Below are 72,089 nucleotides of genomic sequence, written 5' to 3'. Positions count from 1 at the left end.
CTGCTAAAAGCGGTGTCCATTGTCCGATTATATGGAATATCTGCTAAAAGCAGAGTCCATTGTCCGATTATATGGAATATCTGCTAAAAGCGGAGTCCATTGTCCGATTATATGGAATATCTGCTAAAAGCAGAGTCCATTGTCCGATTATATGGAATATCTGCTAAAGGCGGAGTCCATTGTCCGATTATATGGAATATCTGCTAAAGGCAGAGTCCATTGTCCGATTATATGGAATATCTGCTAAAGGCAGAGTCCATTGTCCGATTATATGGAATATCTGCTAAAGGCAGAGTCCATTGTCCGATTATATGGAATATCTGCTAAAAGCGGAGTCCATTGTCCGATTATATGGAATATCTGCTAAAAGCGGTGTCCATTGTCCGATTATATGGAATATCTGCTAAAGGCGGAGTCCATTGTCCGATTATATGGAATATCTGCTAAAGGCAGAGTCCATTGTCCGATTATATGGAATATCTGCTAAAGGCAGAGTCCATTGTCCGATTATATGGAATATCTGCTAAAGGCAGAGTCCATTGTCCGATTATATGGAATATCTGCTAAAGGCAGAGTCCATTGTCCGATTATATGGAATATCTGCTAAAAGCAGAGTCCATTGTCCGATTATATGGAATATCTGCTAAAAGCAGAGTCCATTGTCCGATTATATGGAATATCTGCTAAAGGCAGAGTCCATTGTCCGATTATATGGAATATCTGCTAAAAGCGGTGTCCATTGTCCGATTATATGGAATATCTGCTAAAAGCGGTGTCCATTGTCCGATTATATGGAATATCTGCTAAAAGCGGTGTCCATTGTCCGATTATATGGAATATCTGCTAAAAGCGGTCCATTGTCCGATTATATGGAATATCTGCTAAAAGCGGTGTCCATTGTCCGATTATATGGAATATCTGCTAAAAGCGGTGTCCATTGTCCGATTATATGGAATATCTGCTAAAAGCAGTGTCCATTGTCCGATTATATGGAATATCTGCTAAAAGCGGTGTCCATTGTCCGATTATATGGAATATCTGCTAAAAGCGGTGTCCATTGTCCGATTATATGGAATATCTTCTAAAAGCGGTCCATTGTCCGATTATATGGAATATCTGCTAAAAGCGGAGTCCATTGTCCGATTATATGGAATATCTGCTAAAAGCGGTGTCCATTGTCCGATTATATGGAATATCTGCTAAAAGCGGTGTCCATTGTCCGATTATATGGAATATCTGCTAAAAGCGGTGTCCATTGTCCGATTATATGGAATATCTTCTAAAAGCGGTCCATTGTCCGATTATATGGAATATCTGCTAAAAGCGGAGTCCATTGTCCGATTATATGGAATATCTGCTAAAAGCGGTGTCCATTGTCCGATTATATGGAATATCTGCTAAAAGCGGTGTCCATTGTCCGATTATATGGAATATCTGCTAAAAGCGGTGTCCATTGTCCGATTATATGGAATATCTGCTAAAAGCGGTGTCCATTGTCCGATTATATGGAATATCTGCTAAAAGCGGTGTCCATTGTCCGATTATATGGAATATCTGCTAAAAGCGGAGTCTATTGTCCGATTATATGGAATATCTGCTAAAAGCAGAGTCCATTGTCCGATTATATGGAATATCTGCTAAAGGCGGAGTCCATTGTCCGATTATATGGAATATCTGCTAAAGGCAGAGTCCATTGTCCGATTATATGGAATATCTGCTAAAGGCAGAGTCCATTGTCCGATTATATGGAATATCTGCTAAAAGCAGAGTCCATTGTCCGATTATATGGAATATCTGCTAAAAGCGGAGTCCATTGTCCGATTATATGGAATATCTGCTAAAAGCAGAGTCCATTGTCCGATTATATGGAATATCTGCTAAAGGCGGAGTCCATTGTCCGATTATATGGAATATCTGCTAAAGGCAGAGTCCATTGTCCGATTATATGGAATATCTGCTAAAGGCAGAGTCCATTGTCCGATTATATGGAATATCTGCTAAAGGCAGAGTCCATTGTCCGATCATATGGAATATCTGCTAAAGGCAGAGTCCATTGTCCGATTATATGGAATATCTGCTAAAAGCAGAGTCCATTGTCCGATTATATGGAATATCTGCTAAAAGCAGAGTCCATTGTCCGATTATATGGAATATCTGCTAAAGGCAGAGTCCATTGTCCGATTATATGGAATATCTGCTAAAAGCGGTGTCCATTGTCCGATTATATGGAATATCTGCTAAAAGCGGTGTCCATTGTCCGATTATATGGAATATCTGCTAAAAGCGGTGTCCATTGTCCGATTATATGGAATATCTGCTAAAAGCGGTCCATTGTCCGATTATATGGAATATCTGCTAAAAGCGGTGTCCATTGTCCGATTATATGGAATATCTGCTAAAAGCGGTGTCCATTGTCCGATTATATGGAATATCTGCTAAAAGCAGTGTCCATTGTCCGATTATATGGAATATCTGCTAAAAGCGGTGTCCATTGTCCGATTATATGGAATATCTGCTTAAAGCGGTGTCCATTGTCCGATTATATGGAATATCTTCTAAAAGCGGTCCATTGTCCGATTATATGGAATATCTGCTAAAAGCGGAGTCCATTGTCCGATTATATGGAATATCTGCTAAAAGCGGTGTCCATTGTCCGATTATATGGAATATCTGCTAAAAGCGGTGTCCATTGTCCGATTATATGGAATATCTGCTAAAAGCGGTGTCCATTGTCCGATTATATGGAATATCTTCTAAAAGCGGTCCATTGTCCGATTATATGGAATATCTGCTAAAAGCGGAGTCCATTGTCCGATTATATGGAATATCTGCTAAAAGCGGTGTCCATTGTCCGATTATATGGAATATCTGCTAAAAGCGGAGTCCATTGTCCGATTATATGGAATATCTGCTAAAAGCGGTGTCCATTGTCCGATTATATGGAATATCTGCTAAAAGCGGTGTCCATTGTCCGATTATATGGAATATCTGCTAAAAGCGGTGTCCATTGTCCGATTATATGGAATATCTGCTAAAAGCGGTCCATTGTCCGATTATATGGAATATCTGCTAAAAGCGGAGTCCATTGAACGATTCCAACTTCATCACAAGCAAATAATCACTATACGATGTATTCGCTAAAACATGTATGTTTTGGACTTGTAATCGTAATGAATGTTGAGGTAAGGCTAAAATTAATCATATTTTCAGGAAGAGTTTTTTTGTAACACTTAAACACAAGCAAGTCTTTTACAGAAACTGTTTCCAAGGAGATGCAGATGAAGACACAACAAACAAATCTTAAGATTTTTTGGGCAACGGACTCTTTATATATTTTGTCTTTTAGTTTAAAAACCGACTTTTTTACGCAAATGGAAGCATAAGAAAGGAAAAAGGCAAATGTATCAGTCATGAATACAATGTACGTCGAAAAAGTATATGACAAGAGTTACGCTAAAACGAGCCCGTATCACGCCGTGTCCTACTGTTGGTCGTTCATACAAGAGAAAAGTGAACACATAAAGGCTGTAAAATCGATACAGTCCGGAACCGCTACCTTTCTTTATATAAAATTTATTGATTCTAAAGCAAAGGGCACAGCTAACATAGCTGTCACTTGTAGCAGTACCTGAGAGTTTACCATGCCAACCATATATAACCAGTAAGGCCGCAACAAATTGAGGACGTCTGAATCCATAGTGACAATTAGGAATAGGGCGGTCGGGTAGCCTAGTGGTAAAAGCGTTCGCTCGTCACGCCGAGACCGGGTTCGATTCCCGACGTGGGTATATTGTGTGAAACCCATTTCTGGTGTCTCCACCGTGATATTGCTGGAATATTGCTAAAAGAGGCGTAAAACCATACTCACTCACTCACTCATATAAACTGAGGGCCGATGGGGTAGCCAAGTGGGTACAGCGTTCGCCCGTCACGACGAAAGCCCGAGTTCGATTCCCCACATAGGTACAATGTGTGAACCCCCATTAATGGTGTCTCCTCCGCCGTGATATTGCTCGACTTTTGCAAAAAAGCGGCGTAAAACCATACTCACTCACTCACTCAGTCATGTAAACTGCCGGGAAAAAAGAAAGTATACACCGATTATTTATTTTGGATTAAAATGAAACAAACAAGAAATGGTTATTTCATGGTGATAATGTTTGTATGTTTTGAGTGAGTGAGTGAGTTGGGTGTGACGCTTTTAACAGTATTCCAGTTATATCACGGCGTATCAGCTTCATGTGGGAGGAAAGCCCGAAGTGATGCAGGTCTCAGACGTTTATCACTTCGGTGAACCCACGAGCACGGGTATGGTGCTGACAAACCTAGAAACATAATCAGGGCGAACCGGGATTCGAACCCACTATCATAGGTTTCTGGCGTGCCCAAGGGACGCAACTCTGCACAGCGAATCGCCGCGCCTTAGACGACTGGGCCACCCGTGACCCCCTTGTATGTTTTGATAAATTGCACTTTAGCAGGTGTTCATGGAAAGGTGAGCGTTTCCTACCTGACCGGATCACATGTGACAAACACATGCAAAGGCAAGTCAGGTATTCACACGATTAAAAACACACGGAACATATGGTACAAGTCCTGTTTACAAATTTAGGAAAAGATCGATTAAAAGTATGGTATTCCGTTGAATAGTAAGGTCTTAAAGTGGCCTTTGCGAGACTCCAGAATGACCCTTGTTTGTGTTTATGGCTAGAGTCTGTAAGTATCCTCATGAGAGGTTTAGGTTCTTTGCAACCTTGTCAAATAAAGACAATACACTGCTGTTCATCCACGATTTCAAATGTTCGTTACAGCACGCTACATTTACTCCCCAAAGATCACATTAACTCGTGTAAAAATAACACTTGGACCCATTACAATCTTCGTCGGTTGACCAAACATATATAATGAGATTGTTCTTCATTTGACATTTCCTGCTATTATCTTAAACGGGAGACGTGAAAAAACCCGTTTTTTTAAACAAGCTTATTTATACCCCATCCTATATGGTGGGGTAACATTCTCGGTGTTTTTTCCAATACATGAGATCGTTTTGGTTTTTATACTTCGTAGGTGTGGCAAAAGCACACATTTTAGTCTAATGGTCGGAACTTGCATTAATTTGATGGTTTAGACCCTTGATTTGCCTTTGCATGTGTTTGTGACGGTGCCACGTTTGGGGCAGGATACCCTCACCTTTTCGCGAACACCTGGTATCATAATTATTTAGTAATGCTTATGATATTGTCGGAATCGACCATGGACTCTACTAGAAGCAGATATCTCTTATGATTATAGAAAGGAGTTTGTCGCTGATTTTGTATCCACATTCACTGTAACATAAATGCTAAAATGAGTCGTATCTTTCATAAGTGTTTTTCCTGCCGACATTACTACATTAATCAATGTCTTATTTTAAGTTCACCCTTTACTTTGAAGCAATTTCATCTCCTGACTCGTACTTGTAATTACTACATTGTATTTTATGTGGATTTTGCATGAGGAATGTCAGTGCATCGATGCAGTCTCGTTGATGGTTTGTGACATTGATGTTTTTGTAAGAGACAGGATAGTCGCTCGGTTACTGCCTCAAAACACGCAATGTATTTCTGCGACGGGAGGAACCAAACAATATAATCGAAGCGACAAAATCAGTTTCATATTCAGATGAAATCTTTGATAAAAGTAGTCCACTGTACGAATCCGTCAATTTCAAAAACATGTGTTCATGAATCACTATCAAATAGTGATGAAACCAAGCGTTCACGAAAAGGTGAGCATATCCTGCCCACCAGTGGCAACCGTCACAAACACATGCAATGGAAAGTCAAGTGTTCCCCTAAAACATATGGTTCAAGTCAAAATAAGGAATTGCATTGCATTATTTTTGTCACTGATGCATCAAATTTGGAAATGTTCTCCATATGCCTACCATAAAAAGTTTTGAAAGCTTTACTGAGGATAAACCCTCTTTGATCTTCTAAGACAGGAGAGGTCGACAGTACCAAATGCGTATCCCTGACTGTTCGCATGTTAACCTAATGAAGTGGATCATAATGCCAGTCGCCTATTTCTCCGGTTCAGATTATGGTGACTTGTACCATATATTCTTGGTCTCTTTTTTTCCAGGTGAACAATTGTCTTGCCTTTGCATGTGTTTATGATGGGTGCTCCTGTGGGATAGAATACGCCCACCTTTTCGCGAACACCTGGTATCTGGCCTCGCAAGGGCAAATTAAGACCTTACTACTCAACAGAATACCATCCTTTTAATCGATCTTTTTCTAAATTTGTAACCGGGACTTGTACCATATGTTCCGTGTTTTCTAGCAAGGTGAACACTTGACTTGCCTTTGCATGTGTTTGTGACGGGCGCTCAGGTGGGGCAGGATTCGCCCACCTTTCGCGAACGTCTGGTATCTTTACTTTTCGATAGTGATTCATAAACACATGCGCATGGTATAGTCTTCTTATGATTATGGAAAGTGTTTTGTCGCTTTTATTTTTTATACAACCGTAATACAACTGTGGCTAAATGATACTGATTAACTACTATTGATTTTAACAACAATCCCTCATAATTGGACGAATCTTGGTAACCTTTCGTTTTCCCTCAAGACTTCCAAAGCGCGTTCAACGAGGCGATCTTATTGCTATACAGTCCTACTCATCCCCACACCATTGCCGAATCACTAAATCACTAAATGGAACAGGTCCCTGGTTTCCGCAGATGAGCTGCTAATATGTTTGGCAATATACTCAATGATTGCAATATTCTTCTACACTTCTATCAAAGTGAATAATAGATGTTATTATTAGTTAGAAAGGGTACCTGACTAGTAGCTGACGATCTTATGACTCCACACACTGCTAACCAAGCACAGCAAGATACTGTCGGCTCCCTACAGTACATTATCTCTTATAAAACTCTCACATCACAGACTGCCGATATTGTGAAAGATACGTTTTGTTTTCTAATTAATGTAATAGAGAAAGCAATCAAACGAAATCTTCAATCCAGAATAAGAGACTGTCATTTCAAAGAACATTTCAATGACTAATGTCATAAAACGAACAGCCTTTGTTTACAACGAGTTCCAATCGTCCTGGATAAAAACTGTACAAACAACAAACAACCATTAGTGCGGGAACATTTTTGTCAGAAAAACAGTTGTTGTTTAAATACTGGATACCACATTCAAGTGGTGAAGGTGTATCAGGTGTAATATCTCGCGGGAAACAGACAGTATTCAACGGGATGGAATAACAGAATACTGGAGATAATTATTTTGTTTTCCCAGCTGATTGGTTTTTGTTCAGTACGCACAGTACATCGATTGTTCGCACATAGACTTCCGATGTGACAGCAGTTCTGAAGGTGATCGGGAAGCCTCAATAATACACAGTGGTAACAGTCGCCAGGAAGAAATACAAGTCGGCGTAGCGGTTCAAACGCACTCATTATTGTGACTCTCCATGGCTACTCTGATCCTCCGACATTTCAAGTAGGAAAACCTGCATGTGTTTACTATGCTAAACATTCCACGGCCGAGACCTGAAACAGAACAATTTGACACTCTGTCATGTATATTTCTGTGAGGATTGGTGAACTAGTTCTTGCAGACCTTGAGAGAGATTGAATGGACTCGGTTTCTTGTACGAACAAGTATCGACTCGGTGGATGCAATGGAGAAAGATTACCAAAAGAATGTGTTGTATAATAACCACTCAGTTTTAAAGAAATCATAGTGAAAGTTGTAACTAACCGTTGAATAATTCCGATGACATCGACAGAAGGCTGGCATGAGGAAGCCGGTGGATGTACTTGTTTAAATACTCAGTAATGGCTGTTTGAATAAACTTTCATTCTGATTTTTTTGTCATCGGAGTTTTTGACACTTGATTAGACACTGATGTCACGGAACAAGATAGTGAAATATTCATAAATTATATATTTGGTTGTTGACGTTTGATCTGAGTTGACAATTCTACAGATACAAGTTTGTAATGACAGTGTTCATCATCAGAGAAGAGGGTGTCAAGATTGCAGGTCGGATGTGAAACGTGAAACAAAAGGAAACAAGTTTTTATCAAGTTTCTTAATGTATGTCTAGTGAAAGTGATGTTTAAAGTATAAAATATAGATTTTTGGAGTGGATGGAAACAGAATGCTGCTGTTACCAAGACATCTGAGATCAGAGAAATATCGATTTTATGTGTGTTCTGTGGAGACATTCAGCGTGAAACCAGCAAAACTCCTGACCGAGATATAGTGTATAGTACCATCACTGCCACTCGTTTCCCATTTCACAGAAAGGACGCCAACTAATAAGACCTGTGAATGACATATTATATTAGTCAACAAAGGCACAGTTCTGTATAAACAAACAACTTGAAAACGTAAGAATTTTTTTTTGATATTTGAGCATGAAATCTTAAGTTTCGTCGATATCTCTAATATTAATTCGACAATACATACATGTTTTATTTGCCAGTATTATAATTTCATGTAAATATATTTGGATGCGGTATGATATAAAACTGAACAAGTTCATGTTACCATAGACAATGATAAACAACTTCGCTTTGAATGATTACAAAAAGATAAACCATTTTTTTTGCATTTAATGTATATTTTCACGCCTTCTCATACACGTGTTGATCAAAAATACATTTAATAATATATTGCATATTTAACCTACTTTGTACGAAATATAACAGTGAAAATTAACAAATTTGCCGTAGTTTCTTTCATTTTGCCTTTAAAAATATCTACATTGAATTCTCTGATGCTAGAAATAGAACTCTCAGAAAGGGTGATCTGCTTCATGCATATTTGCATGGATCCGGAAAAGCTCAGCCTTCTTAATTCCAACAAAGATGCAATTAGGCTCGTCTGAAATACATCTAGCTGAGATCGCGGAGATATATTTTGTTTAAGCCTTGTATATCGTAATTACTTTTCTTGAAGATTGTTTCCCACGGAAGTTAATTATCCGCTATCAAGACATATCCAATCACACATGTCCAATGGATGTAAAGCTTATTCGTTGTTATCTGTTCGGGGATTTAAACATAATCTTGAAGATTGCTGTTAATCATCTCCAGCAAGAAGTTGTACAGTTAGTAAACATTTCATAGGGGTTTTGGTGGCAGGATTATTATCTGGACTCTATTCAAGTTGATTTCAAGAAAAAAAGTGTTCGTGGTCAGTGATGGATGAAATGTTAACAGTAAACGACTTGACGAATGTCTCCGAAGGCATATCATCTGTTCAAGAGGGTTTCTCTGTGTCAGTTTGGATTCGAACTCCAATTATCTTCTCTGTGTCATTCTTCGTGATCACGTCCAATATTCTGACCATATCCATCCTCCGAAGAACCAGGACCATACCTCACATTTCCAAACTGTGTTTGACCAACTTAAGTATTGCAGATCTGTCCGTGGGTCTGGTGACGTGTGCCCCGTGTGTTGTGTCTGCAGTTCTAGGCTACTGGCCCTACGGAGACGTGTGGTGTCAGATCGCGGGAGTGACCCATGGAACCTCAGTCACTGTATCAATATGGAGTCTCTCGATCGTGAGTATTGACCGATACATTGCTCTCATGAAACCGCTGCACTACCCCTCGCTCGTCACAACCAGAAGATGCTATGTTGGACTTGTATCGTGTTGGGTGCTTGCGATTGCAACCTTCTCGTCTGTCATCCTCACCAAGCCAGACTTCATCTACTACCGGTTCAACTTTAATGAGGGCATGTGCGGTTTATACTGGGAGTACCCCCTATTTTGCATAATCACTGGGATGGCCATTCCGTGTTTGTCAGGAAGTATAATCTTGTTCACAACAGTCAGTATAGTTATGAGGATCAAAACATCTGAATTTGTGACTGCTGGGAGTTCCATATCCAGGCAACGAACCAGGAGGGACGTCAAGGCTGTCAAAATTCTCAGCATCACCGCAGGGATGTTCTTCATGTGTTGGGGCCCCTACTCTGCCTCAGTTATAACGTCGGCGTTTGACCCCAGCATACACATCCCGAAGGAGCTTCAGTTTACGTTTCTGTGGCTGGCCAACAGCAACAGTTTCATGAACGTCATCATCTACTCCGCCGTCTACGAAGCCTTCCGACATGAGGTCAAGGTCATTCTCGTACCTGCCGCCTGCTTCCGGCGGAGAGAACGGGACGTGCCTCGTTCTACCACGAGTATATCACTCAACAGTCAGGCCACCATTCAGCGAACTAACAGCTCTGACGAATTGTAAGGCTGGACTTTCTTTTAACGGAAATCTAGACGTATGTTTTGTGAATTGCTGAAAACACCACCTATATAGTAATAAATGTTTGCATTTGTATTACAGATTGTTACTAAAATACAGCTTCTGTTCGCCCAGCAGTGTATGGGTACCCGGTAGGAATGGATGGTAATGTTACCTTTAAAGCTTCAAGCGCTTCATACGACAGCTTGGTAGGTATACTCCTCCAACATATCCATGGAGCGCACACTGATCCAACGATCGGGCACATAATAGATGTCTACAAACATGTCAAGGATACTGTGGTCTTAGGCGCAGAGTCCTTTAGCACATTTAGAAGCCTTGGTTTGTCATCACAAACCTTCGCTCGTTGGTTTCTACAGAGTAAAATACGATCCAAATTATTCTGACGCCCGTCCATGTAGACTTTCTTCAAGGGCACCATAGAAAACAATGATCAATTAGTAATGTTACTGTTAAACATTCTAGGTCGTCATAGATAGATATTCTTTATTTCCTCAAGATATTGAAGATACATATCATATATGATATTATGTATAATTACAGAGCTGTACAGTTGTACAGTTTAACAATATTATGAGAAATGATAACTACAAAATGCATGACAAGCATTCTTATAACTGTTTTGTAACAGATACAGCCATTTCCTACAGTATCTTGACACAATAACCATAAGGTCACCCCATAGACTTTGAGATAAAGAGCTAACACACTCAGGAATACCGCCAAGTAGTACAGACAGGATTATATCATCGTCCTCACTAGATAGTCTTGCAAATGTAGAGACATCTGTCACATCACAAATGATTTCAAATAGTTCATTTCTGTCATTCATATTCAATTTTACAATACAAACAGACATGCTTAATAATATCATGAGCTACAATTCTACATCGACATTCCCTAGATTCTATATTTAGGCATCCCAGCCGTACAAGATGAGACAGGTTTGGGAACTGTTCAGGACGTTCAAGTGCAAGCAGCCAGAGTCTGTGTTCTATATCATTACGTAGCGAAACATTTCTATTTAATTTAAGTCTAGATAGCAGCTTAGAGCATACAGCTTCCTGGTCTGCTAAAATAATCCTTTCCTTAACAATATCAGACCATGCCTTTTTACTTGGGAAGCTACATTTAATTAGCTAATCTTCTATTTCTGCATAGAGATTGTATTTTTTTGACAAGTATAAGCATGTTATATATATACAGGTGACAAAGCACATCGTTTTCTGAAGTTATCCAACGCTATTTCGTAAGGAATCTGGGACCTTATACGAGGACTTTTTATTTGTTTTACTACCAGAAGCTGTGCAAACAGAATAGAATGTATAGATACTTGTAAAATACAAGCTAGGCTTATAAAGGAAATCGTTCTGGGGCATTGGTGCATCACTTTGAGGCATTTTGAGTTATTTTTACTGCCAGGACAAAATCGTTTCCAAATTGCCTGCGTCATTCTCAGTTATCCATAAAATGACAAGCTTCTCAACTGACATTGTGTTGGAGAGACAACTGAAGCATGTGGACAGCTGTATTTATAAGAACTCTTTGAGAGATAAATATAAAATATCACTACAACATCACTTTTGAGAAAAATGTGCTGAGTGACAGTTTTTTAAGTCATAACACAAAAACGAATTTGTCTCCAAACATGTCTAGGGTATCTGATCTGAGGTTCGGAGTCCTTCAGCAGATCCAATAGTTCGATGCCTAGGTCATCACCAAGTCATTCTGACGTCTGCCGTACAGATGCATGCGACCCCATGCCACTCTTTACTGCACACGTGTCCATAGCTACGTCCTACGAAGAAACCCTAGAAAACAAGGATTGATTGGTAGAAACTCGGATCCACCGTTAGCTCACCCCGGCCAAAGCTATGAAGAAAACAAAGAACGGTTTACTGTCACCCTCTACATCTTCAACAATGCATTGTCGACATTATTTTGAAATGTCTGTTATTGTGAAAATGTTTTAGGTCAGAGGGCGCAATCGATTCAGAAGGTGATAATTTTGTCCTTATAAAAGAAGAAATTCAAAATGGTTACCATTTCATATTAACCTGTAAACTTGACAATGCCTTGAAAGTATTGTTATAAAAACGATCTGGATATATTTAGAAAATACAGGCAGTTATGGAGTTTCGGCGTTCGACAGACAATACAATAAGGTGAAATATGTTTCTACAGTGCACCATTGTGTTGGTCACCTCTATAACATTGAGACATGTGACAGGTATTAAGTTGATTTTCACTGATTCATCCATATGTTTTTTATCACTGTTATGCCTTTTGCGCCAGGTGGAATCCAAGTGATCCAGACTGCCTATTCTCTGTCGTTGGCGGTTTATATTTTTTAAACTTCACAACTGAACTAAAAACTGAATTCATGTCATACTTAGAAAGCACTGCACTGTTCGCAGCGCTTATATTGTACATGCATGAAGGCGCCTAATGGTTAAACCCCCCCCCCCCCCCCCCCCCTCCCCCTCCCCCCAACCCCCACTCCCTTGTTATTACTCGAATATCGAAACATTTCATTGAAGTCAACTTACTCCGATATTTTCATACTATTTTCGACCGTCTCCGTGGTCTAGAGGTAGGGCGTTCGCCAGGAGAGCGGAAGGTTCGGGGTTTGATCCCCGGTCGCGTTACTCTGTCTGGCGCTCGGCATTAAGGGGCTCAAACAAGGACTGGTCGGCTCGGAATCAGTATACAGTGTCTGAGTGGGGTATTCATGTTAAACTGCGCCATGGTATCTCAGTGAGCTAGCACTATAAATCGTCGGCATCAGTCGGACTAGTACAAGCACACACACACACAAACACACACACACACACACACACACACACACACACGTGCATGCACGCCGTCATATAAGTGCAATAATCTTGGACGCGACGTTAAACCCCATTTCACCTCACCTCACCTCACCTCATACTATTTTCATAGGGGAAAACTGAAAGTCGATACATGTTATCAGAGATTCTACTGTACTGAAACTCCAAATATTGCCCAAAAAAGACAAGACCTGGTTATCAGATAATATTTGTATGATTTGAGAAAATGCCACTTCGAAATAATCAGCAAATACATGCAGATGAGCTGTCATGCTAACAATACAACAGCATCACTTACAGGACATGATTTGACATTTTTCTTCAGATAATGCGCATCTTATAAATTGTGTTCTTGTTTAAGCCGCAGCCAGCAATATTCCAGCTCTATCAAGGCGACCTGTGAAGTCACTGAGGCTGACCATCAGATCCTTTTAATCTCCCCTGTCTCTAGCCCTCGGCACCCCTTGAACCTATTCTGACCAGGTGTGTTTGTTTGTTTGTTTGTTTGTTTGGTGTTTAACGCCGCACTCAACAATATTCCAGCTATATGATGGCGGTCTGTAAATAATCGAGTCTGGATCAGACAATCCAGTGCTTGACATCACGAGCATCGATCCACGCAATTGGAATCGATGACATGCATCAACCAAGTCAGCGAGCCGGACCACCCGATCCCGTTAGTCGCCTCTTACGACAAGCATAGTGCCTTTTACGGCAAGCATGGGTTGCTGAAGACCTATTCTACCCTGGATCTTCACGGGTCAGTCGCCTCTTACGACAAGCGCGGGTTGCTTCTTACGACAAGCACGGGATGCTGAAGACCAATTCTAACCCGGAATCTTCACGGGACTTTTCCTGACCAGGGATCTCACCGGGTTATGTAAAGAGAAAATGCAACATATAATAGGACAATTTTCAGGAGTGAATTTCAATGTATGGGCGTATTAAAACCACGGTAAGACAGGTACAGAAACTCGCCTGACATGAATGGTATCACACTTGAATGACTATGTATTATGTCGTCTTAAACGATCTTCTGATACTTGAACTGCTTTGATATCTTAAAAATATGTATGTAATGATTTCAGCTGAAATTTGAACTATATTGTGAGTGAGTGAGTATGGTTTTACGCCGATTTTAACAATATTCAAGCAATATCACGGCAGGGGACACCAGAAATGGACTTCACACATTGTACCCATGTCGGGAATCGAACCTGGGTCTTCGATGTGACGAGCGAACGCTTTAACCATTAGGCTACCCGACCGCAACTAAGACCTAGGGGGTTTCAATCCAGTCACACTGTCAGCACCACAAAGGTCATGGGTTTCACCTTAGAGGTATCCGGGTTTCAATCCAATCACAATGTCAGCAACACACAAGTGGTGATGGGTTTCACCAAAGAGGTATCAGGGTTTCAATCCAATCACACTGTCACCACACAAGTGGTGATGGGTTTTACCAAAGAGGTATCGGGGTTTCAATCCAATCACACTGTCAGCACACCAGTGGTCATGGGTTTTACCAAAGAGGTATCCGGGTTTCAATCCAATCACACTGTCAGCACACAAGTGGTGATTGGTTTCACCTAAGAGGTATCTGGGTTTCAATCCAATCACACTGTCAGCACAACAAAGGTCATGGGTTTCACCAAAGAGGTATCGGGTTTCAATCCAATCACACTGTCAGCACAACAAAGGTCATCGGTTTCACCAAAGAGGTATCAGGGTTTCAATCCAATCATTTCAGTGGTGATGGGTTTCACCAAAGCAGTATCCCGGGTGTCTTTATGCAGACATGTCCTGATATAATCTAATACTGCTGAAAGTAGTTCTAAACTCAACTCACTCAGACGCTTGACTGAGTTTGGTTTCAATCTTCTCCAGGTCAGAATAGGTTCCCAGTACCTCAACATATTTGTTTGTTGTTTAACACCGCAGTCATCAATATTCCAGCTATATGATGCCAGTCTGTAATTAATCAACCCGGGCCAGACAATCCAGTGATTGAAATCATGAGCATCAATCCACGCAATTAGGATACGATGACATGCATCAACCAGATCAGCAAGTCAGTTCAGTCCAGTTATATCACAGCCTGTCAGCTTGGTGTTGCAGGAATGCTCCAAGTGATCCAGGTTTTCGATGTTAGTGAAACACATGGGTATAGTGCTGACAAACCTAGAAAAATAATCAGGACAAACCAGAATTCAAATCCAGGATGATAGGTTTCTGGCACTGTGCCACCCCAAAGGCCACCCATGCCCTTGAAACTGACAAAGAATTCAAATCCAGGATGATAGGTTTCTGGCACTGTGCCACCCCAAAGGCCACCCATGCCCTTGAAACTGACAAAGAATTCAAATCCAGGATGATAGGTTTCTGGCACTGTGCCACCCCAAAGGCCACCCATGCCCTTGAAACTGACAAAGAATTCAAATCCAGGATGATAGGTTTCTGGCACTGTGCCACCCCAAAGGCCACCCATGCCCTTGAAACTGACAAAGAATTCAAATCCAGGATGATAGGTTTCTGGCACTGTGGCACCCCAAAGGCCACCCATGCCCTTGAAACTGACAAAGAAAGAAACTAGACTTTCAGTGTTTAGGAAACTGGTTTATTTCAACATGTATTTCTGTTAGTGTCAGGCCGAACAGACTGACATGACCACACCTCCCTGACACATTGACACCGTCAGACAATCAACATCAACCTGCGAACACAAACATACTGGCCACAGGGCTCTATCTAATTCCTTCATCACACTGTACCAATCTGCTTCTCTAAACAAATACTATTCTCACTGAAATGATTCGATTCATTGTGAAACATTCTGGCAATGTCCCTCCACTAGTGGCACATTTATTTTAAGGTTGAACAACTAATTTCTATAAAAAAACAAAAACTGATCTGAACATATATTGTCAATGTCAAAAGGTAAGAATATGACATTTAAGGCATTTTTCACAATAAGGGTCGTGACACGACAAAATGATAATGTCATGTCATGCCTGAAACCCCCCCCAAAAAACCCAACTTTATGTCATCTGCACAATAAGCGGACTTCAGTATTAAAAGTGTCTTTGTTGAGTTGACATTAAAATACTTTTTTGTGTGTATTTTTTTGGTTAAAATTTCACATACCCCCGGTATGTGCAATAAGATTATAATTAAAAACAATATTTTTACTTTCAAGTTTTGTTAAGTTAACACAGTGATGTTTTTTTTAAAGTATGCCAATAAATGCTCTTTGCCTTTCATTTTTTCACCTGGCTGGCAATACTTTAACAATTCATTTAACTTTTTAATAATTTTTTATTTTATTTCAGTTTCAACGACAGAGAGTGAGCTGATATTTCAGTCATGGTATATCTGACCTGAATGTGACAGAGCTAACCTTCAATCAGATGTTTGTTTTGTTTGTTTGTTGTATAATGCCGCACTCAGCAATATTCCAGCTATATGATGGCGGTCTGTAAATAATCGAGTCTGGACCAGACAATCCAGTCCTTGACATCATGAGCATCGATCCATGCAATTGGGATCAATGATATACATCAACCAAGTCAGCGAGCCTGACCACCCGATCCCGTTTAGTAGCCTCTTACAACAAGCATAGTGGCCTTTTACGGCAAGTATAGGTTGCTGAAGACCTATTCTACCCCGGAGCTTCACGAAACAGCGATGTTTCAGCTATATAGTGACAGGTTAATAGGGGAGGAATCCTCTAGAGACAAGTGTAAAACAATCGTGTAAGAATCAAGATGAATCACAGATTATAACGAGAAATCTGACATTGACCCCAAAACCACTGATGATAATTACAAAGAATGAGCTTTCAGTGTCATTTGGCACTGAACGTTCTTGCAGGCAGGGGATGATACATCTGCTCTGGTTTTATCAATTATTAAACCAATAAATACCGTCAACATGGCTCAAAGAGTTACGATGGCAACAAGGTTGTTATCAGCCTAGATCTATAAGGTTTTAACCCTAAAATGTCCCATCCTTATGTATCTGGAAGAAAAGGTTTCAACATGTATTTGAATTAGTTCATACATTGCAAGGCATCATAACAAGAATGTGTACTTCTCACATCATGTCAAGGATAAACAATGGTGGGAGACAAAGATGTTGTATGTTACCCTGGGGAGAAAGCTTGAGTGATACTTTCGGATATTTACACTTGTGTATTTTAGTGTTTCTCTAAGCTGATTGGACAGTTAGAGCAATATGACATCACACTATTTCGATGGTCGTGACGCGACAAAATGATAATGTCATGTCATGCCTGAAACCCCCCCAAAAAACCAACAACTTTATGTCATCTGCACAATAAGCGGACTTCAGTATCAAAAGTGTCTTTGTTGAGTTGACATTAAAATACTTTTTTTGTGTGTATTTTTTTCGTTAAAGTGACAAAAATGAGTAATATATAGAATTACCAACTCAAAACTCAGAATTCCTTCATGAATGAATTAATACAATAAGCATCTTGCCAAAAGCTTGGAGGTCACACCATTCATTCATTCACTCACTCACTCCAGACAGAAAAGCCATAATGCCTCGTTACTTATTCTCCCCTTATAAAACAACTGGAAGTGTGTGCTGCAATCTCATTAGTTAGAAAACATGATTGATTAAATAGGATTTGAAGCCTGAAATCTCCTGCACATGAATCAATTTCTTCATAAATATCTTTTATCTCTCAGTCACAACTTTGAAAAAAAAAGTGCCATTTAGAATGATTAAATGGATACTTTCAATTTAATATTAACTTGGATCAATATTAATTTAAACAATTTCGAATGACTTATATTTACCGCATTCTGTCAACTAGGCAAGTTTAGTTATCATGAAAGAAAAGAAATCTGAAAACACATAAAGTTATCTCCTAATTATATACTGGTGATATAATTATCCCTGCTATCCAAATCAAAAGCTGCGCAGCACATATTCTCTCACTTGAACACTTACACCTTCAGTACATGCAGATAGACATATATATCTAGCACAATAATAACATAATAATAAAACATTCAAAGCACTTTTCTTATAAAACAATTAACAATCATACATACATGTATATTAACACATCATAACCATGCTTCTTCGAATGTGCATAAAATTGACAGACATCTTTATTTCATTGACAAAGGTCTGACATTATGTAAATAACAAAGTATGGTGTTTTAATATTCGACCACTGCCAATGTAAATTTTCACAAAATCAAATGCATATTGTGGCGGTGAATATCACAAAATTATGACCATATTCTCCCTCTAGGGGTTGTTAATAGTAAATTTTGATGATTAAGATATTATTTCCCTAATCTGTTATAAAACACTTATGATCATTTCCGAATGGCTAAAATGAACTAATATAGTCTACAAATTGTCATGACTTTGTTTAACATAAGGATGAACTAAGTGTTATTTCACTTTGCTGCAGACATTAACTGGCATAGTGTCTGACTGGCTAAAGTTGTCATCATGTAAAATAGGAACAGTACGAAGGTAAGTTCCAATTCATTAAGTAGAAAACTTATACTTTCAAAGATATTTTTAAAAGTTCATATAAAAATTGCATAAGTAAGAATCTTCATAGTTTTATAAATCTCCACAAGGCACAAATCAAAATATCATAATAAAAAAGTGATGCAGTTTACTTTTAATGCCTATCTGATTTATATTTTCTCCTTCCAGCAGGTACAACATGCACCACACAATATGAGTGAGTGATTTTGGTTTAACTCTGCCTTGAACAGTATTCCAGTTATATCACGACGTATCAGCTTCATGTGGGAGGAAAGCCTGATGTGATGCAGGTCTCAGACGTTTACCACTTCGGTGAAACCCACGAGCACGGGTATGATGCTGACAAACCTATAAACATAATCGGGGCGAACAGGGATTCGAACCAACAATCACAGGTTTCTGGTGTGGACGCAACGCTGCACAGTTAATTGCCCTGCCATAGATGACTGGGCCTCTTCCCCCCAAACAATATGACATAACATAACATGTACATATGAGGATGATGATGACTTTCCAATGCTTGAATTAACTTCAGATAATAATATTTTTATTGGAAAACATAACACCCCACAAACCCAGCACTCATGTAGATTTGTTTCAAACGTGGGACACATACATGACAAGCACAGATAACAGCTGTCTTTCATGTCAATTACTATTGATGCCCAAATAATTACACTGTTTGAACAGCAGTTTCAAAGAACTCTGTTAACAATGGGAAGAGACAGCACTGTAGACACACACCATGCTAAACACAAGTGACAAGGGAGATCATATCAGGCATGTCCGCGGAGTGTAGCAACAAGTCCCAAGGGCAGTAGTAGTCATTTACCATTCTGATCCAATCATGAATGCCCACAGAGAAAGTGTAATAATCATGGCAAATCTAAAATTTAAACCCATGATCAGAGGATCCTTGCACTGCTAAGGGAGGCAACTCAGATATGTATGGTTTCAGCCTCCATCACATGTTCCTAGAAGGAAAAACAATAGTGAAATGGAGACCCTCCCACACATTTGTCAAAAGGCACCCTTTATTTTTTATATTATTTCAGTGTTTGGGGGTTTCATTAAACAATAAATAAAAAAAATGACAAACAGAGGGCACTTATAAATGAGGGATGCTAACAAAACAGATTGCAGTATCAGAGTATGGTTGATCACAACTACATGAGCTGTCATAGAAGGATTTCACTGATAATCCTGAGTTGTCTCCGGTGATGGAAGTCAATGAAATACAGTCAAGTTTGTCATAAATACAGTTTTCACATACACAATTATAACTGAAACATGGCTGACGTTATACAACAGACCAGATCACCAGAGGAAGGCCAGTGAGAACACTACATATGTGTAACACTGTATCACACAATACACGCTGGGTAGAACAGTCCAGTGTGAAACTAACATTCGTATGCATCTTCATAATTACAGGAGCGTTCATGTAGAAACTTGTTAAAAAGACATACTTATCTAAACACATTAGAAACTGTTTTGTGAAAACATTCAGATTACCTTGTAATGGGCCTTCAACCATCAATGCATACACAGAGGATTCGTCACGAGTGTTTTTTTTAATATGGGAAATATCAACCAAGTCTTAGTTAATCGGTATTTGCCGAGCCTTTGGCGAGGATAAATCAGTGTAATGTATTCAAGCTTTATAACTTCTCTGGACACAGATCTTACTGATCCTTATATTTGAAAAGTAATAAAAGAACTAATTTTGTTGTTGTGTCTGGTGGCTAATAAACAGATTTCTTTCATAAAACTAAATTTGGACAGTCATAAGCTTGAAGAAAAGATATGTGAAACAAATGTTGCTTGTTTGAATTTAACGCTGAGTGTTTGAAACAGTGTTTACAGCAGCACATGGAATGCTCTGACATTTAGGTGATGGAGAAATGCGGAGGTGGGCAATTCAAATCTGACGTCAGATCAGTCACTATGTTATGACTGTATGGCTATAAATTATTTACTTAATATTCACCCCTACCAAACCCCCGTCTCACATAATTTTATCCCCCCACCACATCCACCACTTCCAACAGACTGAACAAATCATTTTGTGTGTACTTGGCTGTATAATTGTGGTGGACAGTTATGAGACTAACTACGAAGGATGTATATTACACCTGCTACAGTTTGCATGTATGAAGTACGATACTTTCCATGCCTACAGATTACATTTGACCCAAGTACACAAATAGCATCATATTTCTGCATTTCATCAAGGTGAATAGGTATTTTATGATGGTGTCAATATACAAAATTGGCTAGCACACTGTCACCAAACATCTCTGCTGAAGGGGCGAACTCAAACAACTATCCATGTCAGTTTTAGGAGATGATGCTGCTTCCTTGGGCGCTGCTATTGGTGAGGAGCTTGGAGGAGATTGTTCAAAAAGAAATTAGGAACAAACTCCCTCAACGCTGACCATCAAAGACTCAGAACTTTGCAGCCACTGCCTGTACCAGACGTCATCAAGTGAATCACATCCATTGACAGTTCAAGTACTCAGATGCCGCGAACAGTTTGGTAAAAACACATGCTTTCAGTCTCACATCTGTTTCAAAGATTTGGATGAAAATTTAAGAATTAATTTACAGTAATTTTTACAAGTAGCAACAATTGACACAGTACAAATTTTATATTTGTGGGAACACTTGCCAGTCTCATCAATCTAACCAGATTTCCTATATCATATTGTGAACATCTCGTACACCTGCACCACGACGAATCCAGTTTATTTGTTAACACAGAGAATAATTTGCAACCAGTGGGGCAGGATACTCTCATCTTTTCGCTAACACCTGGTATCATCACTATTTTATAGTGATTCATAAACACATGCTCATGATGTAGTTGGAAATGTACAATTGACTCTGCTTTGGGTAGAGATTTCTTTTGAATATGGACTATTGTCACTTTGATTAACACACAGAATCATTTGTTAACACACTGAATCATTTGTTAAGACATACAATCTTGTTAACATATAGATTCATTTGGTAACATAGAGAATCATTTGCAAACTGAGAGAATCATTGTTAACAGAATAATCAACATAGAATCATTTGTCATCACCTTGAATCATTTGTTAACACCTTGAATCATATAACCATGATAACACCTTGAATCATTTAACACCTTGAATCATTTGTTAACACATTGAATCATATAACACCTTGAATCATTTAACACACTGAATCATTTGTTAACACAGATGAGAATAACACATTAAAGATTTAACATACAGAATCAATTGTTAATACAGACTAATTAGTTACCAGATAGAATCATTTGCTTAGGCACTGAATCATCATTTAGGAAAAGAGGAATGAATGCTATTCCGTTTAAAAAAATGCATGCTTCTTCTAAACAGTACCTAATGCCGACAAGTGCCTTTTGAACATGACTTTTAAATCCAATCATATCATTAGATCACTAAGACTAGACAGTAAAAATACCATATTCAACCAAATAAATGCCAGGGGACGGAGGTGGTGAAGAGGATGCTGATGGTGACAGTGACATTTAATATCATATCTGCAGTGGACCTCATATTATTCATTACAAGGAGTGCTAATAATTAGTGATTGTTTATTTGGTAGAATATGGTATTTTAATTATCATTTCACATTGCAATGCCTTAATCTTTTCATTATTGACCAGAGTCCAGAGTTTAAAAAAGGGCTGAAAATAATCAATCTAATTGTTTTGATTGACCGATAACATATATGACGTATAATTGTTTTCTCTTCCCTCCCCCAAATTCTCAGTCTCTCATCTCAAAAACCGAATTACAGCAATCAACCACAAAATACACTATGGGCTTTGTGTAGGCTGACTGAGCAACTCATCACAGACAAGGTGCTATATTTATAAATTTTTACTCCATTATAGAAAAACGATATTAAACATTCTATAAAATAATCATCTAGAAAATATCACTGATTAACATGAGGTATGAGCAAATATCATACACCGGATTTCATTCTTTTCTTACAAGAACTCCTCCAGAAAACACAAACTGTGGTAGCTCACATTATAACATTGTAATATCTCATCATAACGTTGACATAACCACTATAGTTCATGAAAGTAATGCAAAAAATGTGAATACCCCTTGCTTAAACAAATTTAAACATTATTTAGGGACTAGTCAATAAATACTGTAAATCAGCGCTAAATTCACTGATTATCACTGAGGACCGCGTCAAGTCTGCACATGTTGCCTTTATAACAGTTGTCATCCAGACGACGGCATCTTTGTTTAAAGGTAGAGTACTCACATTAATTTCATTGCATGTTAAGCCAGGGGTCGTCACTCGCAATACTTTGGCGATGTATTAATTACATGATTTACAGTATTTTCATTGAATGTTTTTTAACATTTTCTATCAATATTAAAACATGTAAAATGCAACATAATAAACCATTCAATATTTATGTGTTAGTATTTATTGATTTGACAGCTTTCGATAACAAATAAAACATACATGGCTTTTTACATTTTGAAACATGACAAATATTTCAGCATTCATAGAGTTATGTAAAAAAAAACAACATGACCCCAAATCTTTGAAAATCCAAATTTCAACTTTTATCTTTGTAACCTTATCACAGGTTTTCTAGAAGTCGTTTTAGTCCAAATTATTCGTATTTTTAGTATGTCATACAAACATAATCAGAGATCTAAAATCCCAATCCCAATCCCAACCATTATCTTGATTATCATTACAATGTTCATCTTAACGCCAAATTGCAAATCATTTGGTGAACATAAAACTATTTACACATAAAAAACTAATTTTGACATGAAACAAACGTTTTGGTGATGAATGTTCTCGGTTCAGAAGGGGAAAGCCAATTCATCATTGTGGTGCACAGATAACATTCAGGAATCAAGCTGAAATTCTTTATCTGAAGTTCTGCAGGAGTTGATCAAATTGCAAGATGGTGATGTTTGGAGACATATTTACACTGACTTCCCAACACCCTACACCAAGAAGTAGACGAGGGAATATAGCAATCTCATTAAATTCTGATCTTCACATCCCAATAGGAGGCCGAAGCATGTAAATTCTCCTAACAGCCAAACAGCACTGAAGCTTCTAAATTCTCAGCACAAGCGAGTGAATCATTCAGAATAGAATATGTGATTTCAGTTTCTTGAAAATAAACATAAATGGCCAATTCGGAATTAAAATAGTAAAGGCTGCGCCATTATATTCCTGTGGGTATGTTACACATCCTGTCATTTTTTTAGCACTGCATCTACACCCAAATAGGAGGCCCATCGAAAGAATACTTGTGTTCTGTGTGGGTTATCTTTTCTTTAATTGAAATTTCTGAATTGAGGAGTCAAAGCACTACAGTAAAATTATGTAAGAGAGTTGTTTTTTGTTTAAGAAACCACTCATCCTTCATTTAGATTGGGAGGTCAAAGGTTGTTCTGACTTCCCCTGACACGACTTCCGTCAGCAGGTTGTCAGATCTTGATGCACAGAGGTATCTTATCAAAGGAAATATGTCTGATCTTAATGAGATTGGGAATACAGACATTCATGTTACTGACCATATAGGCACCTGAAAAGTTTGTTGGAAAGACTGATGCCATAGAGAATGTTGACTGTTGTTCAAAGTTGAAGTGGCTCCCGGAGGCTGAGATCTCTTGCGTTGCTATGGAAACTGGTCCTTTCTCAATCAAGCTCTGAATCACTGTCACTGACAATACTTTCCTGAAACAAGGAATATAGTAAATTAATACACATTCTACTCACATATTTATGATTGATATCGATTCTTGAAACATTTGATGATTTTGGATTTTATGTTGTAGTTAAAAAAAACCCACATTGGACATGGTGGACTATAATGTATAATTGGGAGGGGCAGTGGACAGCAGTGTCAGTATCAATCCACATCACGGTCTGCGATCCTAGCCACTGATCCAAAACCAGAGCAAAACATTTAATTAGGTTTATGAAAAAGGTAATAAAATCTATAAAAGCAATGCTTAATGAACTATTTAGGTTAGTAGACAGAAAATGGATCCATATCTGAAAGTTCAAATATAAAGAACTTTCAGATATGGATCTTTATATTTGAACTTTCAGCCATGGATACATTTTGTGTAGTGCAGTCACTGCTAAAAAGTCTGCAATGTATCCATGTCTGAAAGTTCAAATATAAAGGTAAGAAGCGACTATGCTTGTTGTAAGAGGCGTGTTACTGGATCAGGTGGTCAGACTTGCTGACTTGGTTGTCATCATATCCCAATTGCGTAGATCGATGCTCATGATATAAATCACTGGGTTGTCTGGTCTAGACTCGATTATTTACAAACAGCCGTCATATAACTGCAATATTGCCGAGTGTGGCGTTAAACGACAAACAAAATAAACCAAATATAAAGTGTAAAAGCCTCGGGGCAAAACAGAGTTATGCCCCCTTAATCATGCCTCTTTTGCTCTAGGTGTAAACTGTGTCACACAGAATCGCACCAATGTCTTTGAATTAGGGAGGGTAGTGGTATGTGGAAGAAGAGACTGTTCTAAGACTATTTGTATTGTAGTGATTGAAGCAAATGATTGAAGCACTCGTAAAATATTCGTGCCAGCTTCTAACACTATTCCAAATTCAAAAAGAGAGACAGCCCTGCATCAAGACATTTGACAGTGAAATATTCTGGACATTCGTGAGTGCACTGACATATATCATGGTGCCTGTTACTTATTGCTTGTGCCAACCAATTTGTTGTTGTAAATCTAAAACTGTGTGTCTGAACATAATTTGCTGAGAATTCAGTGATCTTGTGTGGTCATATACTGATTCACAATTTAGTTCTGTCTGTGCTGATTTCTAGGTTAACCTTTGCATTTCAATTTAGAAATCACATCCTAATGGCAGGACAAAAATGGACTCAAGTGCCCGTGTCTAAAAACCCATTCTGGGCGCCATTGTACAAACAATCTTAGCGCTATGATGGTCGTAAGTCTTTGAAGAGCTATCTTGTAATTCACTGAAAACATGACCAATAAATAGTGAGAGGTTTCAATGCTTAGTTACCTGTTAATAATGTTAAAATACCTCGGAATCTAAAAAAATAGTAACTGTATTCCCCCAATTTACCTGCCAGGAAAACCTGGGATAAATCCTTTGTAGGACACGAATTTCCACGCTGAAACTATGATTCTCTGTCGGCAACAAGAAATGAGTACACGACAGAGCCCTACTTTGGATACTAACAGGTCAACATTATCATGAATGTCCATGCTGAAACTATGATTCTCTGTCGGCATCAAGAAATGAGTACACGACAGAGCCCTACTTTGGATACTAACAGGTCAACATTATCATGAATGTCCACGCTGAAACTATGATTCTCTGTCGGCAACAAGAAATGAGTACACGACAGAGCCCTACTTTGGATACTAACAGGTCAACATTATCATGAATGTCCACGCTGAAACTATGATTCTCTGTCGGCATCAAGAAATGAGTACACGACAGAGCCCTACTTTGGATACTAACAGGTCAACATTATCATGAATGTCCACGCTGAAACTATGATTCTCTGTCGGCAACAAGAAATGAGTACACATAAGGGTCCTACTTTGGATACTAACAGATCAACATTATCATGAATGTCCACGCTGAAACTATGATTCTCTGTCAGCAACAAGTAAATGAGTACACATAAGAGCCCTACTTTGGACACTAACAGATCAACATTATCATGAATGTCCACGCTGAAACTATGATTCTCTGTCAGCAACAAGTAAATGAGTACACATAAGAGCCCTACTTTGGACACGAACAGGTCAAGATTATCATGAATGTCCATGCTGAAACTATGATTCTCACCCATCCTCCCTGGTCCACTATCCAGGACGCACACCTCTCCATCACATACTTCAGAGTCAGGTCCTTCAGCTCGTTCGCCTTCTTGCTCCCGACCCCTGCCACCTTCAGCGCGCTCTTCGTGGCATGGAACACCAGCGCCATCTGGTTCCAGTTGACATCATCGCCCACAGACTGACGGAGTGTTGAGCAGAACTTCTGGTACACTGTCTGCCTGACTGCCCCGTCAATGAATTCAGTAGCGTGCTCATCAATCTGGAGATTTGGGCAAAGTTAGTCTTTGGAAATAAACATTTGTGATGTTTATATAAAAAAAATTATTTACAAATGAATTCATTGTTGTAAATTTGAAAGTATCAGAGTGCCTAACTGTGTGAGATAGTGAAATACTGTAAACAGGGAATTTTTTGCGACCGTTTTATTATTGCGAGTTTTGCGAACGAGACTCAATCGCAAAAATTAAAAACGCAAATATAAGTATAAATAATAGATACATATTTTATTCATTGCAACACGTCATCAAATGTTGAAATCATCAACCAGAACCACAAGTTACTCAATAAGTTAAAAACACAAATGAATGCAGAATGGTCACACAATACATCACAAATGACAGTGTAAACAGACCAATCAGTGTCACTGTTGCCTAACAGTAATCTTGCCTTCTTCCAACCTCGCTTGATTGCATCAGTGTCCTTTGCAATTTTGTCCACACAGGAAACAAGCCATCTTGCGTGAATCGGTTTCATGACACTGGTCAACTTTCCGGCCAACTCAGATAAACTAGCTTCGGAGAGAAGCTGTCTATTGTTTGGTAATCGAGGTGTCATCTCAAAACAGCAACTCGCAAAAATATCTCGTCGCAGTATTGTCTTTGGTGTGGTATTCGCAATATTTTAACGGCGCAGAAATAAAGCTGTTTACAGTATATTAACACCACAGTTTGCGATAATAATCCAATCTAGGGGAGACGAGCATGGGTAGTGAGGACCTGTTCTGTCTGGAACACTGTGGGGAGACGAGCATGGGTACTGGGGACCTGTTCTGTCTGGAACACTGTGGGGAGACAAGCATGGGTAGTGAGGACCTGTTCTGTCTGGAACACTGTGGGGAGACAAGCATGGGTAGTGAGGACCTGTTCTGTCTGGAACACTGTGGGGAGACAAGCATGGGGTACTGAGACCTGTTCTGTCTGGAACACTGTGGGGAGACAAGCATGGGGTACTGAGACCTGTTCTGTCTGGAACACTGTGGGGAGACAAGCATGGGGTACTGGGGACCTGTTCTGTCTGGAACACTAGGGGGAGACAAGCATGGGTACTGGGGACCTGTTCTGTCTGGAACACTGTGGGGAGACAAGCATGGGGTACTGAGACCTGTTCTGTCTGGAACACTGTGGGGAGACAAGCATGGGGTACTGGGGACCTGTTCTGTCTGGAACACTGTGGGGAGACAAGCATGGGTAGTGAGGACCTGTTCTGTCTGGAACACTATGGGGAGACAAGTATGGGTAGTGAGGACCTGTTCTGTCTGGAACACTATGGGGAGACAAGCATGGGTAGTGAGGACCTGTTCTGTCTGGAACACTGTGGGGAGACAAGCATGGGGTACAGGGGACCTGTTCTGTCTGGAACACTGTGGGGAGACAAGCATGGGGTACAGGGGACCTGTTCTGTCTGGAACACTGTGGGGAGACAAGCATGGGTAGTGAGGACCTGTTCTGTCTGGAACACTATGGGGAGACAAGTATGGGTACTTGGGAATGTTGCGTCTAGAACCCTGTGGGGAGACAAGCATGGGGTACTGGGGAATGTTGCGTCTAGAACACTGTGGGGAGACAAGCATGGGGTACTGGGGAATGTTGCGTCTAGAACACTGTGGGGAGACAAGCATGGGGTACTGGGGACCTGTTCTGTCTGGAACACTGTGGGGAGACAAGCATGGGGTACTGGGGACCTGTTCTGTCTGGAACACTATGGGAAGACAAGCATGGGGTACTGGGGACCTGTTCTGTCTGGAACACTGTGGGGTGACAAGCATGGGGTACTGGGGACCTGTTCTGTCTGGAACACTGTGGGGAGACAAGCATGGCGTATTGAAACCTGTTCTGTCTGGAACACTGCGGGGAGACAAGCATGGGGTACTGAGACCTGTTCTGTCTGGAACACTGTGGGGAGACAAGCATGGGGTACTGGGGACCTGTTCTGTCTGGAACACTGTGGGGAGACAAGCATGGGGTACTGGGGACCTGTTCTGTCTGGAACACTAGGGGGAGACAAGCATGGGTACTGGGGACCTGTTCTGTCTGGAACACTGTGGGGAGACAAGCATGGGGTACTGGGGACCTGTTCTGTCTGGAACACTGTGGGGAGACAAGCATGGGTACTGGGGACCTGTTCTGTCTGGAACACTGCGGGGAGACAAGCATGGGGTACTGAGACCTGTTCTGTCTGGAACACTGTGGGGAGACAAGCATGGGGTACTGGGGACCTGTTCTGTCTGGAACACTGTGGGGAGACAAGCATGGGGTACTGGGGACCTGTTCTGTCTGGAACACTGTGGGGAGACAAGCATGGGGTACTGGGGACCTGTTCTGTCTGTGACCCGCGTGTAGGTGTCATGTTGCTAGGAGACTCACGTTGTGGGACATCCGGTCTCCTCCTTCTCTCAGGCACTCCAGGATCTGCTGCTCCAAGGATGACAACTTCCCATCTCCTGTAACCATGGTGACAACACAACTCAAAATATTTGGTCAACAAGACATCCGATGGTAACACTATCAAGAAAACAACATGGTGCATATATGCATTTAGTTAAAAGCGATTTACTAATAATCATATTAAAATTAGAAATGCCAGAACCCCACTCAGACACAGTATACTGACTCTGAGCCGACCAGTCCATGTTTTAGCCCCTTAATGCTGAGCGCAGGTAGGGAAACAACCAGTACTATCTTTTAAAGACTTTTGGTATGACGTGACCAGGGATCGAACCCCCGACCTTGTACTCTATCCACTAGAACATGGAGTTGGAACCCCCCACCTTGTACTGTATCCACTAGAACATGGAGGTGGAACCCCCGACCCTGTACTCTATCCACTAGAACATGGAGGTGGAACCCCCGACCCTGTACTCTATCCACTAGAACATGGAGGTGGAACCCCCCACCTTGTACTCTATCCACTAGAACATGGAGGTGGAACGCCCGACCTTGTACTCTATCCACTAGAACATGGAGGTGGAACCCCCCACCTTGTACTCTATCCACTAGAACATGGAGGTGGAACCCCCGACCTTGTACTCTATCCACTAGAACATGGAGGTGGAACCCCCGACCCTGTACTCTATCCACTAGAACATGGAGTTGGAACCCCCGACCCTGTACTCTATCCACTAGAACATGGAGGTGGAACCCCCCACCTTGTACTCTATCCACTAGAACATGGAGGTGGAACCCCCCACCTTGTACTCTATCCACTAGAACATGGAGGTGGAACCCCCCACCTTGTACTCTATCCACTAGAACATGGAGGTGGAACCCCCGACCTTGTACTCTATCCACTAGAACATGGAGGTGGAACCCCCCACCTTGTACTCTATCCACTAGAACATGGAGGTGGAACCCCCGACCCTGTACTCTATCCACTAGAACATGGAGTTGGAACCCCCGACCCTGTACTCTATCCACTAGAACATGGAGGTGGAACCCCCCACCTTGTACTCTATCCACTAGAACATGGAGGTGGAACCCCCCACCTTGTACTGTATCCACTAGAACATGGAGGTGGAACCCCCCACCTTGTACTCTATCCACTAGAACATGGAGGTGGAACCCCCGACCCTGTACTCTATCCACTAGAACATGGAGGTGGAACCCCCCACCTTGTACTCTATCCACTAGAACATGGAGGTGGAACCCCCGACCCTGTACTCTATCCACTAGAACATGGAGGTGGAACCCCCCACCTTGTACTCTATCCACTAGAACATGGAGTTGGAACCCCCGACCCTGTACTCTATCCACTAGAACATGGAAGTGGAACCCCCGACCCTGTACTCTATCCACTAGAACATGGAGGTGGAACCCCCCACCTTGTACTCTATCCACTAGAAAATGGAGGTGGAACCCCCGACCTTGTACTCTATCCACTAGAACATGGAGGTGGAACCCCCCACCTTGTACTCTATCCACTAGAACATGGAGGTGGAACCCCCGACCTTGTACTCTATCCACTAGAACATGGAGGTGGAACCCCCCACCTTGTACTCTATCCACTAGAACATGGAGGTGGAACCCCCGACCTTGTACTCTATCCACTAGAACATGGAGGTGGAAACCCCGACCTTGTACTCTATCCACTAGAACATGGAGGTGAAACCCCCACCTTGTACTCTATCCACTAGAACATGGAGTTGGAACCCCCGACCCTGTACTCTATCCACTAGAACATGGAGGTGGAACCCCCCACCTTGTACTCTATCCACTAGAACATGGAGGTGGAACCCCCCACCTTGTACTCTATCCACTAGAACATGGAGTTGGAACCCCCGACCCTGTACTCTATCCACTAGAACATGGAGGTGGAACCCCCGACCTTGTACTCTATCCACTAGAACATGGAGTTGGAACCCCCCACCTTGTACTGTATCCACTAGAACATGGAGTTGGAACCCCCGACCCTGTACTCTATCCACTAGAACATGGAGGTGGAACCCCCCACCTTGTACTGTATCCACTAGAACATGGAGGTGGAACCCCCCACCTTGTACTCTATCCACTAGAACATGGAGGTGGAACCCCCCACCTTGTACTCTATCCACTAGAACATGGAGGTGGAACCCCCCACCTTGTACTGTATCCACTAGAACATGGAGGTGGAACCCCCGACCTTGTACTCTATCCACTAGAACATGGAGGTGGAACCCCCCACCTTGTACTCTATCCACTAGAACATGGAGGTGGAACCCCCCACCTTGTACTCTATCCACTAGAACATGGAGGTGGAAACCCCGACCTTGTACTCTATCCACTAGAACATGGAGGTGGAACCCCCCACCTTGTACTCTATCCACTAGAACATGGAGGTGGAACCCCCGACCCTGTACTCTATCCACTAGAACATGGAGGTGAAACCCCCACCTTGTACTCTATCCACTAGAACATGGAGTTGGAACCCCCCACCTTGTACTCTATCCACTAGAACATGGAGGTGGAACCCCCGACCCTGTACTCTATCCACTAGAACATGGAGGTGGAACCCCCCACCTTGTACTCTATCCACTAGAACATGGAGGTGGAACCCCCGACCCTGTACTCTATCCACTAGAACATGGAGGTGGAACCCCCGTCCCTGTACTCTATCCACTAGAACATGGAGGTGGAACCCCCCACCTTGTACTCTATCCACTAGAACATGGAGGTGGAACCCCCCACCTTGTACTCTATCCACTAGAACATGGAGGTGGAACCCCCGACCTTGTACTCTATCCACTAGAACATGGAGATGGTCCATATTAACAAGTACTGAAACAGTGCTAGGATATTTTTCACTATTTTAATTGACAATATAAGAAACTTTAACAACGCAATTTTCTTTTAGGACATCCAGCATGTTCAGCGGACCTTTTTTTAGTTTATCAAAAAACCTGAGGTAGAATAATTTTTTCAAGTTTGTTTTTTTTGCGAATTATTATTGTCTTGAATTTCAGGCCCCCAGATGATAAAATGGTTGTTCCCTAAAAGGTTGTGCACTGAATAAAAAAACAACAGACGACAACCTCACCTCTGCCTGGAGCGCCCCCTACAGCGCCCTCTGCTTCTTGTGACCGATGAGACTCGGACTCCGATGACAAGTTGTCACCGATCTCTATCAACTTCTTCACGATCTTGTCAATAGCCTCGTCCTTGTCAGCCGGTGCGTCGGTCGGAGAATCAACATCATCTGGATCAGCGGAACAAAAACATATGATGTCATATGCCATAAATATCAATTAATTAAGAAAAATGTCGCTGTGCAGAGTTGCGTCCCTTGGACACGCCAGAAACCTATGATTGTGGGTTCCAATCCCGGTTTGCAGCACCATACACATGCTTGTGGGTTTCACCGAAGAGGTAAACGTCTGAGACCTGCATCACTTCGGGCTTTCCTCCCACATTAAGCTGACATGCCGCGATATAACTGGAATACTGTTAAAAGCGGCATTAAACCCAACTCACTCACTCATTATTCTGTGCCAATTTCAAACCCTGTATGCTATGGCATACAGGAAGACAAGATACCAACAGATTCTCACCCATTTCATCGTGGAGGTCAGTACTGCCATCTATTTCAATAGAAGTCTGTGTCACGAACCTTGTCCTTTGATGGGAGTGCATAGTCACATTACACTCCCATAATCCATCATCGGCGATTGTCACACACTTCCTATCTATTTCAACACTGGATTCAATAACACCTCTCTGAGGCACCATATTTGGAAATAAACCTTTGTCAATATGGGCCCCGTGAACTTGGATTGTTCTTGGCGCCGAGTGATCTGTACTCTGCGATACCAAAATATCAGTCCTTGATTTTGTTTTTCGCTGACCTGCAGAGTCTCCATGCTTGCTGCCATTAGCTTTCTTTTCTTTGGGTTCTTGTGTTTTGGAACTGCTTCTTGACCTATGACCTCCTTGACCTCCCTCCTCTGCTAGGTTTCTGTCCGGAGTTGAAATGCTCCGTGAGTAGGATCGTTCTCGTTCACTTGTATCAACTAGCTCAGCAGATTTTGATTCTGGCAAAAAGATATGAAGTTTAAAGCAATGATACTTGTAATGATTGTCAAATAATTGCTGAAAGTATCACCATAGTAACCATGAAATACCAAAAAAAATTAAGCATTTCAAAAGGGTGGAAATAGAATTTTTCATGAAATTACTCTTTGTGATACAACAAATATTGGTTCAAACATGTCAAAAAGAAACGCATAGATCTTGTCATGCTTCGTCCCTCGCCAAGCGTGTCCAATAGCCAATATCAAGTCTAGTTTTCACCCTTGCTATCCCAAGCCTACTTTTATGTGCTGAATTATGAAAGGACTATCCAAAATATCAATATTCCAATCATGTTTTACGCAATCAACATCTGGGTCCCGAAAACCTAATCGCTTTGACCACAGCCATTGCCTGTAAAAAATTGCACTGAACTTTTTTACAAAATTAAGCCTTTTCTTCCCACTTGCCTCAGGAAAATGCTTGTCATGTAGCAAAAACAGTTTGAGGAAATATTCCCTGAAGGAAGTACACATACAGGGAGTGAATCTGACTGAATATCATGGCGACCCCAGCCAACAATATTCAAGATACATGATGGCAGTCTGTAAACAATCACATCAACATGATCAAGTTGAAAGAAACCAGTGGTTGATAGCCAGAACAACCATCTATGCCACTGGAATATGACAACACAGCATCAGCCAAACCTAACAATGTGACCAAACCATTCTTTATTAATGTACCTCTTGCATCAAGACGTACTGTGATACTTGGTCATACTTCAATTAATGAATAGTACATCCTGGAGTACTGTACTTCAATTAGAGCAATTAAGTTCTAATAATCACCTGGACAAACAGTTTGTTTGTTTGTATATTGTTTACCTCAGCACTCAGCACTATTCCAGCTATATCACGGTGGTCTGTAATTAATCGAATCTGGACCAGACAATCCAGTGATTGACATCATGAGCATCGCTCAACGCAATTGGGAAACGATGACATGCATCAACAAAGTCAGCGAGCCTGATCACCAGGTCCCGTTAGTCGCCTCTTACGACAAGCATCGACAAACAGAAGTGACAAAATTTGGAAGAGAAAACTTCGGGAGATAAGTAAGTTAGAAAAAATACTGATCAAACTGTAATTCATCTGTTACCATGGATACAAGAAAAATATAATAATCGTGAATGATATGCATACCTGGTATATCCCCCTTTTTGACCTTCCTGAAAGACTTTCTTATGGAATCAAAGAATCTTTTCCCTGCCGAATTTCTTCTAGAAGAGGATGAGTGACTGTCATGATGGGACGACTTATCGTCTGGAATATCCAAAGTGTCACCTTTAACACGCCGATCACCGGTCGATATGTACGTGTCGATATGTACGTGAGTGTCTTTCTCATGTCTAGTGTTCATATCAGGTGAATCGCGTAATTCCTTATTTTTACTCTTTCGTTTAATCTTCTTCCTTTTGTTTGTCTTTGACTCATAAACATACACGTCATCTTCTCCAGATCTATTGTCTCGATGGAAAGCATGCATCAGCCTTTCTGTGGCCCTTTTGAAAAAGCTTTTCTTTTGTCGTTGTGGTGAACTGTCGTCATGCGGTTCATCCAAATCAGTGTCAGGCGAAGAATACACATGACTGACTTTTTTAGTTCCTTTTATACTTTTGTTTTGTATGTGGCCATCCTTTTCCACTTTAAAACTGGAAGGCATGGTTTTGGAACGTCCAATACCATTCTGAGAACCATGCAAGTCCTCCTGGCGTTCATCCTCACCTTCAGCAGCCCTTGAAGCGGCCTTGTAGCTCTCACTCCTCCCATACTTCGAGGGCCGGGGTTCCGTGTCCTTCAGCTTGCGTTTCAGGTATTCCTCCAAGATTCTCTTGGCATCTTGGTAGACCTCCTCACTCGTGGGTTTCGTGTGGTGATGACTGTGATCCGACATTCTGTGTCTTTTTTCCTGAAGATAAACACACAATAATACTAAAATAGGTAATCAGCATTTCCTTTCATTACTGTCAATTTTAAAACGGATGGGAGTGTGAGCTACCATCTAACTATCCTAATAAAACTGTGCCCATCATTCACCCATGATCCACAGGATGGTGGAGCCTCACACTCGTCCCACTGGACGTTTTCAATGTTTTGAATGGGATTTCAGCATTAACGATTTTACGATCTATCCATATCTGCAAAATTGTATATAACCACAAGATTTGCACTTTAAACAAATACCCAATAATATAACTTCAAAGAATTTTGATGCAATGAGTTGAAGAAATGCATCTGAAACGATTATTAATCAGGAATAATATATTTCAATATTGTGTTATTTTACTTGCAGCTTTCATTGTATATTTAAAAGAACATTAAAGTATAAGTATAGCAGTTTGGTACAGCTGAACACTACTGCCGGATATTTTTATGTATGGAGCAATGTAACCAGTCTCCATTGAGGCTTTCCGATAACAATATGTTGACATATAACAGTCAAACTTCAACAAAAATTACTTTTAACTAGTTAAAGTATGGCATTTATGATATATGTATCCATTCTCTGTCAACTAAAGTTTGTTTCAAGGTGTCAATAGCAGTAATCTGACCATGGTTATCTGGGATGGTACGATCTGCTGATTACTTCAGACAAGATTTTGCTGAAATCAATATAAACAATATTGAATGAAATTTTGAATAAAATTAATAAAATAGATTAAAAACATAAATCTGGATATACGATGAACCCTTTTTATAACCAGATAGTGTAATAACAGGATTAAATTGCATACTTCAGTAACGATTTGTTGTCATGGTATTTAGGGTGAAATGAGCTCATGGTAATGTCCTTGTGATGGGGGAAAAACATCAGAACTCATTATGGCGTGTGTTATGCGCAACCCCCTCTACATAGCTGTGGGTTTTTTTAAAAACAAATACGCAGTATACTCAGAAAATATGGTCACTGACAAACGATCATTTCCGAACACAAAATAATTCCTGAAACGCTTAACACACAACACAATCAAACCAACATTCTATACATACAGCTGTCAAATTAATTGATAATCAAATGGATCAGCAGACGGAAAAAGCCCTGTAAAGCAGACTTGGTGCCAGCCTTATCGGTGAAATTGCTCATCACGTCAAACACCAGGAACCTGTTTGAACCCCAGTGATGTTTTTTTAGTTCGGGGGATTATTTCACATGTCATTTTTTATCGTCTCTTTTACACTATTTCGGGTTTATTTCAAATTTGTGTTTAAGTTTTCATATCTGTAAAGTTGCTATGTTGAGTTTATTTGCAAAAAAACATGTGCAACCGACTATGCCTCTTTAACATGGTAAACCACAAAGTGAGTGAGTGAGTGAGTTGGGTTTAACGCCGCTTTTAACAGTATTCCAGTTATATCGCGGTGTGTCAGCTTAATGTGGGAAGAAAGCCCGAAGTGATGCAGGTCTCAGACGTTTACCACTTCGGTGAAACCCACGAGCACGGGTATGGTGCTCACAAACCTAGAAACATAATCGGGGCGAACCGGGATTCGAACCAACAATCATTGGTTTCTGGCGTGCCCAAGGGACGCAACTCTGCACAGTGACTCTTAGACGACTGGGCCACCCGTGCCGGAAACGACAAAGAAGTAACAATACATTGATGTGAATGGCACATGAATTTAGATGCTACTTTGAATTATAAGATGGAACTGTGAAAGATATAACAGTCAAATATAACTCTTCTGCAACTGTTATAACCTTACCGTTGTCAATGATCAGTTATGATAAAACATCTAATTTCTAAAATTCTAGATTCTTGCTTATTACTCACTGACTTATTAAATAATAATTTGAGATCATTCAGCAGCGTCTTTTCCTTGCATTCTTCTATATGACTAGAGCTACATCGAACAAAACATAAAATGTCATCATCATCATCATTCAAAATATATCAATCTACGACGTGACTCACATTACGGGGAATCCGTCTAAATCAGGAAATGACATACGACCTTCACCTTGCAGCATTTCTACCTTCAGAACGAAAAACCTAAAATGGCGGCGTCCACAAGAGGGGTTGGACGATTAATGTAAGTCGAGGAAACAACATCACTTTTCTTCTTTTAATCTGTCAACAGCGTACTGGTTTGCTGTCACGCATTTGTCCTAATGCTGATCTGAAAATTCATGAATCTGTCTGACTGTTGTCGGGTAACTACAGATAAGATTCCACGTGATGATACGACAGAAGGCCTAACACGCGTGTGGGGTTTTTCTTTTTCAAGTTCAATGACATAGATGTGTCACGTCACGTTTGCTGAGTCTATATCTGGGTCCTACCTCAGATTTTAAACGTTTGCCACGAAAGCTCTCCTCGGGTTTTCCCCTGTTGGCATGGCTGATTTTCAATTTCAATGACCGATCAGAGACCATATACCGAACACCGTTCACTCAATTTCAATCAGTTAAATATTTAAATTAAAAAAACATGTCGTGTGACTGTGTCTTTGAGAAATCTACATAGGATACACAAATTACTTTCAGTGTGATGATATTCAATACAAGGATTACCGGTATACTGTTTGGCCAGGGAAAACAAGTTATAGCCTACATCCGATATGAATATCTATAACTAACTTCATATCCATATGATAATGGTAATATTTCAATTGTTTCATGAACATGAGTATTTTTCTCAAAGAATTGTCTGCACAAACCCTCATGACCATCCCTTAAAGGGGCACTGATCTAAAGCAATTCCCCGGGACTGGTTGTTGCCTTTGTTATTGTTTTTTCCCAGTGAGTACCCGGATGAAGAGCAGAAATCTAGACTAGTTCTCGACCTCTGCTGCGCCATTCGTAAGCGCATTAGTCATTTTTATGGGTAGTAATAAGGGCGTATGGTCACATTGATCAACAAAATGAAATACAGTTTTCGAGATAATAAGGAAATGTAGGTATCTTTGTGGGTAGCATCGGTAATGATGACGAAGTTTTGATATGTCACTTGCTTGGTAATTTTGCGGTTTTCGTTTACACTATTTTGACTTGCAACACAAAGTAAATATTTCACCTGAGCATTGTTTTTTTTATAGTGTGTATATCTTTTTACTGTCAAAATGTGTAACATTTTCAAAATTTATTAAACGCCTAAATATTCAGTTATTTTACAAAGTGACTGAAAAACATTTCCATCTGTATTATTATGATAACGAATTCCAAACATTTTGATGTTTAATGTCATCACCAAGAGACTGAAAATGTTACGTTGAAAAGTACATTTCTATGTTGTTTGGCTTCTCATCCTACAAAATAATCTGTTGTGATGTTTTTAGGCCCGTTGGATAGTCTTAATCAATTTTAGTCAATCTGGACAGATTTTTCAGTCAAAATGCCTGAAATATTTACACATTTTATAAATTGCCTGAGAGAATCACATTTGACAAATTGACGGTAATATATACACGCTTACAAAGGAAAAGACTTGTGAAAACAACGTCTATCGCGCATTGAAGAATTTCCCAAACAAGATGTAGAGGAACAAGAATGAATCGGTTCAATGCTACAGCAAATGAAGGAAAACAATATGTGTATAAATTTTAGGCAGCTTCCTTGTTCAAGGAATGTATCCGTGAACATCCACACAAAGGAACAATATCCTACTCGTCTGCAGCTGTACAAAGAAACTTATACGATGTCACATGTCTCTGTAACAATCAAATATTTTAAAAGATCTATATCGTTTCGGGATAATTATAACCCGTGTTCGTTTCTCAACTGATCACTTAGTTTGTTTCAGGTGTTTCACATAGGTGTCAAGTCTCAAGGGTCGGCTGAGAAAGCCCACGTGACAACTATTTTCATAACGTCCACGGTTCCTAAAAAATCCATTGAGTGATAGATAGCAATGAGCAATCAATCAACGTATTATCAGTTAACCCTTTGAACAAAGTATGTTGTTTTTACATCGGCACTCCACGCCATGATATGAGTATTCCCTTTGTTTTAGTAAACCTAGACATGTAAACACACACTTTTGACATATCCACTGTGCAAGATAACAGTGATTAATCAATCAACGTATTGTCTGTTAATCCTTTGATGACTAGGAACGATCCGTTAATTTACAAAAAAAGCAAATCAACTGATCATTCACCTCTTGCTGGGCTGCCACGTGCATATTACATAACACACATTTCACCTCACTTCAAACCCGTATTTAGATTGAATAATTACCCCAGACACAATAAACGCCAAATGGGAACCTTTGTCAGGTAATCTAAGTGGTGCTACCACTAATTATACCCGTAATAAATTCATTAACTGAGCATCAAGTGAATGACGACAAATACACAAGTGTAGGGTTATACCAGAAAACGTGGATGACAACAAGGGAGTAGTAATCGTATTATCGACGCAATCCGAAATCCGAAAATGCTTGCATGGATACTTTTTTTAATTATTAAACAACAACCATCAGGTGTATTTCCAAATGACGACATCCGATGAGCTCCGCCGTTCTTTTTGTCTGTTTGTTTAGGCTGAAGAAATTAATTAACATGCGCCCTTTGTCGAAATCTTTATAGATCACAGTTAACCAATCAGTGTTCAAAAATGCGTAAAACAAATATTGCCTCCAGCCTCCAAGTTTATTTAGCTGTCCTTGCAGACGGTAGCCCAGTCTCTGGTCACGCTCAGCTGCGTAGCGTATCATCCGGGTACTCACAGGGAAAAAACAATAACAAAGGCGACAACCAGTCCGGAGAATTGCGTTAGATCAGTGCCCCTTTAACTGACTATACAATTAAAAGTCCAGTTTCCACCCTTGCCAAACTAGGCTGGAATTCCAGTATTACATTTGGGCTGGACTAACAAGTGACTATGCATAGGCAATTAAATCAAAATCGCGTAATGAACTAGACATCCGGTTCATTAACAGCATGGATTTCAACATGCAGATTTCTGTCGACTGCAGGATTTGCAAAGCATGTGTACATGTACTGTCAACTGGGCGTTGTCAGATATTTTGCAAATCTTTACATGTTATTAATCAAGGTGCTAAAGGCATGTGATGCACCTCGCGGCGTAATAACTGTTTTATTACAATATTGATCTTGATTATCGATCAGATCGTCTTGAACAGGCGCCACCATTTTGTTTTGAACCAAATGCAAGTTATATGAGAGATGGAATCTGATTGGTCAGTAGGAGGGACATTGAAGGGACATAAATTGTAATAGCCACTGGTGGCGCTATGATTGAACCTTGAAATTCCAGGCTCGTTTGGCAAGGGTGAAAAGTAGACTTTTATTGTCAGTTAAATGCACTTGCCTTGGGAAGAAGCCTCGATCGTGACACAAGCATGCAATGGTTCAAGTACTGTATTTACTCTATTAGTCGTTGGGCAACCCAAAAGTTGACCCAGAGTCTATGAATGTATTAGAAGCCTGGTGCCTATTCTGTTTAAAGCTGGCACAGTGGCAACTGACTATCTTACCAAATCCCAAATTCTCCAGTCATTAAAAGTGTATACACATTTGCAGGAAACACTCATTATCAATCACCAACATATCATAGTATTAGAGACCCTGCGTCTAATAGATAATAGAGGCCAGACTTCTCATTCCTGGTCAGAGCATATGATCCAGCGTCAGTTAGAGGCTGGCATGTAGTGGAGGTCAAGCATCTAATAGAGGAAATAATGAATTTAATTGAAAATGCTCCAGAATGAAATAAAACATTCCCCATATGTGCTAAAATATGAAAAGATATACGCATAAAAAATTTAAAAAGTATGAAAGTGTTTATTTGTTTTGTTTGTTTGTTTTTGAACGCCACACTCAGCAATATTCCAGCTATGTGATGGCGGTCAGGTAATAATCAAGTCTGGACCAGACAATCCAGTGATTGACATCATGTGCATCAATCTACACAATTGGGATACGATGACATGCATCAACCAAGTCAGCGAGCCTGACCACCCGATCCCTTTAACAACACTGCATTCTTACCCAATGTATATTTTTCAGTTTTCAGCTGTAAGTGTAACCTGTATTTCTTTACAAATCTTTATTTACGATCAAAATGCAGGCATCACAAATACATGCACTTTACTGCAGTGAATAAATTTTGTCCACAAATATTGTCGACACATGAAGATCCGGGGTAGAAAAGGTCTTCAGCAACCCAAGTTTGCCGCAACAGGCAACTATGCTTGTCGTAAGAGGCGACTAACGAGATCGGGTGGTCAGGCTTGCTGACTTGGTTGATGCATGTCATCGATCACAATAGATGCTCATGATATTAATCACTGGATTGTCTGGACAAATATCTCTGAAATGCAAGTGTTTCACACTTAGATAATGTATAGCCAGACTTTCATTTTTAAAATTTGAAATAACAACTATGAAGTCAGTCTCGCCGGCATGTGCAGGTTGTGCATAACATTACATGCAAATCATAGTATTAGACTTGGAATCATAATTTAGCCACGCATACTTTGTTAGCAATTCCTTTTTTAATTTTCTTGCTGCAGGGACTGATTTTAATTTAACTTTGATTTTTACCGCCATGGGTGTTTTTTATGTGTCTTCATCTGTGTCCATCGGCTCTGAATCGTGTAGACCATCACTATTATAAGTTCCAAAGTTATTGTCATTATTGGATTCACTCCAAACATTGGGTGGTACAATCAGGTTTTTTTTCTTTTTGATGGAAAAGTACTTCGGCCTGATGTTGTCAAGCAAAGCAGAATAGTCTACATGGTCTACTCATTTCAGAAGTTTGTAAACTTGATACACTGCACATTTTACAATAATTTGAATTAACTGAATCCTCGCTTTTCTGCATGCAGTTATATAAGTTTCATTGCAATTGTGAAACTGGTGATTGAGAAATTGGCAGAGAAAATGTCAGTCAAGTTAATTGATAGTGAAAAGACATAAGGGTCGGAAACCTTTCATAGGGTCGGTCGTGTAATCGGAACCACAGATTGTTTTTAGTTCGGCCTTATCATCCCTCACATTACCCAAAGATGATGACTTGATATGTTCCCGCTCTCATCATTTTCACTGTTTGGATGTTTTTGACGAATAATAGAAAACAGCGCAAGACGGCATGTCACCGCCAAACAGCAAAGTCAATACTCCAACACTATCAATATATAAAAAAAAGGCAAAACATAGCTCATGTATGTACAGAGCTTACTACACAAATGTTTCCATTGGATGTGTGTCATATGAAACTAGACTTTAGGTAAAAATGTGCTAGCGATATTACGACTTGTATTTGAAAAACTATTAAGACTGAGCATTGTTTTGCTATTGCTGTGTTTACATGCCGAAGATGTGAGATGGAATGTGGATATTGTTTTCTGAAGGTCTTGCAAATAACTTCCAGCTATTCATCAGTTAATTCTACAATAAAGATGACAATAATTAGGGAGCCAAATCGACAACTAAAATTAAAATAAGGGCGCCAATGTTAAAATTCAGTTGCATATGCAACCATTCAGTGATAATAAGAGGGCTACATTACCCAATACTTGAATGATAACATTTGTGTAAAATACTCAATGACTTATATAAAATTTATCTGGAGCTCTGGTAAATCCTAGCTTTAATTAGGAATAATCTGATTATTAAAATGAACACTTCATCTCTGGTGGACTCTGTGACGCTACTGCTTAGTTAAGGTTGTCATTTTCCAATGCGTCTTCTGTACGAACTCAGTCTATGTGGTGGTATCTCTGTAGCGGTTTCATCAGCAGCATGCTGTCATGTGCAGTGTTGGCAATGAAGTTTGGTCCTGGTCCTATGATATTTGAATGTCCCTAAGTCTTTAACTGTTAACATTGGTTTATATTATGCAGTGTTCAGAATTAACTATGAAAGTCAAGGGGTCCTTTTCCAATGTTAAAAGTTAAAGATTTGTGGAGTCCATTGATTTAAGTACTGTTGGAGCGTACCTTAAGGTCCTTTGCCCCCCCACACCCCCTTTAGTTTCCAATTCTGTTTGTGACAAAGACCTCTTGACTTTAATGCTTAAAGTGACAGGGCTTCGACTGTTCTGAAGCTTTGTTTGTAAACAGTGGCTGATAACCCCCGAGCTTTCTCGACTCTGCTCAACTTATTCCGTTTCTGCGCCAGTGACCACATCGATGATAGGTTATCATGGTTATCATGGTTATCATGGTTATCAAGTGACCAGACTTTTCTCAGGTTGGTTAACAAATGCACTTGGTCTGAAATAAGAACAGACATGCCTAAAGTAGACCTTTCAGTGCACCCTGCATACTGTTTTGCATAAGTATGTAGATATACTACTACAACTGCGACAGTGAGGTGCATGACAATATGGCTTTACACATCAAAGTGACCTTACCGCTTGATCTGTGATGACTAGACTTGGAGGATAAATATGTAAATGGAAATAGTTTTTAGGATATTTCCTCCGTGAAAGTTAAATCTAAATGTGTGGACTCATCCAAAATGAAAAACACATGAATGAACTGTGCAAGATGTGACGATGTGACAGAAGTTCTAGGCTGGTGGCAAGGAACCCTGGGTAGGAGAGCGATTAAATTTATATGGCCGAGGCATATTTATATTGTAATCTAGGCTTTGATAAACACTGACTTCTAATCTAATCAAGCTGGCAATTAGTATTTTGTAACTCATCTCTAAGAAAAACACCCGAGCTTTCTCACTAATTTGCCTCTAGTAAATAACGTTACTGAAGACAAGTTTACTCTGCGCAGCGCTTGTGTTGTCGGCTTCACTGTGCAGAACTCTCTTGTTTTGGTTTGAGAACAGTATGGAGCATGTGACATCCCGCTTGGAAATTATTTCATGCATGAATTAAAAACACGCAGAACCGTCAACGTACTGTCCCTTGAAATCCGAACAGTGGCTACATATACTGTAAGTAATTAAATTGATGCGAGTCTCCCATGCTCACATTAATAATAATCATTGTAACTGGACATACATGTATTGGAGGTTATTATCATGTAATTGAGCACCAGATCTGATTCAGTGCTTTTCACCAAGTCAGTTTGTTTTCACAAACTGATCAACCAGTTATGGCAGTCGTCACCCGAATATGACCTTGTCAAATAATCCAATATTATAAGCAAAACACTGCTCACCCATGTAGTGAAAATGTCCAGTAGGTCTTGATTTAAGGAACTTGATTTAACTGCACCAGGTGCGTGTTGACATGAAGCCTTAGTTGCACCAGACTAAACCAGGTCCCATAAATTTATCAAAGTTGAAACACAGATGCGTGAACATGATGACTGTGTCATGAAACTGACACAACACAGGATTAGTGACATGGTATGGTAAATAAAACTTACAGAGTTTGTTCAAAGATTGATGTTGTATGGACAAATAAGGGTTAAGTCAGATACAAATTTGCATTTGAGGACATGTACTTATGCATGTACATGTAGACATAGATTTTAGGTTGCATTATTTAATAATAGGTTGCACTGGTGCATGATTTCTGTAGTTTAATCAAGCCTGTCCAGTACAGCAATAATGGTCATGGTGAGCACACATAACACTGCTCGTTGAAATAAAGTTGTTATTAATGATCCTCCTGCCCCCAAAATTGCCTCAGATGTTTTAATTTTAGTTTTAAACCTGTTAATTGACATGGTCTTTTTTAAATTTTATAAATTTCCCGAGATTCCTACTCTTTTGTTTATCACCCGCTAACCGCACAGGCCGCGGACACCTAAACGAGCCTCCTGGTGGTAATGAAGGCCGGGAATCAACCAAGCGCTAACGGTGAAGTGACACCAATACACAGGATATTCAAATGGCCTTGCCCTTCTCTTCATACCCGAGTCTCGGGGCGTGGCGAGAAGAAGTCAAGTGATTGATTAGAATCAAGTTTGCTTCTATAGATTTGTAACCATCTAAAGAAGTAAAATAGGAGAACTTAATAAGATGTTCTCTCCCAAACCCACTCAATTTTGAAAAACAATGATTGGTAGTGTGACCCACCAGGAGAAAAGGAACCTTATGAGTCCCAGGATACAATTGTGCTACGACATCTTGAAGACGTTTGATGTCCACTTACTTCAGTGAAGATTGCCATGTGTGATGTCATGTATCTCTGTAATAAATGACCCGTGAAGATCCGGGGAATAATAGGTCTTCAGCAACCCATGCTTGCCGTAAAAGGTGACTATGTTTGTCGTAAGAGGCAACTAACGGGGTCGGGTGATCAGACTTGCTGACTTGGTTGATGCATGTCATCGATCCAAATTGCATGGTTCGATGCTCATGATATCAATCACTGGATTGTCTGTTCCAGACTCGATTATTTACAGACCAAGGTCATATAGCTGAAATATTGCTGAGTGCGGTGTTAAACAACCAACCAACCAACCAAACCACCAGTAATAAATATAAATTGAAGCTTGTGAATTGTAATCTTGTGTTCTGAAGATTCTGTAGTTTTGATATATAATGAGAAGTCAAAATGTGATTTTTCACCCATGAGGTCCCTTATCTCATGGCCGGTCACAATTATTTGTAACTGGCTTTTACCGTTGTGATTTAACTTATTGTTACAGACCGTTATGGAAGAGGCGCATCCCTCGGACACCAGTTCACTGGAAAGGAAATCCTCAGCATAGAGTCTTCCTACCTCAGTTCTGGATGAAGCTCATCAAACCAGAACGGAAGACGCCTCCACACCTGGCACAGTTTGAAGTGCATCCACAGTAAGTCATTTGGATTTTCACTGGACATCTACAGATTAGGGCTAGGACAGGTAGTGAGTGAGTGAGTTGGGTTTAACGCTGCTTTTAACAGTATTCCAGTCATATTGTGGCGTGTCAGCTTAACGTGGGAGGAAAGCCCGAAGTGATGCCGGTCTCAGACATTTACCACTTCGGTGAAACCCACGAGCACGGGTATGGTGCTGACAAACCTAGAAACATAATCGGGGTGAACCGTGATTCAAACCCACAATCATGGGTTTCTGGCGTGTTCAAGGGACGCTACTCTGCACAGCGAATCGCGGCGCCTTAGACGACTGGGCCACCCGTGTCCCCACTAGGACAGGTAACTCGGGTACCCAGGTCGGGTGGGTACTGAGTAGGACCCCGGTACCCACAGGACTACCCGCACCCGTGGTTAGTCACGTGATTATATTGTTTAATGGCAAAATTGATCTAGAACTCTATGGTTACACTATGAGTGATTAATGTTCACATTTCTTTCTGACTTTGCACACATTTCTTCTGACTTTATATGTTTGCATAATGATAAATTATCAGTCAACTTCAGTGTTTGCATGACCAGATCGGTTTATACGTGTATATAAATTTATTTTGACAGAAGTACCGTCAATCTATTCCCAATCGGACATGTTTTACCTATCTCTTGAGACCTACAGCAGGTACCCGGGTAGGGTCGGGTAATAGGGAGGTGGGTACCCGGGTAGTAAATTTGGACTCGTCCCAGCCCTTCTATAGATCATCTTATTACCAAGACACAATTAACATGTGTCCTGAAATATTAGCATGCATTTGTTTATTCCTTATCAGTGTTCGCAGTTCGCGGGGTCCGAGGTCATTGAGGTTTGCTGCTGTAGTATTTGGAGGGACTCCCAAGTATTTGACTTTAAACACTGGGTTATGAGAAGGACCCCTGGTCTAATCAACCCAAGCTCGCTGTAAAAAGGCCACTATGCTTGTCGTAAGAGGCGACTAACAGGATCAGGTGGTCAGGCTCGCTGACTTGGTTGATACATGTCCAATTGTGTGGAAATGCTCATGATGTCAATCACTGGATCGCTGGTCCAGACTCAATAATATACAGGCCGCCGTCATACAGCTGGAATATTGCTTAGTGCGGCGTTAAACAACAAACCAACCAACATGTGATATACAGAGGATTCGGACTACTCTGGACGTCAATCAACACCAGACCAAATTTCCATCCTGAGTTTACAGGTTATAAATGATCTGTTCCTGCTAGAATTGTATTGTTGTAATTTGTACCAGCTCGTGTAACAGTACTTCTTATGTTGTTGAAAAACCATCAGTCCAAAAGAACGGATTATAAGTTTTATTTAAGGTTAAATATGCTTCCTTCAAGGAATGTGCAACAGCAAGAGAAACAACTATTGCTATGATTTCACTTATCAGGACCACTTTTTAAACCGGACTAAACATTCGTTCTTGTTTGGTTTTGACAGATTTTACTCTGTACAGTTAAATCTCGTGTAAAACTTGAACGTGTCGAACTCAACTTCCTGCTCATGTGAATTCCTTCTATCTTTATCATCATATATTCAATATAAAACAATATTACGTGATACATGTAGATCATTTGTTGCAACATGGTTGCAGATGTTGAGACATAGTATGAATCCAACGACTAGATTACATGTAATTATTTGTCATAACACTATGTTTAGTTTCGGAAATCACTTTGTTGGTTGTCTCGAACTTTTTACCAGGTCCCTTCGAGTTTGACAGAACGTGGTTTGACTGTATCTATGTTTCCCCATGCAGTGAGTGAATGCAGCGATAGAAACTTACAGTTTTAGTAAACTGGTCCTTTTATGATCACATATAGCAAGACCCCTAAAAAGGGCAAATTTCTACTGGTCCTTAGGATACCTTAACTATTGGGCAGTTTGGCAAGGACTATAGGACTAGTACCAGTTTCTAATGCTGTGAATAAGTCACATGACTGACCAATGACCAGTCGTAATGACCAGTCGTAATGACCAGTCGTAATGACCCCAGTGCTGATATTTACCTAAGCCTGTTATGAATGCTAAGTCCCTCAAGCTGAAGCTTATGAGCCTAGAGAGAGTGTTACATGCTTGAAGAATTGTTCAGTGGAGCTTAAGGGCCAGCAACAACACTGGAAGTGGGCCCACAAGTATTTGGTTATTTCATTACCTACAGCTTAACCTTGTTTAGTCAACATATCCGTCAATACTTCTGTACATCTATAGAGGAGGGAGGGTTGGTCATGTGGTTGGCGTTTGGAAGGCTGTGGAACTACTCCTGTTACATATCTTGAAATGGGAATTTGGTGTGAGAAATTGTTTACCTGAAACTGACAGCACTGAAGATTGGTTTGAGTGAGTGAGTGAGTGAGTGAGTGTGGTTTTACGCCGCTTTTAGCAATATTCCAGCAATATCACGGCGGGGGACACCAGAAATAGGCTTCACACATCGTACCCATATCGGGAATCAAACCTGGGTCTTCGGCGTGACGAGCGAACGCTTTATCCACCAGGCTACCCGACCGCCCTTATTGGTTTGAGATTGATTTCACAACTAAATGTGTTTCACAAATATTTACTCAAACTGTTTGCTAAGAGATATGTTTATTTTTTTAAAAAGATTGAAATACACATGGATCACAGATTATAGAGACGAGTATTAACCTTTAGCAAAGAGCTCGCATGTAGAAGAGTAACATTTAAAAGTGTAAAAGTTCATTGATTCCATTTAATTACAAATTTGGGGGGTTTGCTTGTGCCATAGTAATTTTATGAAGTTGAAGAATATTATACAAAATCTTTAATCTCCACAGCCCAAATTAGCTTTTGCTAGATTTTATGCTAAACATAAGAACTTCAAAAATTGAAAGTTTTCTTGCCCAAGCCATTTTAACTTGATGCTGGCTGGAGGTTGGAATGAGAATGATAAGTTTGTGTCCTGAATGGTATCGGTTGCCATTGTCGGATTTTATTTATCAAAAAGCTGGGCTATAATCTATTGTTTGAATACAACTCTCTGGAGTAGTCTGTCTGTCCCATGATGGTGGAGTGGCATGTCTTCATGTTGATTGTTTGACTGTGTATCTTCATTCAGACAAGTGCTGCAGCATCTTTTTGACACATAATTTACCATGTTTACAATAAGCAAACCGTTTAGAAATCATGTAGAGAGTCGTCAGATGTGTTCACATGTGAATGGGAAGTAGACTTTTTCATTTCGACATTTGCATGTTTTGGACTTTCGACAGCTTGTAATATGTGGCTGAGGCAAAACAGTGTGAAGTGGTATTTGACTCAAGCTTGTTTTGGTTTTGGTTTGTTGTTTGATGCCGCACTCAGCATTCCAGCTATATGACGACAGTCTGTAAATAATCGAGTCTGGACCAGACAATCCAGTTATTGACAAAATGACCTTCGCTTCACGCAATTCGGACCGATGACATACATCAACCAAGTCACTGAGCCTGACCACCTGATCCCGTTAGTCGCCTTTTACGACAAGCATAGTTGCCTTTTACGGCAAGCATGGGTTGCTGAAGACCTATTCTACCCCGGATCTTCAGGGGCCTGACGCAAGCTGATTTCTGAGGTCATATAGTTATGGATTGTATAAACATATCGTAAAAATTCATCTTGGATCACAGATTTGTTCAAAGTAGAAAAAATAATTCTCCAAAAATTTGAAATATAAGCCTATTTCATTTATATCTGACATACAGTAAACTACGTTTACCGGTATAACGAACACGCTTATAACGAACTGACGGATATAACAAACTTATTTTTTAGTCCCAGCCATTTGTTGTATATATGCTGTATATACCCTTATAACGAACTACGGTTTTTACGAACTAAAATTAGTGGTCCCTTTGACTTGGTTATAACTGTAGTTTGCTCTACTTGTGTATATGTGTTATACAGATTAAAAAAAAGGTTAATTCAGTATCCCAGATTTGTTCATAGTAGAAAAAATAATTCTCCAAACATTTGAAATATAAGCCTTTTCCATTTATATCTGACATACAGTAAACTACGGTTATAACAAACACGCTTATAACGAACTGACGGATATAACAAACTTATTTTTAAGTCCCAGCCATTTGTTGTATATATGCTGTATATACCCTTATAACGAACTACGGTTTTTACAAACTAAAATTAGTGGTCCCTTTGACATTGTTATAACTGTAGTTTGCTCTACTTGTGTATATGTGTTATATAGATTAAAAAAAAGGTTAATTCAGTAATTGTCAGTCATGAACATGACCATATTTTCATAACAATATTTCAAAGTTTTGTAGTAACTTTTAGTTTGACAATAGCATGCCGACATTCTTCATCTTTTGACGATGCATATAACCATGGTAACTGAGATATTTGAAGAGAACAGTACCTTTGTGGTATTGGCATCCATGTCTGTTGTATTGTGTTATGCTCCTGATCATATCTTTCTACCCGTATTCCATGTGTAATGTGTATTAATACACCTGTTGTACTGCTCAACCCAACTTGTTCAGTTGTACCACCCAGTTCTATATATTGTGTTGGAGAGTGCTATATATAGATCCAGTTTTCCCAAACCTATCCCCAAAACACATGATGCTTCCTGTATGAAAATAACCAGGGGCATAGCCACCAGGAATATACAACGTACTCATCAAGCCAAGAAGTATAACCTTATCTTTAGGCTGATGTGTTATAAATAGAATTACCTACTGGTTAGCCATTAGTCTTATCTCACTGATCCACCTTCACACCCATTCAACTACCTCTGAGTGCAGTGTTAAACAACAAACAAACAAGCAAACAAACAAACAAACAAACAAACAAACCAATCCACCCACCCTACCATTCAGGACATACCCTAAAATACGCAAATTTCTACTAGTCCTTAGGATACCTCAACTATTGGGCAGTTTGGCAATAGGATTATTGCCAATTTCTAACGCTGTTAAGCCGTTCATTCTTCTACCCATCCATTCAACCAGATACCACCTGTCCATTTACCCATACATCCTTCCATCTACCCACACATATAACCGATCATCCATCTATCCACTCATCCATCCACACATCCATCTACCTCAACATCCTTCCATCTACCCACCATTTCAACACTCTTCCATCTACCCACCCATTCAACACCCATCTACCCACCATTTCAACACTCTTCCATCTACCCACCCATTCAACACACATACATCCATCCACCCATTCAACACCCATCCATCCACCCACCCATTCAACACCCATCTACCCACAAATTCATCCACCCACCCATCTACTCACACATTCAACCACCCATCCATCCACCCACCCATTCAACACCCATCTACCCACAAATTCATCCACCCACCCATCTACTCACACATTCAACCACCCATCCATCCACCCACCCATTCAACACCCATCTACACACAAATTCATCCACCCACCCATCTACTCACACATTCAACCACCCATCCATCCACCCATCGATCCATCCACACACCCATTCAACCACCCATCCATCTACCCACACATTCAACCACACATCCATCTACCCACCCATTCAACCACACATCCATCTACCCACACATTCAACCAACCACCCATCTACCCACACATTCAACCACCCACCCATCTACCCACACATTCAACCAACCACCCATCTACCCACCCATTCAACCGGCCACCCATTCAACCACCCACCCATCTCCCCACCCATCTACCCACACATTCAACCAACCACCCATTCAACCACCCATCCATCAACCCACCCATCCATCAACCCACCCATTCAACCACCCATCCATCCACTCACCCATTCAACCACACATCCATCTACCAACAAATTCAACCACCCACCCATCTACCCACACATTCAACCACCCATCCATCCACCCACCCATTCAACCACCCATCCATCTACCCACACATTCAACCAACCACCCATTCAACCACACATCCATCCACCAACCCATCTACCCACCCATTCAACCACCGATCCATCTACCCACCCATTTAACCACCTATCTATCTACCCACACATTCTACCACCCATCCATCTACCCACACATTCAACCACCCATCCATCTCCCCACCCATCTACCCAACCATTCAACACCCATCCATCTACCCACACATTCAACACCCATCCATCTACCCACACATTCAACCAACCAACAATCTACCCACACATTCAACACCCATCCATCTACCCACACATTCAACACCCATCCATCTACCCACAAATTCAACCACCCACCCATCTACCCATAACTTCAACCAGCCATCCATCCATACATTTAACCACACATTTAACCACACATCTATTAAGCAATGAGTACCTGACCCATGTGTCCTGCTAGAGACTCAATAAAAGCATACTTGATACTTCATAAGATAAACAACATTGCACTGTTGATGTCCTCTTTGTTATTTGATATTGTCTGCATTGGTACGTGGATGACTCGACATCTTGTGCAAGGGCCTTCCTTGTCTCGTCTTGTTGATGTGTGTATGGCTGGCTGTCAGTTCTATATACAAAAGTGTCACCTTAATGACAATTTGATTATTTAATCACCAAATAAGCTGGAAAATTACCTATGAAACATAGATCCTTGGAATAAGGTAGTTTCACTCTGTCACTATCATTCCAGATTTATTTATCTAGTCTATTTGCTTGATATAGTTTATGTACAATATGACATGCTATAGGATGTTGTTGATAGCTGCCAGTGACTGTGAGATAACACAGGCCACACCCATACCGGGAGTGAGAGTATTTCAGCTGATGACAGCTTGGTATTGAGCTGGGCCTATAGTTAGGTGGCATGTCGTGAGTCATGTGGACGTGACAGGTACAGGTATAGCTGGATATCAATAGTGTGAAGTAATCATGTATTTAAGTTGCTTCACTTAGGTAAGAATATCTTCAGAGTAACCACCTTGACACTTGTCATGAATATGGTGGAATGCTAACTCATCATAACTAAGATTAAAGAACAGTTTTTTACAAATGTCACTATGCTGGTATAGAAATGTAATTGTTTTCAAGTGCGCCATTCCTGTAGAAATTAAGTGTGCGGCAAAAGGGAATACTTTTGATTCATTCTTGAAACAGTGAATTTTGATAAATCCGAAGGTTGATAGTAAGCATTTGTAATTTATGAAGTTTGTCCCCTGCATTTTCATTGAGATTGATAATACCATCTTCAATTTCTGAATCCCAGGTTTATTTAGTTGTACTGTCCATGAAGTGTATTCATATGTTGATGTTCCATGTTTCTCCAGTTTACCTGTGTGAAAGTACATTTATCACTAGCTTAATACACATGGTATGAGACACATTGTCAAAAAGTATCTTGTTTAAAAAATATATGATTTCTAAGTGTGCCTTCAGCCAGTTAAACTTATTTTAACCTTGCCATTGTGATTTTAGCCATTGTCGCTCTAATACAAGTAATTCCAAACTCTGCTGTGTTTAAACAATTCAAATAGGAATATACCTAGGATCGTAACTAACATGTTAGCTAATGAACCACTGTACAAGACATTTATGAAAAAACAATGCAAAAGTTTTATGTACAAGTTCATCTAAGTTCTCACACTCTTGCTTGTACAATAGTCTTTTTAAAATAACCAGTAAAATCAGTTTAGATAACACAGCTGATCAGTTTTCAATTTTCCCCCAAAAATATATAAACTGAAAAACATCATTTAGTAAATATATCGCAGTAAAATGTCAGATATTTATAGCTGGTGTGATCTCAGTCTCAGTCCACCCTTCTGCATGATTCCTGAATATCTTGAGATATGAATTGACGAAATTTTCCAATTCAGCATAAGGTGAATTCACACCTTCAACAGTGTTCAGTCAGAAAGAAATGTGTCATGGTTGGTAAGGCTCTAATAATATGTCATAGTTAAGAAAGGCTGTTGGTTTAAAAGAATATGTCATTTTAATAAATACTCTTAACTTCTTTGATAGGCATTTAGATAGGATAGGATTTATGGATGAACAACTTCTTTATCACAATTAAGAGTGAAGTTTCAGTGTAGGTTAGACTTGATAACAGTGTTAGAATCTACACTGTAATGTCGGTCTTAATTGTAATAAAGAAGTTGTTCATCCATAAATCCATAATCTGATCCTTACTAAAAATACTTAGTTTAAAAGAATATGTCATGGTAAAGAAAGGCTATTAGTTTAAAAGAATATATCATGGTTAATAAAGGCTATTAGTTTAAAAGAATATGTCATGGATAATAAATCTATTAGTTTAAAAGAATATGTCATGGTTAATAAAGGCTATTAGTTTAAAAGAATATGTCATGTTTAAACGCTCTTAGTTTAAAAGAATATATATTGTGATTAAGAAAGGCTCTTAGTTTAAAAGAATATATCATGATTAAGAAAGGCTCTTAGTTTAAAATAATATATCGTGATTTAAGAAAGGCTCTTAGTTTAAAATAATATATCGTGATTAAGAAAGGCTGTTAGTTTAAAATAATATATCGTGATTAAGAAAGGCTGTTAGTTTAAAATAATATATCGTGATAAAGAAAGGCTGTTAGTTTAAAATAATATATCGTGATTAAGAAAGGCTGTTAGTTTAAAGCTACAGATTCCAAACACAGCAGTACCTTCTTGTAGTTGATGACCATGGTGTAATGCTTGTTTTGGGACGTGGCCACAGTTTGACTTCGATCTCGTGCCGCATCTTCATTCATCATCGTCAGCCTCCTTCGTTGCATCATGGCAGAGATATCCAAACAAGTCCAAGAAAATCCCGAATTTGTCTCCAAATCTAACACCACTAAGACCAACTCCCTGAGATATTTCCCTGTCTGTATCGTTCAGCGACCGTAACTGCAATGTCCATACCTAGAGGTGTAGGCAATATTAACCGACTTTAATGCCAACGTCACAACATGGCTAGTGATTCCAGTCAGCTGAGGTCACCACCCGAGAAAATACCATGTTTGAGACATTAGCGCAAATTATCAAGCCTCTGACATATGATTTCATTGTATTCCGTACGAGCCCTCTTTTACTGATAACTCGATCAAGCTGATATAATCCCCCTGACTACCGTGTAATTACATTACTGGGCAGTTTGGGGTTATGTAATGGGGTTTGGCCACATACACTGACCATTGATTGGTGATGGGAGTTCTCTGCCCTTATTCTGACCTCTCCACAGTTGAAGGTAGAGATGGGTTGCATGAATGCCAGGATCTCATCTCGTGTGGTTGGAATTGAAGGTTTTGTTCAGCTGGTGTTGGGTCCGGATTATTAACGAAATCCAATTATCACACGTCATTGTGTCGTGATTCGAGTAACTGAAACCACGGAGAAAGAGCTCTGTGCAATTAACTCTGTTTCTGTTACATGTCTGGGAGTATTAGAATTAACGTCATACATCTTATGAAATGACTAATAACAGGTGTCTCTGGATGACTGCCGTTATATGACTGATGATTAGGCTTGAATGCAGTATTCAGCCTTGCATTTCAAACTGCCAGTCCTTGTGGACTGGTAACTCTAAAAATTACCATTCCCCCCTAATTTTGCTGAAGCAATAACATCATCTCTGAAGTTAACTTTGTTAAATCTACACTTCAGTCACAACTCTCTCTCTCTCTCTCTCTCTCGGGGCGGTCGGGTAGCCTAGTGGTTAAAGCGTTCGCTCGTCACGCCAAAGACCCGGGTTCGATTCCCGACATGGGTACAATGTGTGAAGCCCATTTCTGGTGTCCCCCGCCGTGATATTGCTGGAATATTGCTAAAAGCGGCGTAAAACCATACTCACTCACTCACTCTCTCTCTCTCTCTCTCTCTCTCTCTCTCTCTCTCTCTCTAAAATTTCACTTTGGTTCGAGTCTGAATGGCTACAAATATATATTTATCCTCAAAGCAAAGCGAAATGTTATTTCCTTGCACTAAAAATAGACAAAAGGAACCCTCATGGTAACAGACAAGCTGACTTGATTCGAAAAATACATTTATATGAATATCGCAGATGTTTTGTTTAACAACAAAGATTTATAAGTTACTTAATTTGCCAGTCCACAGTGACTGACAGTCACATGAACTAGGCCTAATATTACTGGTATTAAACTGGTCATTCCCAGTAGACGGGAACACTGCTTGAATGTAACTCAGCTGCACCTTCAGGCTGTTTGGCTATGATTCATGGCAGTAAGCGAGTTCATGCCAAATGTTATCATAACAGGTAATATGGTTTGGATGTTTTATTTGGTAGCTTTGTCATATTTGATAAAACAGTTTCTGCAAGCAATTTGCCAGAGGTTAAATTAAATGGATTTCATTATCCCCGTTGTTTTAGACTATAATTTAGCGTAATGTATGAAATCAGATTTACTTGGTGATTAAAGCTGTATAGGTTACTTCTGCACTTACTGGTTCATAGTCAACAATACAACCACTGTAGTCTAGTGGTGAAGTGTCTGCCTGGAGAGCGGAAGAGAGGGGGTGAGGGGGATGGGGGTTCATCTCCAGCGGCGTCATACCAAAAGACAATAAAATATGGTACTTGTTGTTACTCTGCCTGACGCTGAGCATTAAGGGGCTAAAACAAGGACTTGTCGGCTCAGAGTCAGTTTACTGTGTCTGAGTGGGGTATTCATGTTAAAATGTATCTCAGTGGGCTTGACCTATAAAATAGGCATTAGTCCAGACTAGTACAAGCAGCCACACAGACACACACACAGACAGACAGACACTGTTATATATGTGCAGTCATCTTGAACATGACGTTAAGCCCCTTTAAACCTCACCTCACCTCATTTTCACAAGAGTGACCCAGTGGTTAGGCTCTCTGGTTTGTTGTAAAGAGTTGTGACCCTTAGACATGCCAGGATCTGCCGGTTAGGGCCTGATCCCAACTTTGCCTTGATTATGAGTTTCACCAAAATGGATGGCTTCTGAAGCACAATTGGCTGTCCTATCACATAGACTAACAAGGCACCTTTACTTTTAATCACCTGGTCAACAGATTAAGTGGAAATAAAACTATGAATACAAGTATTAAAACATGATTTTTTTAAGTTTCTTGATTACTACAGAAAATATTTGTATGTTGGGTGAACAATGAACAAAATGGGAGGCGTGGATGTTTGAAGAAATGAAATTATCAACTTAACAGACGTGGAAGGGAAAGAGCCCTTTTAAAAGTTTCAAATTTTATTCAACAGTGTGTAATTTTGGATTCATGGATTTAGCCAATTAAGTGGCACTAGGTCCATCTCACTCTCTCCCCTGGTTTGATCAGGTCCTATAGCCTGACCTGAACAGACACTGGGTTAGGTTTTTGTCTTACTGTTCAAAAGGTGAGATGACAGTGTATATACCTGGGTTGACTGAGTAAGACAACTAATGAGACTGACGATGACCCGAGTACAGTACTGGTAACAAAGCCAGCACTCATTAGCGGCTCAGGTGGGACTGTGAGGCCGTCATTAACACCTGGTCAGGTCATTCGTTAACGATGTAGGAAGCTGATCATGTGTAATGGGAGCTGGTAGTCTGGTTGCAGTGTTGGAGGATTATTGTCCTGGGTTCAGAAGAACTATGTTAGGCTTTCATTTTAAGTTCCATTTTTTTAATATTGTTTGTTGTGTTGCCTTCTTTGGTAAGATTTGTTTAGGGATCAATTGTATTATTAGCTTAACTGTTGACCAAAACCTCATTATACATCACAGAAAATTGATAATGAAATAACAAGTTATATATTTTATTAGCACATATTCAGAGCTACAGATAAGCTGTGTATTTGAGTAAAATATCCCCCCAAAGTATTCAAAACCCAATTACTTCAAATGACTCGCGTACAGAAACGCGTGCATTCAATGAAAAGCTCAAATGTTTAAAACAGCCCGCGTAAATACACAACAGAGCTTTTTCAGCATGCATACAACATGCGCATGCATGCAGAGATAATTTCCAAAACACAATTACGAGCTAATTTACTTTCCGAGTCAAGCCTATATTTAGAACCATTATATACATCTAAAACATTATTTCATTTTATTAAATATCTCAAAATGTTTACTCATTTTGGGAAAAACCCAATAGAGTGATGAATAGATAAGTGAATAGATAAGTAAGAACCCAATTAAAATAGAAACCTTCAAGTAAAAACTCAATTGCTCAAAAAATTATCTGGAGCTCTGTATATTCCTTGAAAAATTCATTTTGCAACCATGGGAGTATTGGATTGGCAGGGTTTAAAAACTGAAAGACAGAAAATATGTGGTTTGGGTAAGTTGTAAATAGATAAATGTAACTTCTGTCTCCACTTGCAAACTGATAAATTCATGGAGATAGTGGTTAAAGCGTTGGCTCGTCACGCCATAAACCCGGGTTCGATTCCCAACACGGGTACAATGTGTGAAGCCCATTTCTGGTGTCCCCCGCCATGATATTGCTGGAATATTGCTAAAAGCGGCATAAAACCATACTCACTCACTCACTCACTCACTCACTCACTCACTCACTCACTCACTCTTCAGCAACCCATGCTTGCCTTAAAAGGCAACAATGCTTGTCGTAAGAGGCGACTAACGGAATCAGATGGTCAGGCTCGCTGACTTGGTTGATGCATGCCATCGATCCCAATTGCGTGGATCGATGCTCATGATCTCAATCACTGGATTATCTGGTCCAGACTCGATTAATTACAGACCGCTGTCATATAGCTGTAATATTGCTGGAATATTGCTGAGTGCGGCGTAAAACAACAAACCAACCAACTACTAAGGTAACACAACCTGAACGCATGATCCAGTTCAGAGGTTGGTTCCCAACACTAGTCACTGGTGTATACTGACGCAGTCAAACAGGCAAGGTGTCAAGCATGCATGGATTCTGAGAACAGCCGACCAGCTGTGGCAAATTACAGAGCCAGTGAAGGAATGATCACTTTACTGCATTATACAATAGGGGTGAGATAATGCTTATAGAACAACATGTGTGATAACAGGTTAGAATAGGTCCGCAGCAAGCTATGCTGTTTCAGGGAGATGTGCTATAGAGATCAATAATCGCTAACTATATATCAATTGTAGATAAATATCACAGAAGTAACTTTAAGCAAATATGCAAGAAAGTCTCGAAAGAAATCAACAGATATACCGCTACTGGTGTTCAGTGACACATTTATACATAAATTTCATTGTGGACATTTGAGATATAACAAAAACAATTTCCATCTTTGACAATTGACAATAACAAGTCTGTTTCGGTAAATCTAAACTTTATTTCATCGCTATAGTTTATGTAAGTTATTATCAATGACAACAATTTCATATCGATAATTGTTAATATTTCTTCCCATCGACGATAATTCCGATTATCAATCTTTGTAGCCAGCCGTACTTACCCAGCTGTTCCCTCACATCACATTAGAGGTACCGTATACAACGTAATAAGCGCCCAGTGCGCTCTCAAAATAAGAAATAGGGGGCTCTTATTAGAATATTATTTTGGTGGAAAAAACAGAGTTGAAAGATAAATTTCATGGTTTATGCTAACGGCCTGACTGTTTAAATACGACAGATATATTTTTCCAGAATTTAATTGCCCATAATTAAGGGTGCATATAACACACGAGTGCGTATTATAGACGAATAAATAAGTCTTGCATACATTGATCAATCGGAAGGGGTGCTAATAAGGATTGTTCACTTACCAATATATTAGCAAATATCGCCGAGGGCACTTATTACGTCGAATACGGTATTTTGATAACAAAACTGTTGTGTTAACCAGTCTTGCTTTGCCTCTTCAGGATGAGTATCCTGGACATCAAGCAGTACCTGGAGAAGATCTACAGCGTCCCTGTGCTGTGTGTCAGAACAGCAGTCAAACAAGGTGAGTCACACTCACGGAATCAGGCTCGACTTAAGGAACTTGATTCAACTTCCACCAGGTGCATGTGGACATAAATATTAGGTTGATTTTTTTTAATTTTTCAAGAACAGGTTGCCTTGGTACATGCTTTTTGAAGCTAAGCTGAGCACTGTTAATAATAAGTACTGTCAATGGAGGCAGCGACGCGAAGTCGAGATGAAAAGTATTATGCATGCCACGTTTCATTTTGATAAATTTGCTGTGGTTTGTCTGATCAAGCTTGCAGCTGGGCTTTTGATTGATACTTGGGTAGTCTAGTGGTTGAAGTGTCCATTTGTCACACTGGAGACCTGGTTCAGATCTAGGGCTCGGACGATACACCAACTGTGCGATCCAATACATATCACGATACCTCCATGATACAATACGTATCATGATACTTATATGTGCTCTTATCTGTGGTGCGTAAGCCATCTTTTTCACAGACAGGATTGTCAAATACCTGGCACACTGACGATTTACAGTCAAGTATGGCTCAGTGGATGAAAATATTTACTTTTTCACAACTAATTCTTACTACTAATTAGTGTTTGGTGTAACGGCTATTATTGTTTGTTTGTTGTTTAACACCGCACTCAGCAATATTCCAGCTATAAGGTATGAATTGATATTTTTTACTTATATAGTGTACGACTAAGATCGATACTTGCTTTGGGAAGTAAAATATCGCGATCCACCGATCCATCCGTGTATTGTCCCACTACTATTCACATCCCTGATTGGTTTGGTTTGAGGGATCCATTCTTGTTCTCCCTGTTCTTTATGTTGTTCGGGGACACAGGTGGCCCAGTCGTCTAAGGCGCCGCGATTCGCTGTGCAGAGTTGCGTCCCTTGGGCACGCCAGAAACCTATGATTGTGGGTTCGAATCCCGGTTCGCCCTGATTATGTTTCTAGGTTTGTGAGCACCATACCCATGCTCGTGGGTTTCACCGAAACTTTCAAAAGAAATAGCAACACAAATTACAAACAAGAGACAATTCCCATAAAGTATGTATGGTATGTTTGGTAAAACCCTGCCACATTTTCATTAGGGACAGCAACGAAACCGATTGCTATTCTATTGCTGGAATATTGCGGATGTTATATGGCGAGGATATTGCTACTGTGATATGGCAAGATATTGCTGTTGTTATATGCAGGGATGAGAATCTTCTGTGGATCCGCGAATTTTAGTCACCACAGATTTGTTATAGATATGGCGAGAATATAGCTGTTAAGGTATGGCTGGAATATTTCTGCTGTTATATGGCTGAAATATTGCTGCTGTTATATGGGGAGAATATTGCTGCTGTTATATGGGGAGAATATTGCTGTTGAGGTATGGCTGGAATATTGCTGCCGCTATATGGCGAGAATATTTCTGCTGTGATGTGGCTAAAATATTGCTGCTGTTATATGGCAAGAATATTTCTGCTGTGATGTGGCTGGAATATTGCTGCTGTTATATGGCGAGAATATTTCTGCTGTGATGTGGCTGGAATATTGTTGCAGTGTATTACATCATTCACTCAATTTCAGCCATTTCTGTTACCTGCCTTAGTTTTTAAATAAAATTGTAAAACATGTTTTTTTCAAAATGTTTGAGGGGATTCATTTTGATAAAAATAGTGTTGTATGCAGAAATAACAATAATATTAAATAAAATACAGATGAAATAAGAGAAATTTGTTCATTCAAGTGAAGTTGTCCCAATGACTAACAAATCATTTTCTGTGTGCCCTATTGGAACCCTGGTTGAGACAGGTGCCCAGCACGTCATGGCTGGGTTTGAGGTGATCAGGTCAAGACATCCATCAGGCTCCTGACTGATTGTGTGCATCGTACCTCCATGATGTGGATACTGGCTCATGTTTTCAGTCTTTGGTTTGCCTGGTCTAGACTCGATTATTGACATGCCGCCTTGATAGAATATTGAATATTATATATTGCTTAATGTGTCTTTAATCAACATTCACTCATTTCTGAATAAGATCCTTGAAGATACAGGGTAGAATAGGTCTTCAGCAACCTAAGCTTGCCATAACAGGCGACAATACTTGCCATAACAGGCGACTATGCTTGTGGTAAGAGGCGACTATGCTTGTTGTAAGAGGCGACTATGCTTGTCATAAGAGGCAACTAACGGGATCAGGTGGTCAAACTCGCTGACTTGGTTGAGGCATGTCATTGTATCCCAATTGCGTGGACTGATGCTCATGATGTCAATCACTGGACTGTCTGGTCCAGACTCTCGATTATTTACTGACCTCCGTAAGTATATATATATATAATTTCTGAGGTCTATTTATGGACTCATGGAAAAAAACCAGATTTTCAAATTTGAGTTTCCATTCCACATTTGTGGAATCATCATATCTGTATACCATTTAACATGGCGTCCCCAAATGCCATCAAGACCACTCTGCCTCCCACAGCATCAGTGTACCCATCCACCAATCAATGGCTGATTATGTAAGGATGGCAGCGAGTTCAGTCGAGTCAATACATTGTATAATTCACGACATGGAAATGACGAGCTGGGGCCTAAGTAGGCAAGGGATGGACTGGTTCACCGGGCGCCCACATATTGATCTCGGTCACTCGAGAAAGTGCAATGACTGGTTGTGTTGTCACAGATGAGGAGCGCCTCAGTGTGTGGCGTTGATGGTGGCTCACAACAATAGATACAGGACAACAAACACTGCTTACAGAGAATGGCTTGTGCAAACTTCTGATTTTAGTCAATATGTTTTGGATTGTAAACAAGACAAATCACTAGATGTTATTTGTAAGGGGGTTAATTATTTTTTTAGAAATAATGCTGAGTCTTACATGGTTTTGAAAATAGAAAATTATGATTTTGTCAAGTATGCATTTTACATCATATGATAATTGATATTGAAGATAATTAATATTTATGAAAATCATGATATACTATGTTATATAGAAACTTAGGATATTAATGATTAGTGACAATGTAAATATGAATGATTATGATGTATAACTTGTGTAAGGCTTGTATGAATTGATCAGCCTCTGTACACAACAAACCACTTGTCAGGACAGACAAGGCTACAGGTGTTAATGGTGCTTAGGTGCAAATGAGTTTGTCACCTGGATCAGGTAGATTGGGTTTGCGCTCACTCGTTACTGTCATGCACGAAGTTTCATATACGTTCTCTGTTTTCAATTAAGAGCTAGGTTACCTGTAGATTTAACTGAATTTTAGCAAATCTTTAATATTGATCATAGCATGTATTTTAAGCCTTGATAGTAGGGATGGGATGAGTCCAAATCTACTACCTCGGTACTCTACCCCCCTATTACCCGACCCTACCCAATGTAGGTCTCTTGAATAGGTATAACATGTCTGATAGGGAAATGTTTGACCATACTCCTGTCAAAATGTATTTAGATACACGTATAAACTGATCCGGTCATGCATACACTGAAGTTGACTGAAGTTTTATCTATATGCAAACATATAAAGTCAGAAGGAATGGGTGCAAAGTCATAAGGAATGTGAACATTTGTCACTTATAGTGTAACCATAGAGTTCTAGATAATTTTTGCCATTAAACACTATAATCACGTGACTAACCATGGGTCTGGGTAGTCCTGTGGGTACCCGACTACCCGGGTCCTACTCAGTACCAGCCCGGGTACCAGAGTTACCCGTCCCACCCCACTTGATAGTGATTTTGAAGAGGCGACTAACAGGACTGGGTGATCAGGCTCGCTGACTTGGTTGATGCATGTGCCATTGTATCCCAGTTGTGTGGATCAATGCTCATGATATCAATCACTGGATTGTCTAGTCCAAACTCGATTATTTACAGACTGCAATATATACCCATGCATATAGCTGGAATATTGCTGAGTGCAGCATTAAACAACAAACAAACAAACAGATGTTTAAAAGAAATTGTTCATGCCAAAAACAGCTATGAAAGTAGTTATCTTTGTAACTTTTATTTTTTACAATTTGTGTCTGTTATCCCCAAAATGAAAAACTATCTTCAGTATCCAGTAGCAATATTCAAGCCATGATGACATACACTCATCCAGGTTAAACGTTATGACCGCCTGATCCTCAGCAGTCTTCCCTTGGACACACAGATCTATTCTACCCCAGGAGGTGTGAGAGTGTGATGGTGCTGGGTGTGTCTCACCACAGGGCTGGCCACCATAATGCCAGTCGGCAGTCAGACATCTGACATGTATCTGACTAATATGTCGCCAGTCTACAGTCAGACATCTGACATGTATCGGACTAATATGTCGCCAGTCTACAGTCAGACATCTGACATGTATCGGACTAATATGTCGCCAGTCTGCAGTCAGACATCTGACATGTATCGGACTAACATGTCGCCAGTCTACAGTCAGACATCTGACATGTATCGGACTAATATGTCGCCAGTCTGTAGTCAGACATCTGACATGTATCGGACTAACATGTCGCCAGTCTACAGTCAGACATCTGACATGTATCGGACTAACATGTCACCCGTCTACAGTCAGACATCTGACATGTATCGGACTAATATGTCACCAGTCTGCAGTCAGACATCTGACATGTATCGGACTAACATGTCGCCAGTCTACAGTCAGACATCTGACATGTATCGGACTAATATGTCGCCAGTCTACAGTCAGACATCTGACATGTATCGGACTAATATGTCGCCACTCTACAGTCAGACATCTGACATGTATCGGACTAATATGTCGCCAGTCTACAGTCAGACATCTGACATGTATCGGACTAATATGTCGCCAGTCTACAGTCAGACATCTGACATGTATCGGACTAATATGTCGCCAGTCTGCAGTCAGACATCTGACTTGTATCGGACTAACATGTCGCCAGTCTTCAGTCAGACATCTGACTTGTATCGGACTAACATGTCGCCAGTCTGCAGTCAGACATCTGACATGTATCGGACTAACATGTCGCCAGTCTACAGTCAAACATCTGACATGTATCGGACTAATATGTCGCCAGTCTACAGTCAGACATCTGACATGTATCGGACTAACATGTCGCCAGTCTACAGTCAAACATCTGACATGTATCGGACTAACATGTCGCCAGTCTGCAGTCAGGTATCTGATGTTTATCGGACTAATATGTCGCCAGTCTGTAAAGTGTTTGTTTTTCTTGTACAGGAGAGGACATCAAGCACCCGGCCAAGGGCACCGTCGTGGCCCGGGAGGAGGACACTAAGGTAGCCTATGTTCAGCTGGTGAGTGCAGTCCTACATACAAATTAAAACAAGCATGAAATACTCATTTCCCCGTCAGTATGACATGTCTGGTTATGTGCAAGGCCAGAAATATTGTATGCTTTTCAAGCTCTGCTCCAGGAACAAGCATTACCACCATTTTCGAATCAAACTCAAAAATCACTATTTCAAATCAAACTCAAAAATCACTATTTCTCCACTAGACCTATCTGTGTGCCAAGTTTGGTTAAGATATCTCTTACGTTTTTTTTAGTTCTGCTCCAGAAACAAAACGTGACGGACCGAAAATGATAAAAAAATACTGAAAATTGCTTGTATTTTTCCATCAATGCAATGAATGTGTTCACCAAAGAAATATTGTACATATAACTGCTTTTAACGGCAAGACCATAGGTTACATCAGGTTTCATGATAGGACAAACACTCACTGCATTATATTCAGCTCCAGGTTTTGAAAAACTAAATAACAATTATGTTCTGAAAGTACTTTTTCTATTTTACTTTCTATTCCCACTTACTTGAGTCATTTCAAAAACCTGTTTGTGAACTTTATATGAATTTTGATCCAGTAGTCAATGATTTAACATGGCAGTGATAACCAGGGTATGTCACAATCTCCACTGAAATGAGCAATCCATCATGGAATGTAGTCCTGTTTGTCTATCCGGGGTAGAATAGGTCATCAGCAACCCATGCTTGCCATAATAGGCGACAAGGCTTCTCGTAAAAGGCGACTAACGGGATCGGGTGGTCAGGCTCGCTGACTTGGTTGATGCGCGTCATCGTATCCTGATTGCGTGGATCGATGCTCATGATATCAATCACTGGATTGTGTGGTCCAGACTCGATTATTTACAGACCGCCATCATATAGCTGAAATATTGCTGAGTGCGGTGTTAAACAACAAACCAACCAACCTTACCAACAGCGTGGATCGATGCTCATGATATCAATCACTCGATTATTTACAGACCGCCGTCATATAGCTGGAATATTGCTGAGTGCTGCGTTAAACAACAAACAAACCAGACCAAAACCTGCTTGTCCAACATAGAAGTACCGGTACACATTTACAGATTGCCGTCATATAGCTTGAATATTGCTGAGCGCAGCATGAAATAACAAAAAAAAAACCCAAAAACATATTTTCATTATTTGTTTGGTTTCCATGGCTGAATAGCCTGAATGCATGTTAAATCTTAGCAACCAGGAAGGAAGTCATTTCATAATCTGGTCCACCCCAGTTATTCTCAGTTTTAGAAAAGTTTTATCCAGCACAGCCTACAATAGATGTGATTGACCTAGCATATGGTCCCTACTGAGATTTTCCTTGTAAATTCATGTTTTCACATCAAGATAACACTGACCTCTGGAAGCCAGTCAAGGTCATCTTGCTTCTGGGGTAAGAGCATAAGTGCTGGGTTGGGTGCTGTAATTAAGTCCATTGTTATACTCAGTCAGTGTAATTACAGGGATATTGTTCCTGTGGATGACCAGTAGGAGGATGTGATGGTCACTTAGTGTCTTCTGTGTGCCGAGTTATCATGATGGGGACCGCCTGTACAGCAACAGGGGCCAATCCATTTTAGGTCAAAGGGGGTCGGAGGAGGAGGAGGTCGTCCGATTTAATATTCTAAACTACAGTGGTTGCTTCAAGTTTATATACTACTACACTTTTGAGAGGAATATTTTTATCCTTCCACGATACACAAAACTATTTTTTATGTCAAGTGTATATTTAAATATACTGAACAAAACAAGTTAGGGATCGTGAATGTTTTTCAGGATATTTACATGAAATTGGGCTCAGTTTTCACTACAAATTTGATATCACCACAAACTTTTCATAATCCCTAACATTTTTTCTTCAGTATGTTTGACATAACTGATTTTCCTTATAAAAAATTGTCATATACATTATATATTAGAATGTCTTGTGGAATATTACTCTATGAATTGTTAGCTGCAGTGAGTGTGTTTTGGGATGGTCAACTCTTCAGTGAGGGTGGGTGGTAGGGGGTTGTCACACATGAGACAAAGATGGCAGCAGATACTGGTCAATTTGTCATATTTTCGATAATGCAAAGATATTATTATATTTTAAAAAATTTAGTCCAACTTTAACCACTTTAGTAAGCATTCAAAAAGAACATTTTTTTATATTTTCTTGAGTATTGTGCGCACAGAAGCACAATGCGCAACTCCTCTAGGGGATTCAGTATTTTTAAAATATTATGCGCAGTAGAAAACTGCATCATATCCCTAAAGCATATTCAGATATAGGAACAGGTGATAAAAAACTAATTGAATTATCTCTTTAAAATGTTTTATCTCTTACAGGGAGATGGTTACACATTTGAATTCCCGGACCTCTTTGTTGATGCGAAGCCCCCGACCGAGAAAGAAGTGGATGAGTTTAAGAAGACTAAACGAGATCAACAAGTAGCCGAGCGGAAGTACTGGGACAGGGCCAGTTTACCCCCTTGGTTCAGATAATGGACTGAACCGGATGTGTGTGTGTGTTCATAGATGACTGTGTAGAGAGTGCGGCAGAGGCTGAACCCAGAGATCTGGTCTACGATGTAGGGCTGGGACGAGTTTAAATATACTACACAGGGACCCGCTGTAGGTCTGAAGTTGGGTACAAAGTGTCCAACTTGGAATTGTTTTACCGGAGCCCGGGCAAAATTGTTGATACTTTTTTAAAACAATCTGATCATGCATACACTGAAGTTGGGTTGCCTAGTGGTTAAAGCGTACGCTCGTCATGCCGAAGACCCGGGTTCCCGACATGAGTACAATGTGTGAAGCCCATTTCTGGTGTCCCCCGCCGTGATATTGCTGGAATATTGCTAAAAGCAACGTGAAACCACACTCCCTCACTGAAGTTGACTGAAGCTTTATCTTCACACAAACATATGCAAACATTAGCAACTTGTAGTGTAACCATGGAGTTTTATTGTTGTTGTATTTAAACAATATATCCCGTGACTAACCACAGGTCCGGTTAGTCCTGTGGGTATCTGGGTCCTACTGAGGACCCACCTGACCCAAGTAGCCAAATTAAGAGTCCCAGCCCTACTACAATGACAAGGTTCAGATCAGACTGGACCGTGTTAGTGGTTCACATCTCAGCAGTGAACGCTCGGTTCAGATCCACCAGAATGTTGGACATTGATGTGACAAATATGTTGGCATGGCTCATCACCAACAGCATATTTTCAATCTTTGCAGCATATTTCCTTATATTGTCTCTTGCATTTATCATTATTGTAAATAATACATTCTATAAACAGAATTATGGTGTTGTTATTGTGTACCGTGAAACTTGGTGAATTCATCTTAACAGCTTCAGGTTTATTGACAATTACTTGTTAATACATTCATATCCATTTTCTTTCCATAATGTAACACGAGAAGAATTTGTATTAAGATTGTATTCATCCAAACAAACTGTTCAAGTCAATGTGTAAGTCACAGTTGACAGGTGTGATGCACAGGAAGCATGAATCTGTGGTAGGACTAGTCTGTCATCAGTAAAGAAAGAACAGAACACACATCAGGACTTTCTTCCTTTGAAGGTACTTGGAATCTTCCTTTGTAGGTACCGGTACTTGGAATCTTCCTTTGTAGGTACCGGTACTTGGGATCTTCCTTTGTAGGTACTTGGTATCTTCCTTTGTAGGTACCGGTACTTGGGATCTTCCTTTGTAGGTACTTGGTATCTTCCTTTGTAGGTACTTGGGATCTTCCTTTGTAGGTACCTGTACTTGGGATCTTCCTTTGAAGGTACTTTGGATCTTCCTTTGAAGGTACTTGGGATCTTCCTTTGTAGGTACCGGTACTTGGGATCTTCCTTTGTAGGTACCGGTACTTGGGATCTTCCTTTGTAGGTACCTGTACTTTGGATCTTCCTTTGTAGGTACTTTGGATCTTCCTTTGAAGGTACTTTGGATCTTCCTTTGAAGGTACTTGGGATATTCCTTTGTAGGTACCGGTACTTGGGATCTTCCTTAGTAGGTACCTGTACTTGGGATCTTCCTTTGTAGGTACTTTGGATCTTCCTTTGAAGGTACTTTGGATCTTCCTTTGAAGGTACTTGGGATCTTCCTTTGTAGGTACCGGTACTTGGGATCTTCCTTTGTAGGTACCGTTACTTGGGATCTTCCTTTGAAAGTGGGGTGGTCGGGTAGCCTAGTGGTTAAAGCGTTCGCTCGTCACGCCGAAGACCCGGGTTCGTTTCCCGACATGGGTACAATGTGTGAAGCCCATTTCTGGTGTCCCCCGCCATAATATTGCTGGAATATTGCTAAAAGCGGCGTAAAACCATACTCACTCACACCTTAAAAGGTACTTTGGATCTTCCTTTGAAGGTACTTGGGATCTTCCTGTGAAGGTACTTGGGATCTTCCTTTGTAGGCTAATGAAATGAGGCCATGCACAAATCATGGGAGTCCATTCATCCTGCTTTACCTGACATTGAAGCCAGATGGCCACAAGACATGGCAGATGCTGCACAAGAAATATTGCCAATGTGATCTGAGCGCTCATTTTTCTGAACAATGGTTTCCTTGAAGCTGGAACAAGGCCATGGCTTGATTTGTTAGTTACAAATACCAATTACACATCAAAACTTCCGTATGTATTCACGGTTGATGGAGGGGGCACACGTGGCAAGGCGCTGCGATTCGCTGTGCAGAGTTGCGTCCCTTGGGCATGCCAGTAACCTATGATTGTGGGTTCGAATCCCGGTTCGCCCCGATTATGTTTCTAGGTTTGTCAGCACCATACCTGTGCTAGTGGGTTTCACCAAAGTGGTAAACGTCTGAGACCTGCATCACTTCGGGCTTTCATCCCACATTAAGCTGACATGCCGTGATATAACTGGAATAATGTTAAAAGCAGCATTAAACCCAACTCACTCACACTCACTCATGGTTGATGGAGGAACGTAGTGCATGTAAGTACTGATGTCGGAGTTGAGAAGTATACCCGCAAACAAGGACGGAGTATGTAAAGGGAGATAACTGCCCCAACATGACACAACACAGATGACTTTCAAGATGTTTATTTAATGTCATCAACATTATCACACAAAAATAGCTGGTATTATTCGGCTCATGATGTAGCATCTGTTTGTCTCATGCATAAACCAAATGTTTTATTTTGCATAAAATCACAGTATATTTACAAAATAAATAATGTACAAAATGACCCTACTCAGGACAGTCTCCAGTACCGTCTCCTGTTGTTTTCTAACGTGTCACGCCTCTACACTCCACACGCGTTGGGATAGCTGAAGATGAGGTCAAAGCTGGATAAACATGTTTACAATAAACAAGGAATACCTGATAGGGAAGGCTACCAGGAAAGGGACCACATGGTCGATCACTTTAGGAGATATCATCAATTAAATGACTAATATTTGAGTGCTATATGAGTGGAAAAACAATTAACAAGGCACTACATCGTTGTATTAAAGTTAGTCAGTTCATTTTTTGGTTATTTTGGAGGGATGATATTGCCGATTATGAATCCAAGCTTACGTCGGTACCGACCATGTGGCCCCTTTACTGGTAGCTTTGCGCTATTGATATTAATCACATACGTTCAGTTCCTGGATCCCTCGGTAACTAGAGAGTGTTATAATGTCAGTCCATCACCCAGATTCACCCAACACTGATCCATGGTCTCCATACCAGTGTTTCATGGTTTCAAAAAGATGGTAAAAGTCCAACACTTGTGTCACATTTTAGGCCTATCTTCTTGGACTCCACTGACCCACCATGACAACTGAAATACTGTTAAAAAATGAAAACCAACTCACTCCATTCCAAGGAGTAAATTGGATCTAATTCTATCAAAACATTTGTAACCATTTCACACACAAACATCATGTTCTGAAATCTGATATGTTAGTTCTGTGAATGCCGCCCTGTGCATCTAAACCAACCCTAGTGATTCTTCAGTGGGATTGTATAATAGAAATAGGCACTTGTATGATTCAAAAGCTACAGTAACTGGCACTCAATCATTGTGATAACCAACTTTTATTTTATTAATATTATACAGGTATTAGCAAGATTTACTTATGTTACTGGGACCTGTCCATAATTGTTATCTCTGCAATGTGAAACTTCTCCCAAAAATATAAGGTTCTACATTTCTTGCTTCAAGATGCAGCACATGGTCACAGAGATATATCGAGGTGTTCCCCAAAGCCAATATTCGGCCCAGACCAGCACCAATTGTTGGTGAACTCTCAACAATTGTAATCTTACAAATCAAGTTATCTATCATTTATTATAATATTTTGAATATTATATATCAGTTTTGAAAATGTGATTTGTATTTCACTGACAAGGCCAGCAAAGCTATAAAAGCTGTAATAATATCTTACACAATGACTCGTAATGAAATGCTAAGAATAATCTCCATTTGAATTTTGGACAAAATTCGTTTTTCTTTAACAGATATGCCTGCCTTGGACACTTAATTCAAATTCACTATAAATCCCTGAGTATCAATTCAAATAAATCCCCTTCCCTGTTCCAGATGTCCATTATAACTATCATTGCATTATGTCTTAAATACAAGCAATATAGTTAGTTCCCCTGGCGTTGCAAACCTCACCTTCACCTATCACACATGTTCTATAAATACATGCTGCAGAGCTGACATCTTGCCTCAGACAGGTGAGAAGTCTACAAAAATAAATACAAGGATAATCCCAAACTCCACAGAAACTCGTAACTGAAAGACTCTCCTCGGGGTCTATCAATGATTGGTAGCTGTATCATTGTAGTACAAGGCAATAAATATTGGCACATTTAATACATCACAAAAGCAAAATCTCCATTTTGAAATACTTTTCATTTTGCAAATGAAAAGTATGTTTTTAAAC

At 40.1% G+C, this 72,089-nt stretch overlaps 4 protein-coding genes across 9 annotated transcripts in view; 3 read left to right on the top strand and 1 right to left on the bottom strand.

Annotated features, from left to right (window-relative positions):
* LOC139475214 (uncharacterized) overlaps nt 1-713 on the top strand; it is a gene marked incomplete at its 3' end in the record, with an annotated part of 1,134 nt that extends 421 nt beyond the window's left edge. Inside the window, exons 2-3 of the mRNA XM_071258464.1 lie at nt 294-374; nt 654-713. Coding sequence (XP_071114565.1) covers nt 294-374; nt 654-713 — 141 coding nt within the window. The remainder of the gene's footprint in view (nt 1-293; nt 375-653) is intronic.
* Nucleotides 714-9,221: 8,508 nt separating this feature from the next.
* LOC139475904 (alpha-1A adrenergic receptor-like) lies at nt 9,222-10,262 on the top strand. The gene has a single exon (XM_071259121.1). It carries the CDS (start codon nt 9,222-9,224, stop codon nt 10,260-10,262), a length of 1,041 nt encoding a protein of 346 aa, XP_071115222.1.
* Nucleotides 10,263-22,318: 12,056 nt separating this feature from the next.
* Nucleotides 22,319-50,708, bottom strand: LOC139474863 (transcriptional regulator ATRX homolog). 6 transcript variants are annotated; one of them, XM_071258045.1, is made up of 8 exons: nt 37,247-37,268; nt 35,885-35,935; nt 34,476-35,241; nt 32,814-33,293; nt 32,303-32,461; nt 29,158-29,234; nt 26,523-26,774; nt 22,319-24,394 (listed from the first exon to the last, which is right to left on the bottom strand). In XM_071258045.1, the coding sequence occupies exons 2-8, from the start codon at nt 35,885-35,887 to the stop codon at nt 24,356-24,358; spliced, it is 1,776 nt and encodes a 591-aa protein (XP_071114146.1). In that variant the 5' UTR covers nt 35,888-35,935; nt 37,247-37,268; the 3' UTR covers nt 22,319-24,355. The 6 variants fall into 6 exon arrangements, with proteins under 6 accessions (XP_071114146.1, XP_071114145.1, XP_071114144.1 ...); XM_071258044.1 differs by lacking the exon at nt 37,247-37,268 and adding an exon at nt 37,106-37,152; XM_071258043.1 differs by lacking the exons at nt 35,885-35,935; nt 37,247-37,268 and adding an exon at nt 50,432-50,708.
* LOC139474865 (large ribosomal subunit protein uL23m-like) lies at nt 37,310-67,917 on the top strand. Its single transcript, XM_071258049.1, has 5 exons — nt 37,310-37,364; nt 45,863-46,012; nt 59,835-59,917; nt 65,109-65,185; nt 67,526-67,917. The coding sequence occupies exons 1-5, from the start codon at nt 37,330-37,332 to the stop codon at nt 67,679-67,681; spliced, it is 501 nt and encodes a 166-aa protein (XP_071114150.1). The 5' UTR covers nt 37,310-37,329; the 3' UTR covers nt 67,682-67,917.
* The last annotated feature ends 4,172 nt before the right edge of the window (nt 67,918-72,089 follow it).

This window comes from Haliotis cracherodii, unplaced genomic scaffold (assembly GCF_022045235.1).
Source record: "Haliotis cracherodii isolate W230 unplaced genomic scaffold, xgHalCrac1.p SCAF_3, whole genome shotgun sequence".
In the NCBI taxonomy this organism is placed as follows: domain Eukaryota; kingdom Metazoa; phylum Mollusca; class Gastropoda; order Lepetellida; family Haliotidae; genus Haliotis; species Haliotis cracherodii.
Note: the sequence above shows the minus strand (reverse complement) of the source record. Positions and strands in the feature narration are given on the sequence as shown.

Coding starts and splice junctions, on each gene's coding strand:
- LOC139475904 (XM_071259121.1), top strand. CDS start 9,222: ATGTTAACAGTAAACGACTTGACGAATGTCTCCGAAGGCATATCATCT.
- LOC139474863 (XM_071258043.1), bottom strand. CDS start 50,452: ATGGATGCCAATACCACAAAG. Junction 32,462..32,813: donor TGACCTCCACGATGAAATGG/GTGAGAATCTGT, acceptor CCGCTGATCCAG/ATGATGTTGATTCTCCGACC. Junction 26,775..29,157: donor GAGACCGGATGTCCCACAAC/GTGAGTCTCCTA, acceptor CCAAATCTCCAG/ATTGATGAGCACGCTACTGA.
- LOC139474865 (XM_071258049.1), top strand. CDS start 37,330: ATGGCGGCGTCCACAAGAGGGGTTGGACGATTAAT. Junction 37,365..45,862: donor AGAGGGGTTGGACGATTAAT/GTAAGTCGAGGA, acceptor TTATTGTTACAG/ACCGTTATGGAAGAGGCGCA. Junction 65,186..67,525: donor AGGTAGCCTATGTTCAGCTG/GTGAGTGCAGTC, acceptor TATCTCTTACAG/GGAGATGGTTACACATTTGA.